Source organism: Lygodium microphyllum, chromosome 25, assembly GCF_053477565.2.
Source record: "Lygodium microphyllum isolate KBCC chromosome 25, Lygodium_microphyllum_v1.1.10, whole genome shotgun sequence".
NCBI classification, from domain to species: domain Eukaryota; kingdom Viridiplantae; phylum Streptophyta; class Polypodiopsida; order Schizaeales; family Lygodiaceae; genus Lygodium; species Lygodium microphyllum.
In genome coordinates, this window is record NC_141159.1 from 99,721,316 (window position 1) to 99,793,404 (window position 72,089).

At 41.8% G+C, this 72,089-nt stretch overlaps 1 protein-coding gene across 2 annotated transcripts; it reads left to right on the top strand.

Moving 5' to 3' along the window:
• Positions 1 to 11,546: 11,546 nt before the first annotated feature.
• LOC148014552 (uncharacterized) lies at positions 11,547 to 45,831 on the top strand. Of its 2 annotated transcripts, XM_087666361.1 has the most exons (14): positions 11,547 to 11,903; positions 34,837 to 34,926; positions 35,007 to 35,180; positions 35,255 to 35,464; positions 40,425 to 40,802; positions 41,033 to 41,127; positions 42,244 to 42,385; positions 42,457 to 42,623; positions 43,288 to 43,522; positions 43,608 to 43,751; positions 43,856 to 43,984; positions 44,068 to 44,154; positions 44,245 to 44,343; positions 44,438 to 45,831. In XM_087666361.1, the coding sequence occupies exons 1-14, from the start codon at positions 11,640 to 11,642 to the stop codon at positions 45,569 to 45,571; spliced, it is 3,348 nt and encodes a 1,115-aa protein (XP_087522487.1). In that variant the 5' UTR covers positions 11,547 to 11,639; the 3' UTR covers positions 45,572 to 45,831. The 2 variants fall into 2 exon arrangements, with proteins under 2 accessions (XP_087522487.1, XP_087522488.1); XM_087666362.1 differs by lacking the exon at positions 40,425 to 40,802.
• The last annotated feature ends 26,258 nt before the right edge of the window (positions 45,832 to 72,089 follow it).

Here is a 72,089-nt window from a genome sequence, read left to right on the forward strand (position 1 = left end):
TTTAGGACTAAAGCTTGTGAGGGGTTTGTCACCTTATATGATGTAAATATTTACACTCCTTCTTTAAAATATAGTTTCACCAAAAAGCAGGGTGGGGGCACAATGAGTCTAACTAGTTATATAGAAGAAAAAATATTGAGAAGTGTCAAGGAATTTGATGGACCTCAAGCAAATAGAAATTAAATCTCTTATTTACACAGTAAAATCCATCTCTCTACTCAAGGGTTTTAGTATATCTAAACCTCTACTTTCACATATGCTCAAGGCCTACTTTAAAAACCCCTCATTTCGAAATTTTTCATGAATAAAACATACATTTTTTCTATTCAACGTGTGAATACCCCTATTAAGTGATACCCTTCTCTGTGTGAGAATTGTCTAAGAAAGGGATTTTAAGAATTGCTTCTATTGAATTCACATGATAGACTTACATATTCATGAGCAACCCCCAAAGCTCTTTATTGGGTTTTCGAGGAAATTGTGCAATCCACACACACACCTCCACCCCTAAGCATGGATGGAATACCATAGGTTTCTAAAGTCCCATCCACAAAATACTTGAAAACAAGGGAGGCTTTTAGGACAAATAATGAACTCTTAACCACAAACTAACTTGAACGAGTGGATAGTTTGCAATAAGTATCCAAAATATAAATGCTCAAGAAAGTGAACTTTTTGGCTAGTAGCCCTAACTACACTTCATGGGATGATGTTTCACCTCATCACTCCCTTATGTGTATGTGGAGGAGTAGTGAGAGGATTTAGTGCTTTCTCCATCATGCTACACTTATAAAGTTGTGGTTGTTTTTATTTTAATGTAAGGTTGGTTTGTCATCGTGACCCAAATGCAAGGGATGTTGTTGTTAAAGAGCGCACAAGCACATTAAAAGTTGTCAAACGAGCAAGTTTCAAAAGAGAACTGCATTGGCAACGATAACAATGGCAGGTCAGATAGCCACTAACTTTAGGGAAAAGAACAGATCATACGTCCCATATTTAAGCGATGCGGGATGACACAAGTAATGAATGGGACAGTAATTGCCTGTGGGAAGGGAAGTGGTCTAGTGTAGTGAGATAACAATCCCAAGCAAGAAGTCATATAAGAAAAAGAGTGCCATAGAATTAGAACTTTCCTTGTGCTTGAAATAAGTGGATACATGTAACTATTTTCGGCAGTGTTATATACATACCTACTTGCACAAGGAATGCAAATATTTGATCCATACAGGGCATGGCATTACCGTGATGACCCAGCTTACCCTTTTCATCTTCCTTATAATCCTTTCACTTTCTCTTATGATATGCCGCCACCACCATCATCACAAACTTATGCTCCTCCTCCTCTTAGCACCAATTCAATGTATCCTCCTCCCCCAATGAGTAGTATAACTTATGCTTCTCCACCCACTTATGATAGGACCTTTGAACCTTCACCACCACCATCCCCATTGTCAAATCCTCCCATTACATCAACTCCTACTCCACCTCTAGCACCATCGACTCCAACTCCACCAAACCTTGCACCAAAATCTACTTATCCTCCTCCACCTTCATTAATGACTCCCTCTTTCGAATACACTACTCCACCCTCATCAACTCCTAAGAATCCTTCAACACCACCTTCAACCTCATCATCCCCCTTGCCATTAGCACCTACAGATTCTCAACCTCCACCCTCCTCTCCTCCTCCACCGCTATCTTCTCAGTTAACACCTAGATCTCCACCTTTTTATGATCATCCTCCTCCTAACCCCCCATCTCTTACACATATACACTACTCTCCCCCTAAATCCTCTTCTACACCTCCTCCTAAGCAAGCAATACCCCCTCCTCCTCCAACCAAATCTATTGAACCATTGCCTAACATCCATTATCAACCCCCTACAAATCAAGAACTTTCACCTCCTCCAAGTAAATTGATTGAGCCACCACCTTACTCTAATAACTTGCTAGTGTGACTCATGAATGTCAAGCAGAGAGAGAAAGAGGACATACGAGATTATGTAACCCATATGAGGAGCCTCTTCAAGAGAATCCCAATGGGTGAGATACCAACCGAAAGAGTGGTATCCATGGTATTTATCAGTGATATACAAAGTGAAGAGCTCTACAAAGCCTTGGCCGGCAACTCGACCCTGTAGTGAGATGCACTAGCAAGGGTCTTTAAGGAAGCTATTAGAGTGGACAACCAGCTCAAGGAAAGAAGCTCTAGAGGCTTGAATCGAGAATAGTCCAGTACCAGGGGTTCCGAGAGGACCTCAATGCCAAGTGAGAGAGCAGGCCCAAGCGCGCAAGTCAAAGGGAAGGGCACTAACTCAGGACAAGAGCTAGCAAAGATTAGGATGGACATAACCAAATTACAAGAGATGATGAGATGACCACCACGCCCACATGTCCAATGTGTTCATTATGGCAAAAACCACTTGCCAACTGAGTATTAGGACCCTAGGTCATGATCTTGTGCTAATTGTGCTAGGTTTGGCCGTAACACCATGCACTGTTGATTACCTTACGATCAACCCTACCTTGCGAATAGGTCACCAAACTTCTTTGGAAGGGAGTCCCATTGGCTCTCCCAGCACCTAATGATGCTAAGCCACCCATCCCTAGGATGGAAATAAATCCTATAGGTATCCTTACACCACCTGGACCTTATGTGACCCACCCACCGAGTGATACTCTAGTCCACTATGTGGATAAGCCTAACGGTGATGATCCTTATGTAAACCCATACGTGTCGTACGATGAGGAAGGGAATGCAATCCTTATGGACTACCGACTAGTGCATGTGATGGCATTAGGGAGGGGGAGAGACAGAGGCCTAGGAGCACAAACCCAAGAGCCAATCATGTGTTAGAGTTGCAGTCACCCAGGACACATTTCTTTGCGTTGCCCCAAGAGAGAGCAAGCAAATAGAGATAAGGCTGACATGAGATGCGCAGAGTGTGGAATCACTCATCTTTTTATCGATTGCCCTAGGCGGAGACCATCCTCTAGTTCAGGAAATGAACCATCGGTTCCGTTGGGGTTGTTTGGCAATGAGACACTCGATGGGGAGGTCACTCCTATCCCGTTGCATGTCATGACCACACGTAGACAAAGCAAGTTGGCATATCATAGCCAGGGCCTAGCAACCTTGACGCAACCTCAGTTGGAAAGAAGAGTCGGAGATGAAGGAATAAAACACTAGACTCTAAGGTCACCCTCAAAATCAGAAGTGCCACAACACTACTTATGGGGAGGAAATTCATTGACACAAAGGAAGAATCCTACTCAAACACCACCCTTGAGCTTGGCCACACAAAGCAGTGAGTTAGAGATACTTAGGCAACAAAAGAATTGGGCTACCAAATCCATGGAACCACCAAAACCTAGCTCAATAAAGCCTAAACCAATCTATCATCCACAATCGTAGTCTGCTACAAACCAAATGCCTAAATCTAATGACGATGATACCCCTCAAATCTTCGACTCATCTACTAGCACGACATCTGCAACTACAACCAAACCCATCAAGCTTGAAGCCCAGCTACAACCTAAGGAGTGAACCAAGCCACAGACAATAACTGCTAAACTCTCTAGTTTTGTCAAGCCTCAACCACCTACCGAGCTTAAACCCTCTTATGAGCGGCGATTGATTCTAACCCTGGCCGTTGACTTAGCCAAAAATATTGGGGATGACTTGGTTGCTTGCCTCCAATGCTTGGATGCTACTTTCGTGACATTGGCTAAAGGCTACTATCGACTGGACTTAGGCCTCTTGGATGAACCTTTGGCAATGGGAGTATAGACACTCACTTGTTCTTGGGAAGAATCGGAATTCGTGTTTGTCAAAGCTTCTGAAGTAGCTGCGGAGTTGATGGCCACCGAGATCTTGCCCTCGAACAAGCGCAGCGACAACACCTCATCACTATGTATGAGAAGCGTGTAGCTTGTGCCAATGATTAAGAAATAGAAGACTTGAAACAACTTACAGTAAACAACTCCCCTTTCTTGAAAAAACGGTACACTCTTCGCCTCCAATGGGAGCTTGAAGGTTGTCAGGTCATGTTAAATGCTGAGCAATGGCACGCAATTAAAACATCGAAGTATGACCCAACTTATGTTGCTCCAACCTCTTATAGGGTAATAATGACCATTCGTGACCGACCCATGGAAGAACATATTCAGGGACACCTCTACTTAGATCGCATCCTCACTAAGGAAGAACTCCACATCGCTAGCCACATGGGCTCTGGTGACCTCTTACTTGATGTCCTTACCTATATCACCCACCTCGGCATCCAACCTTTTGACATGGACCGGTATGCTCACATAGGCAAAGTATGGCCTTTCAGTGGAGACACGTGCCTTCAACTAGTTCAAGTTCCAACATATCTTCAACTTAGAAGACGTGGCCATTCAAGAACGGGCTGCGAGGTAGATCTGCGTGGAATTTTTTAGAACCTTCCATAGGAACCGCGAAACAGTAATTGTGCATGAGGGAGAGGAAATTCATCGAGTGCAGATTGAGCTGACCTCGGAACTGGTGGAAAAGGCCTTGGGCTTGGTGAACATAGAGAGGAAGCCAAAGAGAGATGTATATGCGTTGCTAGGAATGGACAAGGTAAGGGTCCACACCAACAACGGCATCAACTTAGCGGATATTCTTGACCCTAAAATCCGACTCCAAGCCAAGATGGTGCATGTATTGTTCTCTAGTCAAAGATACAATACTATCATGAGCTGCATCAACGTCCCCTGCTAGAGATCATCACATCAAGGGCGCTGGATGAGGTGAACCTCAATGGTTTTGTGAGGAAGACCATTAAGATCTCGGCAAAAGCTCTGGCAAACGAGAGGACAACCCACCATGGGGGAATCCCCTGCCCCAAAGCTAAAAGGAAAGCTTCACCATCAAAGGCTGCAACCATTGGATTCGATGGGGTTCTCACCATGATCATCAGGGAAGCCTTGGAGCAAGGGCAAGAGGAAACCGAAGAGGGAGTGGATGAAACACCAAACATGTCACCACCTCACCAGCAACAACAGGAGATACAATCTAGCGAAAGTATGCTAAATGAAGAAGAAGAAAGCAAGGAACAAGAAGGGCAAACTAGCCAAAGAAAGGCCAAGAAGGGGAAGAGGAAAATTCACAAGAATAACAAGAAAAGGAGAGCATGAAAAAATAGAAAGTGGACTTGCAAAAGGCTTGAAGGGAGTCCAAAAAGGCCGAGGAGGAAAGAAAGAGGAAGCAAGAAGAGAAGGAGGAGGAGTTCAGAAAAAAAGAGAAGGAGGACATGGCCCTTGCCATACGCAGGTCCATTGAGGAGTAGTTCAGGCAGGATGAGCTTGAACTTGTGAGCCCCATCAGAGACAAAGGGTCGGCGGGCTCAAGCATCCATGTGCCAAAGTTCATACCACTTGCAGTAAAAGAAAGCAAGGGAAAAACCCCAATCACCCCTCCCCCCCCCCCACTCAAGATGTTCGTCACCACCACTGCCATCTCCACTCCCAGTTCTATGACACCCAGGTGGATGCCAGCAACGTAATGGATTGGGTCCAGTACTTTGTGAATAAAGAAGTGGACCAAGGAGTAGAAGAAGGAACCTCTTGGTAGGATCCAAAAGACCAGCTACAATGGACATCGAGTCGAGGTAGGAACCAAAGAGGTGAAGGGTGGCAGGCTCCACAACCTCCACCCCCGCAATAGAGAGGCCACCCGTAGAGCACGACGAATATGTCAAGGAGCTTCTCTCTCAACTAAAGAAAGCCAAGGAGGAGAAAAGAATAGTGGTGGCTGAGTTGGAAGCCGAGAAAGAGGCGGTGGCGGCCTTCCAACTGGAAAAAACTCAACAGGTCACCACATACCAAAAAGAGATTAGCGAGCTAAGGGCCATGAGCTCTGAAGAGATGATGGAGAAAACGGAGAAGTGGGCAATCCACAGTGAAAAAAGAATTGAAGCCTTGGCATGCTATCTTGCTCAAATAGAAAATGAAAAAATACTTGTTGAAAGCAGAGTAGAGGCTGCCCAAGTGAGTTTCCAAATGCAGCAATGCGCCTTCTTGGATACTCTTGTGGATGTCACCGAGGCAGAGGAGGGAGAATATTCTCAAGTTAGGTGTGTTTGGTGGCTTCGATCGGCTGGCTCCGTCCCTAACCCCCTAGCCCCATTTTGACTCCCCACTTCACGCTTAGGGAACATCAAGGGCACGATAAACCTAGGGAGGTAACACTCACCTATGGTTAAACATGTCACCCTAAGCTACATGCACCGCACCTCCCTTATGTATAAACTAAATCCTCAAGTGAGGGACAACGCCCAGGCTTACCCCCAGTCCCACTAGCCTGAGCACAATGAACCACATGACAATGGAGTACACCCCCAAGTAGTGCACCTTCTTTTCTTTTCAGGTACAAACAAAGGCCCCAACCACCAGCTCTAGAGACCCCATCATCCATGCAATGCACTCCCCATATTATGCGACAATGCCCCCATGCAAGCGAAACAAAGCAGGGGCACTTCGAGGCAGCCCCAATCAAAAAGTGAATGAAGAAGCTCATTTGGAGCATCCCAAGAGCAGACAACCACAAGGGGCCAGGCGACTGATCCATCTAACACCATATTCAATTTTAAAGCTGGATCCACCTATCAACCTCTTTCCATGCACAGATTCATCCAACTTTATCTTCAATTCCAAAGGCCTAAATCCCTCCAAGATAAGGGCTCATTCTAGACTCAAGGACCTTTCTGGTCCATAAATCCCTCCAAGACCAAGGCTCATTCCAAACTCAACAGCCTTTCACTTCCATAAATCCCTCCAATAGGTCCATAAATCCCTCTAGCACTAGGGATCATATCCAATACAAAGGGCCTTTCAAGTCCACAAATCCCTCCAAGACCAGGGCTCATTCCAAACTCCAAGGCCTTTCCGTTCCATAAATCCCTTCAATAGGTCCATAAATCCCTCCATCACTAGGGATCATATTCACCGTAAGGGCCTTTTAATTCCATAAATCCCTTCAACACCAGGGTTCATTTCCAACTCAAGGGCCTTTCAGTTCCATAAATCCCTCCAACGCACCCCCCAACACAGCTTGTATACAAACTTAAAAAGCCACATGGCTACCCCAGTAACACCGTCTAACTCAACACCCAGCAAGTGCCATGGGACTAGCACTCAACTAGGAGGGGGGTAATGTTAACCCTTAGATAAACAAGGTGAAAATTTTGGAAAATCTAAAGCAGAAGACAAGGCCAAGACAAAAGTGGAATGGAGGACAAAGGCACGCCAATAAAAATCAGGAAACACAAGAAGTGTGGAAATTTCCTAAATCAAGGAGAGGCACACAAGAAAAAGTGCATGTCAATACTTTTGTAAAAGAGCTCAAGGTGCACCATGATTTATTTTAAGAGCAATAGGCTCTGACCCGTGCAAATTATAAAGGTAGATGGGCGGTAGGAAGGAAACTAGAAAGATAGGAGGATAATGGGAAAAATGGCCTAGGCTATGGCCGGCCATGTAAAAAGGGGATGATCGCCCAAGGGAAAGAGGGTTTTGTATATAAAGTTCAAAAAGTGAATGAGAGCTCATTCTTTGGTGTGTGGCAACAAGAGACTCGCCTTCTTCTCTTCTTCTCTTCTCTTTGCTTGCTTGTGTGTGTTTGAGGGAGGGAGTGTGAGAGTGTGAGGGAGTGAGTGTGTGAGTGTGTGAGGGTGAGGGATCATGGAGGTGAAGCTCTCCACCATCTCCTCTCTTCTTCTTCTCTCCTTTTATCTTATCTTCTCTTGTCGTGTGCGGCTATGGAGGATGGAGCTTGGAGGTGGAGGTTTGAGGATGCTTGAGCTTGCATCAAGAATTGTAGAGCTCCCGAAGTGCTTGAGAGAGGAAGCAACACAATTGGGCATCAAGGTAAGCTCACTACACTCATAGAGAGGGATGGTGCATTGGCTATGTGAGAGGTAGCCATTAGTGCTCGCTTGAAACGATTGAACAATAAGCGATTTGTGGGTCTTGGTGGTTGAGCTTGTGCTCGCCTCTACACATTACATCCTAGGATTAACACTTATAGAGAGCAATTCATATCACATCCACTAGCATTCTTATGCATGCTCTTTAACATATGCATTCATCCCATACTCTTGCATGCTAACTCTAGCATACCACCCACCATACACATATGGGTGAAGGGCACATAGGTTGAATCTCACCATTGTGCACACACATGACTAGTGCAAGTGGACCCAATGGATAATAACGAACACACTTTGAGGATTGAACATAAAGCGAAGGTTCGAATCACAATAACCGAGAGAGTGAAACGGAACCAAAAACAAAAAAAGATCGACTTTGACTTGTGTGTTGATTGTTTAATAAATATTGTAAAGTTGTTGCTATGTGGAATCACAAATTCTTGGGAAAGAACAAAGCCTAGATGCACACTGAGCATTGAAAGCACTTGAAATTGAGTTGTGGTTGTTATTGGTGGATATAAATAATAATGGAAACCCCTCTAGAACCTTGACCAAACTTCATGTAATAGAGAGTGTGTAATCAAATTAGAAGGATGGTACAAAATATGGATGCTATGACTTGCTACTCCAAAAATCAATCACAACAAGGCCCTACAAATCTAGAGCTTGTTGAATTCACCATCATCCAAGCCATTAGGGTCGGTGTTGCCGAAAACAACCATAACCCTAATGCAAACAATCTCTGATGCATCATTTTGTGATTTGCTTTACATTCAACCTTAGTTTTCTATGAAGATTATTTGATAGTTACACACCATGCTATTTAAAATCTTCTGTTTTAACATTTTAAGCTTTTCCAAATCTTTTGCAATTTATTTTACATCAAACCTCAAATATTTCCTAAATGCAAAGAAATTATTTGATATGACTATCAAACTATTTACAATACATCCTTATGATGCTATAGGTGCCCCCACTAAAGGAGGAGTAACCCAAAACTTGAAGCCCTCCCTTGTTTCAAGTGCTTTTAAGCAACCTTAAAAACATACTATTTCTTCCTAATCCTTCTTTAAAAAAATCAAACCTCTCTTACAATATTAGTAAGGGACAACATTAGAACTCTAGTACTTTTATCCATAGTAACTTTGTTTCTATTGAGCCAAAGGGCTCTAATGACGAAAGCCTGGATTACATTCTAGAGCTTTAAGGACTTCTCATCTACTTTACCTTTATCTCCAAACAAGGTTGTTTTAAACATGATACTGGCATTCAAAGCTATAGAGTAACCCACCGGTGGTCCAATCGAGATGTGTACCAACCCCTATTCAATTGATGATTGTGCCAAGTGAGGGGATGTTGATCTAGAGTCAAAGAGACGTAAGAAATATCTACCAATTGGTGTGATTGGCAAAGCAAATCCTAGGTCAACTTTTCAAGCCCACCATAGCAAGATAGAAGCTGTGTTCAATGAATCGGTATTATTGGAGAGAGGCTCTTGTTGCAGAGTAATTTGAGAACCACTTACTAATTTTGTCATTTGACGGGATATGATCCATGAAGTATAAGAAGACTTTGACTGTGTTGAAGTCTACAAAGTGTTGCTTGAGCAAGAAGGCAACTGGGGCTTGGAACATCTTTTGCTTGTCAAGGATCTGATTGTGCCATTTTTCTATGAATGCTTTAATGTAGTGTTACACCCTCGACCCTTTCTCTATGTCACATGTCTCAAATAGGTAAATGCATTAATATCATTTTTTTCCACATTGCAAGGGCATTATGCACATATGAAATTCTTGTACGAGTAACAAAATTTTCACACATAAGAATCATAGCTAGCTAAGGCTAGTTACACACCAAATGGTGGATGCCCACTTTGCAAGTATTAACCAATCAAAATACTTCTTTAGGGGTTGGGCATCCGTAGCCCTTTACAAACTGGAGAGGACATGACCTATTGTTTACCTGTTAAACGTATGAACTCTCGCTCACTTTTAGAGGAGTCTCCCCCAACCAGTTTGTAAAGTGATGGACAAGGGGGCACTTTTTGTATTTGCAACCAATCAAAAAATTTATAAATATAATAATTTTCACTTATTTGTAAAATGTGTTCTTTTGGTATGTAAAGGCTTTGTGCCCAAGCTAAGGCTAGTTACACACCAAATGGCAGACGTTTACTTTGCAAGTATTAACCAATCAAAATACTCCTTTATGGGTTGGGCATCCACAGTCCTTTACATATTGGGGAGGACATGCCCTGCTGTTTACCTGTTAAATAGGGGAATTCCTTGTCCACTTTTGGATGGGGAGTCTCCCCTGCCCAGTTTGTAAAGTGATGGACAAGGATGCACTTTTTGTATTTGCAACCAATCGAAAAAATTATAAATATCATAAATTTTACTTTTTTGTAAAATGCGTCCTTTTGGTGTGTAAAGGCTTTGTGCCCAAGCTAAGGCTGGTTACATACCAAATGGCAAATGCCCACTTTGCAAGTATTAGCCAATCAAAATACTTCTTTAGGGGTTGGGCATCCACAGTCCTTTACACACTAGAGAGGATATGACCTGTTATTTACTTGTTAAATAGGTGAACTCCCCGTCCATTTTTAGATGGGGAGTCTCTCTCACCCAATTCGTAAAGTGATGGACAAGGGTGCACTTTTTTTAATTTGCAATCAATCAAAAAATTTATAAATATAATAAATTTTACTTTTTTGTAAAATGTGTCATTTTGGTGTATAAAGGCTTTGAGCCTATGCTAAGGCCGGTTACATACCAAATGGCAAACACCCACTTTGCAAGTATTAACCAATCAAAATACTTCTTTAAGAGTTGGGCATCTACAATCCTTTATACACTTGAGAGGACATGACCTATTATTTTACTTGTTAAACATGTAAACTCCCCGTCCACTTTTGGATGGGGAGTCTCCCCTGCCCAGTTTGTAAAGTGATGGACAAGGGAGTGCTTTTTGTATTTGCAACCAATCAAAAAAATTATAAATATAATAATTTTTATTTATTTGTGAAATGTGTCATTTTGGTGTGTAAAGTCTTTGAGTCCAAGCTAAGGCCGATTACACACCAAATGGCGGACGACCACTTTGCAAGTATTAACCAATCAAAATACAGTCCTTTACACATTGGAGAGGTCGTGACCTGTTGTTTACTTGTTAAATAGGTAAACTCCCCACCCACTTTTGGACGGGAGTCTCCTCCTCCCGGTTTGTAAAGTGATAGACAAGGATACACTTTTTTTATTTGCAACCAATTAAAAATTTTATAAATATAATAAATTTTATTTTTTAAATAAAATATATATTTTTGGTGTGTAAAAACTTAGTGCTCATGTTTGCACCTTGTTTCAAAAATTGCATGTCCACATTTTGAGTAGAGGATAGGCATCTGCAATTTGGTATGTAACCGACCGGGTGAACGTTAACTCGTAAACAATTAATCATGTCCTCTCTAATGTATAAAAAGATTACGAATGTCGATAATATTTTGATTGGTTAATACCTGCAAACTAGGCGTCCGTCATTAAGCGTATAATCGGCCTAAGTGGTCTGCAAATAAATATAATTGGGTATGCACTTAGCTGGCATGGCAGTCTTTTGAGTGTCGAGAGAGAGAGAGAGAGAGAGACGGGGACGCGCGAGAGAGAGCGCAAGCAAGCGAGATAGAGGGCCATGGACAAGGGGCTGCTCGGAGCATTTCCATCGCCTTCCAACAACAACAGCAGCAACAACAGCAGCCTAGTACAGAACAAAAGGAAGCGCGGTGGTGCCCCGAGTCAGTACGTGGCATCCATGATGCAGGGGAACCCCAAGATGCTGCTGGCGGCCTCCCCCATCTTCCAAGGAATCGATCAGCATGACCTCCCCTTCCAGATCATCTCCACCGGCCCTCCCTACGATGCACAATATCAGGCTCGCATCAAGCTTCCTCTCCCGGTACATCCTTCGTATTATTATTATTATTATTATTATTATTATTATTATTATTAATTCTGATGCCTCGTACCCACGACTTCAGCTGCTGCATTCACGCGCGTGGAGTAGCCTCCTGGATGAACGGATATGCGTTTAGTGCAGAAGCAGCTTAAACGCCACCATACATAGTTCATAATGCTGTCTGAGTTTTGCATTCGATTTATTTTCAACGAAATATTTGAATGGCTGTGTGTTTTTGTGTGCGTGTGCGCACACGGGTTTGCTTTTTTGGCTGCACTCACCTACAAATTTCAACCAATTCAGACATTGATAACATAACGCATTATTTTTCTACCAAAACAATGCATGTGTGCGCATGTGTGTGTGGATGGGGGAGTCTCAAACATCACTTGAGAGTTCCCTTCACAATTGCCTAATGGGCAGACATTGCCAATAATCTGTTTATTGATGTTAAGTCCGAACCACAAACCACTTCTTCTTGACATTTTTGCAATATCCATTGATGAATTCACAAAAGCACAAGAAGAACAATTTGCTTGAACCATGGACCTTGCTAGATTCTCACAAAGAAAGTCTAAACTAGACAAGATCTTCACTACCATGCACCCAACACTCAATGTCTTTGTGTTGGAGATTACAATCTTGTCCATATCCTTCATGGCTAGTGCAAAAGAATCCTTCGACATTACAAATCTTCTCCAACTTCCCACAAAACATAGTAGAAAGAATGTAAACGCTCCGAACAACGTAGTATGCTTAACAATTATGATATTCGTTCATTTTCGAGATTTAATATAAAAGAGAATGAATATTTAAAGTTGAAAATGAAAATTACTCACAAAATTACAGCCATGAAAATGTAAAAGTAATGGAGATAAGATTGAGGGTTGAAGATGGGCAATCCCCCCCTCCCTGAAGGAATGTATTTCTGCTCAACCCAAGTCCCTTAGAGAAGAGCTCAGTTACAATTAACTTGAGAGTGAGGAGAAGTAATTCTCACTCTCACAAGATCATGCAAAGATGTACAAACACATATGCATTATCTATTATGCAATGATAAAAACTGATATCTTTACAGTATGAGAGAAGAAAGAGGGGAAATCAGCCTTTCTTCATCGTTGATCAGCAGTACATGGATAGGGCTTGCTTCTTGTTGCTAAAATGGAAGAAAGAGCTGGAGAAGGAGGTGCTGTAATGAATTTACAGGCCTACTGTCCTGTAAAACAGCAGTGATAGAAGAGGGAATATGGAGGAATTTAATAATGGAGAAGTGGGGACGATGATGGGGATGGATGGGGCCAGTTTCTGGCTATCTGTGGGTACTGTACATGAGTTTACAGCAAAGAAAAATGATGCTGAATGAAGAAAAATGAGCTCTTATTTATAAGAGAGGGAAGAGCTAGTACAAAAGGGGAAAGTGGAGTAACACAAGACAAGTGTCCAGTCACATGTCATGAGATGTGACAAGTGGTGGGACACTTAGAAACTTGTGTGACAAGTATCTTGACACTTGTCTCTTCTCTATGGCCTTCCTTTTTGGGCTGAATACTGTCAAGAATAGAAACAACCAAATTTAGTAAGCACAGTCAAAGTACAGAATTTACTATTTTTAGAATGACATTCATATTTTTTAGGACTAGCATTTTTAGGCTAATTCGAGGCTCCTAAAATTTAGGGACCCCCCAATATGGGTGTCATATGAAAGCTTTTTCCGTCTACATTGCAAAAACGGTATCAGAATCTTCATGTGACTTTCCTATGCGAAGAAATGTGCATTTCAAGCTTTCAATCCACACATGCACATTGTACAAGCATTTCATGATCATGCCATCTTGTTGATTGTAATTGTCTGTTCTGGCGGATCTAGCCCACACTTCAAGGCATCAATCCTTTCTGTGTGCGAGTCTAACCCTGATATGCGTGAGTTCTGGTCACAGGCGCCCAATCGGGCCATATAGGTGGAAGTGTGAACTATCTTTTCTTTAACCTACCGCGTGGGTCCACCATAACCTGTGACCACTCATCAGTGGCCAGCTCCAATGCACTTTTCTTTTTATCTAATTAGTGCAAAGGAAAGAAATTTAATAAATCATTATATAGACAAATTAATGAAAAATGATACAAATTCTGTTTCTATAGAGTTATGACAGCCCTCTGGCTTTTATTCAGCTGTCCTCAGCTGAAAAGCTTCTTGATATGGCTGAAGAATGTCTGGGTAATCCTTCATGAATTTTTCATTTATCCACTGTGCATTTGTTGTGGATAGATTCTTGAATTTTAGTAAGAATTTTCGTGTCACAAGGCTACTTCTCGTGGTCCGATCCTTGTGAAACAAAATTTGTTCAGGTTCCAAGAGTTGCTCTGCTTTTTCAACTTCTGGGGGATCTTCAGTAATGGGTTCCTTTGGTTCTGGTCCTATGTAAGGTTTTAGCAAACTTACATGAAAAGCATTGTGTATTTTCCAATGAACAGGAAGCTCAAGTCGATAAGAAACTTCATTTATTTTCTCAATCACTTTGAAGGGTCCAAAGTATCTACTGGAGAGCTTTGGAAAAGATGAATTTTGACCGGAACCTTGTTTGAGCCTGCTTTTATCAAACTTTAGCAAGACATATTAACCTTTTTCAAAAGCCAAAGGTCTTCTTCGTTTATCTTCTTGCTTCCTTTGTCGCTCTTGGGCAACTTTGATAGTGGCTCGAACTTGATCCATTGCTGTTTTTAAATCTGAAGCAAACTCATCAGCAACAAAAATCTTATCTTTAGTGTGAATAATTGGAGGAGGGAGTCTGTATCTAAAATGATCTCAGAAGGCATACCATGTAATCTGAAGATATGTTGAATGAAAAGTCTTGCAGCTTGTGCGGATTTCAATGTTTTATGACATGGAATAAAATGTGATTGCTTGCTAAATCGATCAATTATGATCCAAATCATATCATGATCTTGAGGTGTTCTTGGAATACCTGAGATGAAATCCATTGTGATAGATTCCTATGGATCTTTGGGCACTGGAAGAGGTTGCAACAATCTTGGAGTCTTCTGCCTATCATACTTGGATTTTTGGTATACTAGACAAGCCTCAATGAAGTTATGTGTATCTCTTCGTAATGTTGGCCAATAAAAGTAGCGCTCAATTGCACTTAGAGTGGCTGCCCTCTCTCTATGCCCTGCATAAGGGGGTTCATGACTTTCTTTAAGCACCTTTTGTCGAATAGGAAGAGTGACACAAAGGCGATTGTTCATGAGAAGGTAACCGTCTTTGATGGAATAATCTGGATGAGAACCTCCTTGCTGTAAATTTTACCAAATTGTTGCAAAATCAGTATCTTCATCATAAGTATTCTTCATCGTTTGAAAATCTTCATGATGAGCCACTGTAATAGTTGCAATGCGAGGCACTCTAGAAAGTGCATCAGCAACTACATTTTGTTTCCCTGGAGTATACATAATTTGAAAATGAAACATAGACAAGAAATTTTTCCATCTTGCATGTTTCTCCTGCAAATGCTTTTGAGTCTTGAAATACTTCAAGCTCTGATGATCAGTTTTAATAAGGAATTCATTGCCTAAAAGATAATGTTTCCATATCTTCAAAGCATGAACCACTGCTAAGAGCTTCTTTTCATAAATGTCATACCTTTTCTCCACATCATTTAGACGGCGGCTTTCAAAGGCTACGGCATGGCCTTCTTGATTTAGCATTGCACCAATACAATCACCACAAGCATCTGCTTCCACCACAAATGGTTTTACCAAATCTGGAATGATAAGAACAGGTCCAGAAGTAAAAGCTGTTTTCAGCCTTGTGAAGGTTGCCTTCTCTTTTTCCTTCCATTGGAAAGAGGTTTTCTTCTTTGTAAGGTCATGAAGTGGAGAAGCCATATGTGCAAAATGCTTGATGAAGCGGCGGTAATAAGAGCATAAGCCAAGAAACGATTGCACCTCATGTATATCATGAAGATGAGGCCATTCTTGGATTATCTTGATCTTTTCAGGATGCATCTGAATCCCTTTAGAAGAGATGACATGCCCAATGTAATTTATTTCATGCATGAAAAATTCACTCTTTTTACGATTTACCAAGAGTTGATTTTGTTGAAGTAATTGTAGAACAATCTCCAAGTGCTGATGATGCTCCTTTTCATTCTTGCTAAAGACAAGAATATCATCAAAGAAAGTATCGACATATTGTCGATGCTCTCTAAAGATGCGCTCTATCATTCGATTAAAGGTGGCTGGTGCATTGGTTAATCTGAAAGGAACCACCAAGAATTCATAAAGACCGTATGAAGTGCGGAAAGCAGTTTTGTGTACATCTTGTGGTATTACCCTAATTTGATGATAACCACTTTTTAGATCAATGCGGCTGAAAACCTTTAAGCCTCCTAGACGATCCAAAATGTCGTCAATTCTGGGAATAGGAAACCGATTCTTCATAGTGATTTTGTTGAGGGCTCGATAATCAATGCACATCCTGAATGTGCCATCTTTCTTTTGAACAAGAAAAACCGATGAACAAAATGGTGAGCTCGACTTGCTTTCTGATTTCTTTTTGTTGAGGACGGCTCACACGGTATGGTGCTATATTAGGAGGAGAACTGCCCGGAATAATATCAATATGATGGTCTTCTGGTCTTTTTGGGGAAAGCTGATAAGGAAGATCTTCCTTAAAACAATCTTTATACTTTTCCAAGAGCTGAAGTCGCTCTTGGTTTTCAGCATTCATATTATCTTTTACATCAGTGACATAAAGCAAACAACATTGAACACAATCCTTAATTGCTTTAGAGACTTGTATATGGCTTACCATAGGTATGGTGTCTCCAGAAACTCCAGCTTGGATCTCGTACTTCTTGCCTTTGTTGGTGAGTTCTACCTTCTTTTTCTGAGAGAAGATGGTTGAATCTACTCTATGATTCCAGGGCATGCCAAGAATCACATCGCAACCATCAAGGTCTCCGATACAGAAGGTATCTTCGTCACTGTAGCCTTGAATTTGAAACTTGAGCTTGTCAATGTAGGGTGTCACAGTTTTCACTGTGTCATCTTCATCGGCATTTAAAGCTTGGCGAACTTCTGCCGGAGTGTCCATCTCTTCATTGTTTAATCCAAGCTCTTTAGCTAATTGCAAGGAAATTACATTTTCATTCGCCCCAAGATCTATCAAGAATAGTGCTTGCTTACCTTGCAACTGTCCCCAAGCTTTTAATAATTTGCGCATCTCTGGAGTGTGAGTTGTGTTTGCAACTACATCACTGATAGCATTGATTTTTACTGGTGACTTAGGCTTGTTGTTAGAAACCTTGCTTTGTCCTTTGTTTGGACATTGCTTCGCTATGTGGCATGTTTGTCCACATTTAAAGCACTTCCTTTCTTTCATGAAGCGTTGCTTTTCTTCTTCGGAAAGTTGCTTTGCTTGTGGGTATAGATTGGAGCAAAATTGAGGAGCATTAGAAGGTGCATAGGGCTTCATCTTCTTTTGATTTGATGGCTGCTTTTGCCGCTGTTTTTGTCCTTCATTTGGGGCTGAATACTCCTCTTCATCAGCTACTCTCTTCTTATCATTCTTTTGGAATGATTTGTTGCCATTGTACTCCATTTCCCATGTCTCGGCATGGTCAATGTATATACAAATCCTAAAATCCCATGGGCACCCATCTATGATCGACCGTTGTGGCAAGGTTCTTTTTCCTATTTCCCTCTTCTTACCTTATGCCTTAAGCCTACACCCATCTATTCTTTTACAAATGGCACAAGAGGGAGCCTAGCACTCTTTTACAAGAGTTTTTAGAGTTTTTTGAGACGCCTTCCATTTAAAATTGCACTTTTTACCTTAGCTTAGCTTAGCTTTAGGGGCCGCCTCTGCGTCTTTGTTCTTTTTTTGTCATTTTTCCGCTCTTTGCTTCATAATTTCGCCATCTCGAATTGACGTTAACATCACTCCTCTCCGAGACGGGTGCCAGTTCCATGGCACTTCGAGCTCTTTGTTGTGGAAGGGTGGGCTCTGGGCAAGTGGCTGGTGGGGTGATGATAGGGCCATATGTGGACTCCGTTGATTGGAAAGCTTTGGTAATGATTTGGATGGAGAACCCAAGGTATGTTGATTGGATGATGGGGATCTCCGAAGTTGGTGGTTTGCAACATCTTGTTGTACGTGAAAGGAGAAAGTGCTCTACCTAAGGGGAGTGTCTATCTCATCGTGCAGTGCTATATGCTCGTGCTGGTGGAACGGGGAGCTGGGTCTAACCACATGCAATTTGGGTGATGTCCCACACTTGAGGACCCCGTTCGTGCGAAGGGAGATGCAGTGTGTTGAGAAATCCTTCACCCTTCACCCTTCACCCTTCACTCGTAGTTTGCGTTTTTGCGTTTTGCGTTTAGGGTTTGGAGCCCCAAAAAGGGGCGCTATCATAGATTGACTGTGCCTATTTATAGGCCACACTCTCATTCATTTCTCACGGCTGATTCATTCAGTCCGTCACCTTCTCTCTAGCCTCTCCACTACCCTCACTCCCCTTCAGGAGGACATTGTGGTTCGTGGTTCGTGGCTGTCTTCATCATCTTCCTTGTGCTACGGCACCCTTGTTCCTTTGTATCACATTCACTCCACGATTCGGAACTTCATCATTCCATTCATCAGAGTTTCTTCTCTCTTCTCTTCTCTTCTCCATGTTTGCCAAGTTCACTTCCGTGTTCCTCCTCGCAAACCCTACTGTCTCGCTGGTATGTCATCTTTTGACATGGTATCAAAGCTGGATCTGCTCAAACAGCGGCAAAGATCTTCCACTCTAGTGAAGGCAAAGACCGGTGGCGGGTTCGGCATCCACTTCTATTCTTTTTCCGCTGCATCAAAATCTCGTTTTTGCAAATTTCAGGTATTTCAGCTTGCTGCCCACATCCCAAACGCGGAGGACATCGCGGTCCAAGCTAGCCATTGCTGTCTACAACAGTGTGGCGCTTGTTTTCAGCCTATCACACACTGTTCGGAGCTGATTTCAGCATATTGACTGTTGTTGCTGTTTTTTCTTGCGTTTTTAGTTTTTCTCTCTCCTGCAGGCTGTCCTGCTTGCTTTTTTAGTCTTTCTCTCACTTGTTGCCTGCGTCTTTAGTATTCTTTCTCTTGCAGGCTGTCCTGCCTGCGTTTTTAGTCTTTTCTCTCTCTTCACCTGCGTTTTTCTATTGGTTGCAATCTCTTAATGTTGGTCACATCCTCCTCCCATTGGTAGCTCACTTCCAGCTCTTCCACTACCCTCCCACACCTTGAGGCAGACATTGCGGTTCGTGCTTCACACTGCTCTTACACCCCTTGAGGCTGACATTGCGGTTCGTGGTTCATGGTGGTTGACCTCTTTCTTCTTCAGCAAGGCACATTGGTATCCATGGCTTCTTTACCAACAGATGACCAAACTACTGGGTGCTCCTGTGGTATCATCGGACACACCACCGATACTTGCCGACTTCGACCTTTGCTCCCTACCCTCCCGGAGTATATGCTTCTTCCACCAGGCACTCCTTGTGTCATCTCTCCTTTTTGGGCCACAGAGATCGTTCTACATCGGCTATTAGAGTACTATGCTCAAGGCAATAAGACACATCCAATGCGTACTAAGTCCTTTCGAGCACATGGAGGATCGGTTGGTGCTACGATCTCCTGGAGATTATCGCAATGTCAGCGGCAGTCTTTTTTCACTTATTTTTAGGTACAGTGGCTTCCATGACCTATAAATCTACAGTCCGCTCCATCGAGAGACAGTGATTGTTTGATACCGTCTCCTCGTCAGTCTACTTCGAGAGATAGTGGCTGCTTGACTCCTTCCTCTTCTTTGGCTACCCAGTCTGCTCCACTAAGCGATAGCGACTGTTGCCCACCTCTTGCTCATTTTGAGCCCCACTCTTTCCCACCCTCGACTACTCTGGTTCGAGATGCTACTTCTGGGAGCTCTTTGACACCCCAGATACCTGCTTCAACACGACCGACGACACTTCCTTCGTCATCAGACATTTCAGAGTCCGTGATCCATGAGTTTTTGGATTCTCTATCTACTTCAGCGGGGGATTCAAAGGGAGATATTATTTCTTTGTCCTCAGAGGGAGCATCTACATCTTTGACTTCTGCGAGTTTTCCTCCACCTTCCACCTCAGAGGGGAAACCTACTCCATATGAAGTTCTTCACCCATCCTCTACTTTCTTGGGGTGGCTGTCTTCGACCAGTCATCTCTTCTACTGATACCCAGGATCTTCAGGTACCACCTAGATGAGGACCTCGAAGGTTCAGCCGCGACTTGGTGACGAGGCCTTTGTATTCCTTCCAGCATGGATGCACGGAGCTAGTGGCTTCTCTCCCGAGGTTGAGTTTCGGATTCTCCAGTTCACTCTGTCTACTGGTCTTCACTGCAGGTTCCCTCTCGGGTGGAAATCTTGGATCTTAGGGATCCTCTACATCTTCTTTCTTCTCTTCTCTTCTTGTCTTGGTCACTTGGCTAGCATGGAGCTACCTCCTGAGATCGAGTACGGGAATATCCTTATGGTTCTCGGCACCATACAAAGTCCGACATTTCTCCTATGCATTGCATGTTTTCATCATCTTTGTACTAGGGCGCTTGGGCAACGCGAACAATTTCCCCACGAGGGATACTTAGTGGTACCTGCTACATGAGCATTCTTTAGCATGCAGCATTGCATCTCCAGCTCACTCTTCTTTTGTTCCCCTTTTTGGGCCTGATAGGGGATGTTGAGAAACCCTTTACCTTTTACCCGCAGTTTGCGTTTTTGCATTTTTGCATTTTGCGTTTAGGGTTTGCAGCCCCAAAAAGGAGCGCCATCCTAGACAGACTGTGCCTATTTATAGGCCACTCTCTCACTCATTCCTCACGGCTGATTCATTCAGTCCGTCACCTCTTCTCTCCAGCCTCTCCACTACCCTCACACTCCTTTAAGAGGACATTGCAATTTGTGGTTCGTGGCTGTCTTCATCATCTTCCTTGTGCTACGGCACCCTTGTTCCCTTGTATCACATTCACTCCATGATTCGAAACTTCATCATTCCATTCATCAGAGTTTTTTCTCTCCTCTTCTGTTCTCCATGTTTGCCGAGTTCACTTCGTGTTCCTCCTCGCAAACCCTACTGTCTCGCTGGTACGTCATCTTTTGACACGGTGTGTGTAGCTTAGGGTGACAGGTCTAACCATAGGTGAGTGTTATCATCAGGTTCAACCCAACTGTAATGGATTGTGGTGGCATGTGTAGCCTTTCTTGCAGAGCTCTGTGTGCTATGCTTAGCTTTTTCTTTACTACCTCAAGGGACTCCCCTTCCTCCGTGTGAGTGGCATCCATCAGAGTATTTAGGAAAGCTCGTTGTTGAGTATTGAAGCCCACTTGGGTTGCCTCTGCTCTGCTTTATGCTAGGACTTTCTTCTTTTTCCATGAGAGCCAGGCGACACGCTAAGGTCTCCACTCCTTGTTCATTTTGGCTTGCCTACTCTACGGCTCTCTTTTTCATCTCCTCAATACTTTCTCCTTGTCTTTGTACACCAGGGCCATAACCTCTGCTCCTGATCTTTCAATTCTTTGCTCATTTTCTCTTGCTCTTTTCTTTCAAGGCTGAACTTTTCGGTCATGGCTTTCATCTCTTTGTGGTATTGCTCCTCTTTTTGCTTTCTTTCTTTTTCCCTTGCGGCAAATTCTTCCATGTCTTGCTCGATCCGATCTGTTTTTGCTGCCAAATCCTCATGTTGCACGATTAAAAGTTTATATTCTCTCTGCATTTTCACTAGCTCTTGATTTTCATATTCGAGCCGTTGCCGCCAGCTTTCCTCCTTGTCATCTTTGGTCTTTAGTTTCTGTTTTAGATCAAAGATCTCCTTTTGTTGCATAGCTATTTGCCTCGTCTTTTCAAGCTGGAAGGTTGCCACCGACTCCTTTTCCGCTTCCAATTTGGCCATTGCTATCTTTCTTTCCTCCTTTGCTTTCTCTAGCTGAGAGAGTAGTTCAACAATATATTCATGATAGTTTGCTGGTGGTGTCATAGTAGTAGGGATTGGAGTGGTCGAAGCTTCCACCTTTTGACGTTTCGAATCCTGCCTAGACTCCGCATCTGTGGCTGGTTTTTTCTACCCAGTGGCCGTAGTCTCCACACTCTTTCCTTGGGCCAATTCCTTATTAATGAAGTACTGCATCCAGGCCACAAAATTTTGACGTTTCGAATCCTGCCTAGACTCCGCATCTGTGGCTGGTTTTTTCTACCCAGTGGCCGTAGTCTCCACACTCTTTCCTTGGGCCAATTCCTTATTAATGAAGTACTGCATCCAGGCCACAAAATTGTTTACATCGGCGCTGGCTGGGATGCTTGGAGTGAGAGTGGTTGCTTCGCTGTTGGGCACCAAGAGGGGCGGGATGGAATGGATGGGAGCCTTGCCCTTGCCTTCGATGACCACAGGCGGTATGACTTCGAGTATGAGTGCTCGAGCTAGGTCCCTCTGGGCAGACTTAAAGCCCCTAGGTCATGGAGTCGACTTTGCTGTTCTATGGGCCGGCGAGTTGCTTCAACCATGTCTTCCTCCTTCTTTCTCCTCAACTCCGCCTTATTTTCTGCAGCTCTTCTCTCTCTCTCTCTTCCTTTGTTTTCCTTGATTCTTTTGCCAGATTTTTAGCTTTTTCCTTCTCTTTCTTATTTCTCTCTTCAACCTTTTTTTCTAACTGCTTCTTGGCTTTTTTGGTTTTCTCTTTCAACTCCTCTGCCTCTTGCTTTTTCTTCTTCTCCCTCTCTTTAGCCTCTCTTAGGGATTCTCTTTTGGCTCTCTCTAGATCTTCTCTTTCCTTCTTCCTGTCCTCATCTTGTTTCTTCTTTTGAGTTGTCTTTTTAGTGGGCTTCTTTGCTTTTTTCCTTCTGGATTGAGCCTCTTGATCTTCCTTCTCTGTCGCAGTTTCTGTCCTGTCGCTCAATGGCTCTTTCTCCTGGTGGATCGACGACCTATCTGGAGTCTCATTCTCTCCTTCTCCTTGCTGAGCTTCTTTTACAGTCTCCTGGATGATGGTTGTTAGTACACTTTCATATCCCATGAAAGAGGCTTACTCATAAGCAGTAGATTCTCGACTTTTGAATAATTTGATTCTTTTCCTTGCTACTAGAAGTTTTATGGATGTCCCATCCAGCTCATTTAATGCATAAGTAGCATTATCAAACACCTGTTTTACCACATAGGGTCCAAACCATCTCTTGGAAACTTTACGCATGGCACTATGCTGGTTATCTAAACTGCTATCATAAACCAATACCCAATCTCCATCTTGTATGGTTCTTGGTCTCAGTCTATGTATTTTTTCAAACCATTTCTTGTTTTGTATCCTTGCTATCCTTAACTTTGTAGTTACTGCCTCTATGTCTTCTGACTTTCTTTCCAACTGTTTAATGCGTAAGGCCAACAACTCCTCTCGATTCAACTCCTCCTCCCAATTCTTTTTCTCGGTACTTTTAGAGGCTGGAAACTCTTTGCTCGTCGGTCTGCTGCCTAGGGCTAGTGCTTTGGCTGCTTGGTCTATAGTCTTACGTACGTAGCCGTTCCAGTCTACCTCATCCAAGGTGTGGGTTGCCTCTAGCACATGCAACTGATTTGGTGCATGAGGGAGTTATAGCGCTGGCTGGAGAAGAGTGAGTGCACCAATTTTGCCTGCTTGCGAACCTCATCATCGGGGATATCTTGTATGTTGATGCCGTCATTTGTCAAAACATCCTTCCTCTTCATCTTTAGCATAGCATACACATCTCTCTTATGTTTCTTCTCCACCTTAGGTTAACACCAGTGCCTTCTACACCAAGGCCTGGTTCAATGGCACCTGCACTTGTTTAGCATTCTCTCCTCTTCCCACAGTCATTGTTTTGCATTCTTGATCGGGGTTGTACGTTCTCAGAAATTCCATGCACTTTGTGTGGTCAGGCCCTTGCGCAAACTTCCCTAGGTACTTCGAGAGGTTACACTGTTCCACCACTCTCCTTGCTACCTCCTCCTTGACTACCACTTCCTCGAGGTTGTGGATACTGCGGAATTTCAGTTGATTATAAGCATGGTTTTCTGAGTTGATGCCGTATTGCGTCCTCTCCTTCTCTGTGAAAGGGATTCGATGAGCACAATCTTGCTGCGACATCTTTCGTTCCTGTCATGAACCATGATTCCGAGTAGTGCTTTCAAAACAATTGTTTGCTGAAAAGTTTGACTTCATGTTTGTTGAATGAAAACATTTAAGCTCCAAAATAAACTTTCCTTTCAAACTTTTCACACTTTATTTCAAAATTTTTGTGACATTTTTTCTCAATCGCAAGTTAATATGTTTCTTTCTTTTTCTGCGTTTAAGTGTAGACTAATGTTTTTATGGTGGTGTGTTTTTTTTAATGTGTTTATGTGTTTGCTTGATTTTGATTGGTTTTGATTTGACTAACCTTGCCCCCTCCCCTTCCGGATTTGAGAAGAATCCTTCCTAGGATTAAAGGTTAGCCGACCAAGGGCATTCAATGTACGGGTCGGGTGTTTACCTTTGCATGAGGCAAGCATAGAAGTTTGGATTGTACTCCAACTGCGCTTCATGGTCCAGATCGAAGGGTCGGCTGTCTATGCGTGTGATGTAAGTAAGGACATCCGTTAGGAAGTTGCCAGAATCGATACGGCTAGCAATATGTAACTCTTCCTCGGTCAGGACGCGATCAAGGTAAGGGTGTCCTTTGATGTGCTCTTCCATGGGTTGGCCACAAATAGTTGTTAACACTCTATACAAGGTTGGAGTGACATAAGTTGGGTCATACTCCGATGTCTTGATTGCGTGTTGTTGCTCAATGTTGGTCATTACTTGGCATCCTTCGAGTTCCCATTGCAATCAAAGAGCGTATCAGTTCCGTAAGAATGGGGATTCGGTGCCGTGGGCGAGAAGTGGCCATCGCCGTGAGAGAGAGGAGGGACGCTGATGCTGCAGTCGAGGCGCTGCCGTGAAGCCACCAAACCGCCATCTGTCGCCTGCCGCCATCTCACAGTTAAGGCTCTCCCCCCCCCCCCCCCCACCAACGTGCTTCTTTAGAAGCTTCTAAGGGGGGGGTTCTATAAGCCCCCTTTCCCGCCGCCCCCCCCTAACTTTTGCCGTGAAGGGCCCTCACATGGACCCTTAAGTTTTTTCTTCCCCCTCCTCTCTCAAAAAAATTCCCTCCTAAAGGCTCCCTTAGGCTCCTTTATCCCCCCCCCAATGAAAAAAATTCCTTCTTAGGCCCTTTTATATCTTTGTTTTTCCCCCACACAAAATGAAAAGACCCCTCTTTAAGCCCCACATAAAATGTTTCAACTCCTCGATTTCTTGGTCAGTGATAGCAGAAGTAGCTCGCTTATCGTATGACGTAATGAGACGGTGTTTGATGGCTTGCTCTCTAGATATCTCAGTGCTGGGCAACTCTGAAGCTGATTGGGATGCTTTGACAAATGCGAATTTGAATGTGTCCCATGAACAAGGCATCATACAAACTTCGGTTGCTAAGGGCTCTTGTAACAGGTCTAAGTCCAAGCGGTCATAGCTCAGAGCAAGCGACATGAATATGGTATCTAAGCGTCTAAGGCAAGCAATCGCGTCATCCCCTGTGTCTTCGGCTAGATGTGTGGCCAATTTCAAGAATGATTTCCACTCATAGGAGGGTCTAAGACTTGTAGGTGGTTGGGGTTTGACAGAACTAGAGAGTTTGGTAGTAAATGGTTGCGATTTTGGTTGTTCTTGAGATTGCGGTTGGGTCCCTTGCGGGCTGGGATTGGACTGCTAATGGGGCACTGCTACTTGTGGATGCAGCTTCCCGAGTCTTGGTAGAGTTACGTGGTACTGGTTTGGGAGTAGTAGGATGAGATTTGGGCCGATAGACTTGGTTGGGTCTTCATGGGCATAATCAGTTGTGAGTCTATGGGCTTGGTGTCTCAAGGCTTATGCGGCTTTAGGTCTTGACACATTGTATGGCTGGGTATGGTTAAGCGTGAGGGCGGCGTTTGATCAGTGTCTTTGACTGTTTTAGCCTTAGGGATCCATATCCAGGCATTATCCTCATAATAGCCTTGTGCTTGCAATAGGGTCTTAGGAACCGATCTTGACCGTACGTTGCTGTTTGCAGCTTTGTCTTGGCCTCCTGGGTTTTGAGGTTGCGTTCTTAGCCTTGCAAAGGCGTGGCCGATTGCTCCTCGGTGGCAGGCTCTATTGTGTTCTTTCTTTTCCTTTCTCTTTTGTCTTGTGTTTCAGCAGTTTATTACAGCATATGCTTATGCTTTCATTGCTGCTCCACTTTTGACATTCTGATGTATGTAGTATGCTTGTGAAATCGTTGGGTGGTGTTGCATATTTTGTCTTTTTTATTTATGATTGTTCAAGGAAGATTTGGGTTTATCTGTTGAAAAAAAAAGTGAAGTGTTTGCTGTTTTTAAAACTTTTCATGCATTTGTGACCACTCAGACATGTAGAAAACTGAAATGCTTGAGAACTGATAATGGGTGTGAGTTTACATCTGCTGAGTTTAAGTATTTTTGTGACTTGCATGGAATCAAGAGGGAGCTTACAGCTCCTTACAGCCCTTCTTCAATGGTGTGGCTGAAAGATACAATAGGACTTTATGTGAGAGAGTGCGATGCATGCTGTCCACTGCTAATCTCCTTCATGAATTTTGGGGAGAGGCACTTAAAACCGCGTTCGCATTAGCAACCGCTCTTCAAATAGGTCCTTAAATAATGCCATTTATGGATATTCGATTGTGATGCTTTTGTGCATGTTAGAGATATGCTGAGGAGTAAACTTGACCTGAAATCCACCAAAGGCATTTTCATGGGCTATGGTGATGAGGGTGAATTTGGATATAGAGTGTGGTTACCACAATCCAAGAAAATTGTTCGCAGCCGTAATGTTGTGTTTAATGAGGCAAAGTTGCTGAAAAGTACTTTAGCCTTTGATGAAGACATGAAAAAGGTCAAATTTCAGAATTTGCAGCTATCTATTACTTCAAATGATGAGCCTCATGATGCTGTACTAGAGGCTGAAACTGATGATCACTGGTCATTTTTGAGATAGATGATGATGGGCAGCAAATAGAAGCACAAGGAGGTCATGGACAGCAAGATAAGACTTGCTGATTATGAAAATGCAGGTGTTGGAAATGAAAATGAAGGTGTTGTACAGCATGGACAACATCCTGAAAATGGCTTACAGCAGCCAATAAATGCTGAAAATAACATGTCTCTAGATGTAGACCCGATTTCTGAGAATGTAGATCATTGGGTACGCAGGTCTACACGCTTAAGAAGGTAGCCACATAGGTATGAACTCTCTTTGCACTATGTGATACTTACAGATGAGGGTGAGCTTCTTACATATAAAGAGGCCAAGTCATGCAAATTCAGCAGTAAGTGGGAGCTAGCTATGCAGGAAAAGATTAAATCTCTATATACTAATGATATTTGAGATCTTGTGTCATTGCCCAAAGGAAGAAAGCCTCTTCCAAATAAACGGGTTTACAAAATAAAGACAGTTGATGGAAACCCAAGTAGAAGGCAAGATTGGTTGCCAAAGGGTATGCATAGAAGGAAGGGATTGACTTTCAAGAGGTCTTCTCACCTATTGTGAAGATGACCACTCTACGTGTGCTTTTTGCTCTCACTGTTGTATTGGATTTAGAGCTGCACCAAATGGATGTGAAAACAACTTTTCTGCATGGTGACATTGATGAGGAGATCTACATGAAACAACTCGAGGCCTTTGTAGTTCCTGGAAAAAAGCAGTTGCTGTGTAAACTAAAACGCAGCTTGTATGGGCTGAAGCAAGCACCACGGTAGTGGTACAAAAAGTTTGACACTTTTATGCTCTCTCATGGGTTTACACGCAGCCATGCAGATCATTGTTTGTACATGAAAAATGATACAAATGGCAACCCCATCATACTTGTTTTGTATGTGGATGATATGTTGCTAGTTGGGAAAAGAAAGACTAGCTTAGATGCTCTCAAAGATCAGTTGAAATCAGCTTTCTCCATGAAAGATTTGGGGAATGTAGAGCATATAATGGGCATGAGGATTCGCAGGGATAGAATGCAGAAATTGCTGTTCTTATCTTAAGAGAAGTACATTGAAAAGGTACTGGACAGATTTAACATGGCTGAAGCTAAGCCTCTTGGGGTGCCCTCACCTCCATATCTTAAGCTTAGTAAAGCCAACAGCCCAAAAGATGACATGGAAGCCAATGCTATGAAGGGAGTCCCTTATGCATCAGCTTGTGGCTCTCTTATGTATGTTATGGTCACTACGCATCCAGACATTGCTCATGCAGTGGGAGTTGTCAGCAGGTTTATGTCAAATCTTGGCAAACCACATTGGGAGGCTGTTAAGTGCATTCTTAGATATCTAAAGGGTATACAAAGAAAGTGTATTTGCTATGGGTAGGGTGCACCTAGTCTGCAGGGTTATTGTGATGCAGGCACGACAGGTGACTTGGACACTCGCAGGCCCACTAGTGGATATGTCTTTACAGTTGCTGGCGGGGCTGTCTCTTGGTGCTGTAGGTTGCAGAACATCGTAGCACTGAGTACTATTGAAGCTGAATATATATCAGCTATTGAAGCTTCTAAGGAAGCTATATGGTTGAGCAGACTTGCAGAGGATCTTGGCATGTCTATGAGTACTCGAGTGTTGGGATGTGATAGCTAGAGTATTGCATTGCTGTGTATCTGGCTGATAATGCCATGTATCATTCATACACAAAGCATATAGATGTGCAATATCACTTTATCAGACAGATTCTAGAAGATGGTCTAATCACATTGACCAAGATCAAAACACAGGACAGCCCTGCAGATGTTCTCACTAAAAGTCTAAGCAAGGCTTAACATGAGCTTTGCATACGACTAGTGGGAGTTGGTTAAAGGTTCACTTCGGACCTTTAAGTGGGAGGTTGTTGGGATGTAAAGGTCCTTTATTCACCTCTGTGTATTGTACACGTGTATTATTATGTTGTACATGCGAATGCACCCTTATGAGCCCTAAGTATAAATACATTTTATTCTGTGTACCAACACATTGCGTGTACACCCAAATTAGCTCGTACTCTCTTTGTCACTCTCACTCTCACTCACCTGCACACTTCCCTTGTTGCAAATCTTCACGCTTTCGCTAGCCACGCACTCAACAAAGAGGCAATTCTTTCCCCTGATATCATAAAAAGCAATGGCCAACTGGCCTCACTCATACACTTAGATTTTCTATAAGTACAGCACCTTGGAGCTGCATTATCTGTAGGGCCTTTGGTGTTAGCAGTCAGCTCCCTACCACGTTAGCAGTGTCACATGGCAGCAGTTGGACTGTCGTCCAACTGCAGTCTGATTGCAGTCTGCTGCATTTAATGCAGCCGACTTGCCTATTTTGGCATTTTACGAGGCATTCTTTTCAACCTTTTAAAGGCTGAGTTTCCAGCAGTTTTGACCACTTGTATTTGACATATTTCAGCCTACTGGTGACAGAGACAGCACTTGGGGCTGATGGAAATCGAGGTTCCAAGGCGGAGACATACACAGATATTCTCTTTGCACCCGTGTACAAGTTTGCATCCTTATACAACATTCTTCATTGCAGATTTTCTGCGTTTCACTGTCTCTTTCTCTCTTCGTTCACTCTTTGTCATGGTCATTCGCTTCTGCATTGCTTCACTTTGACATGGCATCAGAGCATTGAAGGACCTAGGGTGGATCTAACTGAATAGGAGTTTTCAGCGCAACACACGGCTGCGTTTTCAACGTTCAAGTGTGAGCAGGTGGGTTGTGCTTTAGACAAGGCTAAGGCGAGCGTGGGCGTGCGAGAAAAGAGAAGATTTGCTGAAGCTACTGTTGTTTTTCTGCTGTTAGAGAAGGAAGAAGGCTGTGTTTTTGCCTTGAAGTGTAGATTTTATCTTTTCATCAGGCTGAAGAAGGTTTGGGACTCGGAGACGAGAGCCCTAGTAGGCTGTGTTTTCACAGTCAGAGGGGGTTTCTTTTGCGTTTGTGCAGGCATTGTAGGTGAAGATGTCTACTGAGACTGACATGGAGTTCCAGGCGATCATGGATCGGAAGGTCCTTGTCTTACCAGCTCTTCCATAAGATCAAAAGCTTGATGGTGACAATTATCACATATGGCGTGCGATGATGTTGGCTATATTGGAGTCTTATGATTTGGCGGAGCTTGCGATGGAGGAGATCAACCGGCCCTTGGTGAGAGATGAGTCCAAACTCTCTTCAAGTGCTCGTGCGGAGTTGACCAAGGCCCAATCTCATTGGGACAAACTGAATGTCAAGATTCGTTCTTTTTTTTTTTGTCTTGTACAATAGCTGTGATAGCCCATATAGAGCACTTGACGGTGGCTCGTGAGATACGGTTGGAACTTGATCAAATGTACAACCGGATGATCCTTATGAAGAGGGTTTCTTTGGAGGTGCAAATGCGGACCCTGTCCGCGAATAAGTCTTCTTCGCTTCGAGAACACATCAATAAGCTTTAGGAGCTTCAGATGCAGGTTCAAAATGCGGGGAAGCCCATTTCCTCCGAAGACATGGCGATCACTTTATTGTCCCAGTTGTCACCACGATTTGGTACTTTTTATTCCACTCTTATTAATTTAGGGTGGGAGTCAACTCTTCGATGGTAAGAGTTGGTTCCTATGGTCTTGGACCAAGAGGAACAAATGAAGGGACAGAATGCTTCCAAATTAGAGGCATTGGTTGGTCAAGCCTCTCAGAAGAAGGGAAAGGACCAAAAGAAAAAGGAGGATGACAAATCCAAGGACAAAGAGAAAGAATCGACATGTCATATTTGTTGTAAGACCAGCCATTGGAAGAAGGATTGCCTCGACAAGGACAAGAAGGACACCAAGAAGAAGGATACAAAGGATTTTGGAGCGGTGGTTGCACCCTCATCAACTGCTTTTCTACACTTAGTGGTCATTGAGGACTCTACACCGAAGACTTTTGATGCTGCGATAATAGCTCCTCAGGCTCAAGAATGGATCGTGGATAGTGGTGCCTCTCGGCACATGACTCCTTTGACAGTAGTTGTTGCCCATTTGCGACCATTGCGTGAGCAGATACTCATAGGAGACAGGTCTTCTTTGTCTATTGTTGCACGGGGTGAGATGTAGCTGATTCCAGATGGACATGGTGGTAGCCACACTTCTGAGGTGTTGTATGTGTCAGGTTTAGGGTATCATTTACTTTCGGTACATGAGTTTTGTTCTCTTGGTCTCTTGGTGGAGTTTGACAATGATGTTCGCGTTCTTGATCGTGGATCGAGGAAGGTTCTCTCTTCTGGGTATGAGGAGAATGGCATTTACAAATTGAAATCTTCTTCTGCTCTTACCTCTCTTTTTCTTACCTCTCAGACATAGTCTGAGCAATGGTATGCTCGGTTTGGCCACCTGAACTATGAGTACCTTTGGAAGGCGTCGCACAGATTGCTTGTTCGAGGTATGCCGGACATAGTGGTGAGCCAACAGCCATGTGTCTCCTGCATTCGTGGGGAGCAGTATAGGGATGCGATTCCCAATAAAGCTTCGAGGCGGTCTACTTCACCTATGGAGCTTGTATCTACGGATCTTTGTGGCCCGATGAGGAATGAGTCCTTGAAGAGGAGCTTGTACTTCATGTTGATCGTAGATGACTACAATAGGATGACATGGGCCTACTTCTTGACGTTGAAGTTGGAGGCTTTCTCCCACTTCAAGGATTGACTTCTCTTTGAGGAGAACCGATATAGCCGGAGATTGAAGACCTTGCGCTCAGACAAGGGTGGTGAATTTGTTTCTAATGAGTTTGCTCGTTTTTGTGCAGATAGGGGCATTCACCAGGAGTTTGCTAATACCAACACTCCTCAAGAGAATGCCATTTTGGAGCGGAAGAACCGCAGTGTGATTGAGATGGTGCGCACCATGATGGAGCATCGACAGACACTTCAGTTTTTGTGGGCCGAGGCAGTGGCTACGACAATTCATATCCTCTATTGATCTCCCACTTCGAGGATGACACCTTTTGAGGCTTACTTTTGGACTAAGCCTGATGTCTCTTATTTCAGGATCTTTGGGTGTGACGCCTATGTGCACATCCCGAAGATATAGCATGACAAGTTTGAGGTGGCTTCCCAACACCGACAGGTCTTTGTTGGCTAAAGCTCCCAGTCCCAAGGTTATCACTTGTTTGATACCGTCAAGTGGGATGTCTACACGAGTCGAGATGTGCAGTTCGTGGAAGTTCCGGCCACAGAAGGGGGTGAGGAGCACCCAATACTTAGAGATCTAGGTGAGAGTTGGGCTCCCATGATAGTTCCGTGGAGCTAGAGCCCCTTAATGGAGATTTTTCCTCAGATTCTGAGTCTTCTCTTCCACCGGCCACCCCCGTGGATGTACCGGAGTCTTCAATAGATGGAGAGTGTCGAGGAGAGATTCGGCCTCCTCCTCATTGGGCCCGTGATACCCTCTAAGATTTAGGGATCGAGGGGGTCCCTGAGGAGTGGGAACCACAGGATGGGCCGCGGAGGTCACGGAGACACCAGGCACATACTACGGAGCTTGTTTGCTCTAACTACTGTTTGATGTCCCGTGTTATGTAGGATAGAGAGCCTACATCAGTGAAGGAAAATTTAAAGTTTGATCATTGGCGGAAGGTGATGGAAGCTGAGTTGGAGGCTATTGAGCGGAATGGCACTTGGTTTCTTGTGCCTCATTCCTCTCATAAGAAGGTGATTTCTGTCAAATGGGTCTTCAAGACCAAGTACCATAGTGATGGCTCCTTGGACAAGCACAAGGCTTGCCTTGTTGCTAAAGGTTTTGCACAGTTCCCAGGTGTTGACTTCCATGATACTTTTGCCCCTATAGTTGGATGGCGACTATTCATGCTATTCTTGCCTTGGCTGGCCATAAGAGATGGCCTGTTTTTCAATTAGATGTGAAGTCGGCCTTCTTGAATGGTGATTTGAAGGAGGAGATCTATGTAGAGCAGCCTCATGGATTTGGTTCTTCAGATGGGCAGGTTTACAAGTTAAAGAAGGCCTTGTATGGCCTGAAGCAAGCTCTGCGTGCTTGGAACAAGAAGATTGACTCGTTTCTCTAGGCCAAGTTGGGATATTGGCGTTCTAGGGCCGATCATCAGCTTTATGTGCACAATTCCAAGGGAGGTCATGTCCTAATTTTTTTGGTATGTTGATGACTTGATTATTGCATGTGCTCATATCCAGATGGTTGCAGAGACCAAGGCAGCCCTACATCAGAAGTTCGAGGTGATAGATTTAGAACTTCTCCATTTCTTTTTGGGCCATGAGATTTTTCAGCCTCAGAGGGGGATTTTCATCTCTCAGCAGAGATACGTATAGGAGCTCTTGGTGACTTTTGACATGGAGGATTGTCAGTCCATTTCTACTCCTATGGATTTGAATTGGAAGGCCACTTCACACACAGATTCTCCTTTGGCGGATGCTGCTCGCTACTGTTAGCTGATTGGCTCATTGATTTGGCTCCTCAACACACGGGTTGATCTATGTTTTGCTGTAGGTCTCTTGGCTGGGTTCATGAGTGCGCCTCAGTAGGTGCATTGGCAGGTTGCTCAGAGGATACTACGGTATTTGAGGGGGACCTTCGACTTAGGGATTCATTATCCAGTAGGTACAGGTGCTTCTGATCTTGTTCTTGCAGGTTGGAGTGATTCAGATTGGGCTAGTGATGTGGATCACAGGCGGTCTACTACAGGTTATTGTTTTACCTTAGGGGCTTGTTCTATCTCTTGGAGTAGCAAGAAGCACCGCACAGTAGCCCTATCTTTGAATGAGGCAGAGTATTGGGCTGCGTCTTCTACCACATGTGAGGCTGTGTGGCTTTGGCGGTTGTTGGAGGAGCTTGGTTGCCCCCAGACTTGTCCTACTATCTTGCGGTGCGATAATGAGAGTTGCATTGCCTTGGCACGGAATCCCATATTCCATGCCTGGACGAAGCACATAGAGATCCTGTATCACTTCATCAAGGAGAAGCTTCTGGATGCGACCATTGATGTGGAATACTATAAGATTGAAGACAATCTTGCAGATTTGTTTATAGAGGCACTTCCCAAGGCTTTACTTCATCGACATTCTAGATCCATACATCTGCTGCCTTGTCCAGGATTTGAGAGGGGGTGTTAGCAGTCAGCTCCCTGCCACATCAGCAGTGCCACATGGCAGTTTTGCCACGTGGCAGCAGTCAGGACTGCAGCCGACTGCAGTCCTGACTTAAATGCAGCCGACCCAACCTGCCTATTTTGGCATTCTACGAGGCATTCTTTTCAGCCTTTTAAAGGCTGAGAGGTTCTCAAGGCGGAGACATACGCAGATATTCTCTCTGCACTCGTGCATAATTCTGCATCCTTGTACAGCATTCTTCACTGCAGATTTTCTGTGTTTCACTGTCTCTTTCTCTCTCTCTCTTCTCTTTCCATTCACTCTTTGTCATGGTCATTCGCTTCCGCATTGCTTCACTCTGACATTTGGGATGTTCAAGGATCTTGAAACCTTCAATTCTCAATAAGACAGACCATTCTAATGTCCTTAATGCAATTGTATGCAACTGTACTAAATGTCCCGCTTGTCATGCATGATTTGCTTCATCATTCCTACCATTGGCCCTCTGGGTCCCATGTTTGTATTAGCCCCAATCAAGCAGATGCTATTCAGAACAATGGTGGACCTAGATCCTTGCCAGAAACCTTCATAAGCTGTTTAGTTGGAGTTATCATTAGATTCTGCTACTAATTCTGCCCAGGCTTAGGGAACTATGTTGATATAAATTATGCTTTGTTCAAGTTTTAGTCTTTTAAGAAAATCACACCATCGTGTTGCAACTAATGAATTACTGTTTTGAGTGTAGGTGGATAATACTAATACAGGATCGTTTATGACATAGGATGGTAGAGAGGCATGGGGTATTGGAGTGGCTCGAACAAAAAAGGAAGCAGAGCGAATTGCTGCTGTGGATGCATGTAAATTATTGAATGTAAGTTAGCTTGCTGAGTTTTTCCTTTCTGATATTTAACTGTATAAACTTATCTTTACTAGGAAAATCTTACCTTTCAGGAACTAGATCTGATCGTGGGTCCAAACAAGAGCACTGCACCCACTCCCTCTGGATGGGGAGAAAACCCTAAAAATATTCTGGTGACCAGTGCAGCCTTTAGAAATGTATGCTGTGGAGCAAATGCCCGGCCACTGCCTATTAGTTTGCGTGCATCAGGGCCAGATCATGCAAAGGTTGTGCCAGTAAATGTTTTACTTGCTTGTGAGCATAAGGTTTGTGCAGTGCACTCAGTGTTAGGTTTCTGCAGGTGTTTGTGGCTGAGCTTGTAGTGCCTTTACAAGGTGGGAAGGACGTCTTTGTTGCCATTGGAGAGGGTCGCAATAAAGCGGAGGCTGAGCGTGCATGCTGCTATGCTGCCTGTGACAGACTTCACCAAGAAGGCCTTCTGAGAAAGCCTGGTGATGTTGATGGAGCACCGGTTCCTGGCTTTAGCAGCAAGGCTATGATTATGCAGCAGGTAATACATTATAAATGCCATAATTGTTTGGATGAGCTGATCTTATTGTGTGAAGCATTTCCTTAGGCAGGCTACTTGTGCGCTAGTTTTGAGCTGTGCTTTCAAATACGATGTGCTTTTTTGCCCAACAATTTCTTGAGCTTACCTCAAATTACTTTATTCATATATCATTTGACTTTTGGAATAATTAGCAGACAGAGCAGCTCGTGAAACGAGGTTCTAAAAATAGTAAAACATGTTCAGAATGCAGGCCTAAAACATTACTGATTACAGAGTTCAGATCAGAAGACTTCTTCAAAACTCAAGGTGCCAATATGCTGTTCATTCCAGACACAGTGCAGGAGTTGCTAATTTGGCTGAAAATGTTCTGAACATTTGGAAATTCTGGGAAAAGAATACTACCTGTGGAAAGTTAAAACAAGCATTTGAGGACTCAATATAAACGATTGCCTAGGCCAGTTAGCAGCTCCAAACTTTACCTTTCTCTAGTAGATCTCTAACTTGGTCATTCTTGACTAAGCATGCTCATTTCAAAAGAAGCTTCGTTGTCCTATATTTTAGCAGTCATGTGTCTTGCATAGTCATCTCCTGCTTGTGAGCCTTAGTTTGAGTTAGACAAGGACATTAGGAGCTCTGACACTTAGTCTATCATGTGTCATGATGGAGGAGGCAGCTTTGTTTAGTGCATGGATGTCTTTTTTAGTTGGTTTTAGGCGTGGCCACACTGGCAATGGAGAGTTTCCAGCCATTTTTAATGGCTGGAGAGTCAGTTCACACTGGACAGAGGCGATCAACTTTATTTTATTGTGATTAGCAGTTTGTTGATGGCATTTGCATTATTTTATTCCAAAGTAGTTGGCCAGTTTTTTGGGCATTTATGAGAGCAATAATTTGCCTCTTTCATATTCTTGGCTATTTAAATTGGTCTCATGTTGGCTGGTATCATTCAATCACTCTTTGTAGATCTTCAGCACACTCCAACATTCAAAATTCTCCTCTGTCTTTTAGTGTTGCCTTCTATCATCAGCTTGATTTGGTGCCCTCACGGGCGCCATGGGCTGCTTGGAGGGACTGATTGATCCACTCTTTGTATTCAGCTTTCATTTAGATTCAATGCAGACCTATCACTTCCTTCTCTTCTTTCTTTGTAGTTGTTCTCTTCCCTTTCTCTTGTTTGTGTTTCTCTTCCGTTGCACTCTCTCATGGTATCAGAGTCAAAGTGAGGGCTTAGAGGTTCTATGAAGAGAAGACCACCCTTAACTTGTTGTTTGGAGCAGATTTGTCGCGAAGAACGTAGATTTTTTGCATTGTTCAAGACACAGGACACCTATAGCTACTCTTTGTAGGGTGCAACTGATTTACCCTTTGTTTGGGCAGCTTGATACCAAAAGTAGCATTTTTTTGTGTGTTTGCAGGTCTATAAGGGTTATGGAGTTCCACTCGTTCAATGCTTTTGATGACTCAAATGAGGAGACGATTCAGTCTTCCTTCGATAGGTGGTCCCATCAATTAAAACATCACAAAGAGTGACATGAAGATTGATGTTTAAAGCTTCGTTTTCACTCAGGAGCCCCCTTCTTTTCCCCTTCTCTTCATGTTTCTCACAAGGCCCATATATTAAGATCTTATATAGCTGTTGTGGCACCTTCTTGTTCAAGTGCCTATTCTTCCTTCTCTCTCCAAAGAAGATTGACTTGATGTTGTAAACTACTCTCTTTGATCATGTAAAGTGGTGTGTTAGTTGATGCCTTTGACTTATGGGACTTTGTTATTAGCCCAATCCCTTGCCCAATGGAGGATCTCTGTTTTGGTTTCATGATGGATCGAGCTGCCCTTTGGGATTGGCTTAACTCTAGCTTCACAAGCTTGTAGGATTCTATCCTTATGCATGTGTATAGACTTTGGACCAAAGCAAAGGTGTGGACAAAGCTCTCTTCTCTTTACCATCAGAAGGCCTTTGCCTATTGCATCACCCTAGAGAAGAAACTTTGGATGCTTTCTATTAATAATTCTCCTTCTATGTAGGATCACATCAATAGGATGGAGGACATGAGAGATGAGCTTGTATCCCTTGGTAGGATGATTTCATCAATGGACATGGCGATAATTCTCATTGCTCATCTACCATTTCCCAAGTATGACGTCTTCTATACCGATTCGCTTATCGTTAGTACTCTGGAGACTATTCTATGGAAAGCTCTACTTATTTTGGAGTACAAAGAGCAACTCAAGGAGATTGTTACAATGGATCCAACCTTACTAAAGCTCTTTTGTTTTTTTTTGTGGGGTAATGTATTGCCATATAGCTTTATTGTGGGACATCACCCAAAGTCCTTGGAGGGCATCATTCCAAGGGATAGCAAGTGTCGCTAAGCCACATAGCAACTAGGAGGGATTGATCCTTGTACTAGTTGAAACCACCCACAACAACAACAATTCAATCCTGCCCGCCCCCCCCCCCCCCCCCCCCAACACACACACAAAAAGAAAAAAGAAAAAAAAAGAACTTAGATATCTAAAGCTTTCATTGTTGGTTTGGGAGGGGTCAATAAAAAGGATAATAAGTAGGGGAAGAATGGGAAGAAAAAGCAGGTTAAACCTTGGGATTCTTATTGCTTTAACATCAATTCAAAGAAGCCTAAATGTCCACACTGTGGGAAGGACACTCGTCTTGAATCTTCAAAGTGTTGGAAAAGATACCCTCACCTTCATCTGAGCACGAAGGATGGAGCTAAAGCATCTAAGCCTTCCTCTACATTTGCTTTGATTGTCACCCATGAGTTCGTGCTCCTTCACATCCTCTTCATTTTATCCAATTGTTATCTATTAGTCCATGTTCCTTCACATCCGTGAGATGAAGAAGCCTTCTTCATTGGTTGTACTGTCTTCAGAGAGACCTTGGCTTATTGATAATAGTGTCTCAAGTCATATGACTTCTTGAGGAGATTTGTTGTAGGATCTCTATTCATTAGAGGGTAAGTCACCATTGTGACATTTCTTTAGTGTCTATTAGTGGTGTTGGCACTTTGCCATAACCTCACTATCCATTGAGCTCCATTTCGGAAGTTCTACATATTTTAGATATGGGCTTTCCAGTTTTCTCAATTCATGGCCTTATTAGACTTGGTACTTGGGTTATCTTCATTGAATGGGTGGGCCTTCCTTTCTAGTTCAGTTTTTGGGCCTGAGAGAGGATGTTGAGCTAACATAAGCATTACATGTTGAATTAGCCACTTAAATAGCCCCAAAAATACTTAATTAAATCAAAACCTTAAAATGGTGCACGGTTTGAGAGAGTTTTAAAACAGTGCGATATGAGGTCTCGAAACTTTCTATAATTAGGTATGCTGCTCTCCATTCAGCCCAATCTCGTTTTTGTAGATTTAAGGCCCTTTAGCTTCGCGCCAGGCCCCATTTGTAGAGGACATCTTAGTCGAAATTGCCCGTTGCTCTCTACATCCATTAGGTGTTTGGTTCCAACCTTCATTGCACAGTCTACATCAATTTCTACTGCGTTTGCTGATTAGCCACATTGTCTACAGCCGATAACTTGCTAAATTGTTACTTTTGTAATTTGCAACTGCTGTTCGGACTGCCATGTCATTATACCTGCGTTTTTGCTGCTGTCAGCTTGCCATGTCATCATCAACTTGCTACGTTTTTCAAGACACGAGAGTTTGGGGTTCAATTTTCATTCCTCCACGGTTTGTTTGCTGCATGAGCATTGTATGCTCAACATCCGGTCATTGATTCAAATTTCCATTGCGTTCATTGTCTTTGAGTTACCTAACTCTAATTTTGTTCTTTTGAGTTTATGCTTTGTCGTATGGTTTCATTTATGTTTTTGTGTTAGGTTATTTCTTCACAACATGCTCAATTTAGTTTTGCCATCAGCGAATGCTCTCTTTTTGTCATACCGATATATGCATGCTTACCTTTCCATATGCGCATGTATAGGTTCCCCTCACAACCCAAAAATCAATTGTGTTCAATGTGAACGGGGTACTTCCACATAGGTGGCAAAAGTAGAAGAGATCATTACTGATCAACAAGCTCTTGGAAGTGGATAAGTATTGGGTGATTTTGCGATCAAGGCTCACTAAGTTTTTGAAGGAAATATCTACCTTGTTTGACATTGCCATTTGGAGCTCAATGAAGGAGGCCAACTTGAGCAAGCTACTCCAACTAGTTAGAAGTGATTGTATGAAGCTCACAAGGCAAGCACCAATATTTATATTTCAATAAGGACAAGGCAAGTGAAAAACAATTCTTGCAACCACTTCTTTTGCAAGGAGTCACACAAAGCCCCTTTTTTTGAAATGTTTTGATGACATCGGATTGGCCAACAACGACACTATTTGTGGATGACAGAAAATATCATATTCAAATCCACAATAAAGAGCTTGACATGCTGTAGTCTTGGTTGTGGTCATTGAGTCCTCTCTGGTCTGACATGTCACAGACTTTCCTGCCAGCTCTGTCCTCTTCATCGACTTTATCAACTCTGCTACAGCCTCAGAAGTCTTGTTGCAACAAATTGTGCCGCCCATTCTTTTGCTCATCATTAGCTTCATTCGTTTCTGCTTTTCAAGGTCTCCATAAAGTTTCTTATATGTGATCATTGCTAGGAATGTCGCCAATGTTGTTTAGATCCTTCTGGTTGAGGAGTCTTGTGTAATTGCTCCTCACAACAAAGTAGGTTAGGACATCCTCGGACATCTGTTAAGGAGAAATTGTGCTGGAGTTGTGGCTTTTGTGTGCTCATGTGTACTTCTTATGCAATTGGTTGTACAATGGTGACTGTTTTAAAATGTTGTTCAGGTTACAATTCTGATTGCTTACAATGCTTTGTTTTCAACACCTTGCTTTTTGAGCTTACTGTGCAGCCATGGTTTGTTGATTTTTGAGCCTGTCAGCTGGAAGAAGGATTCTAAGCTGCTGTTTTTGTTCTCAATGTCAGCAAAATGAACAGCCTTCCATTGTAGGCCTTCGAGATGATGAACTTGTCATGATGGAAGATGCTCTTAAACGTCTTCATTTGGAAATGGAATGTGATCTTGGGCAAAAGGTGCCGGAGCAGTCAGCCCTTGAGGGGTTGCAAGATCCCTACATGCAGAAACAAAGATTTGATTATGCCACAAGTGAGCAGGTAACTTCAGAAAATGCTGCACTATGCCTGGGAGCAAATGACAGGTTATCTTCTTCAGATCTCACAGAGCAATGGCAAGCACGTCAATCATTACCTTTGTGGGCAGAAAGGCAGAAGATTGTTGACACAATAGCCAACAATCAAGTGGTGGTTCTGACAGGGGAAACTGGATGTGGCAAGACAACACAGGTGTAATAATGCAGATGTCTAGATACTAATGAAATGTTGCAATAAACATGCATTTACTGATGTGATGGAATCAGTGAAGTTGCTATAACACTTTTCTCAATTCAAAAAGAGTTCAATTTCTGTGGCCTAATTGGCAGAGGTTTTTGTTAGGAAGGGTATTGGCAGCATTGTCATAGTCTATGGAATGCGGCTGTTTGTCTATAATTTTTATGGAAAATGTCTGAATGCAGGTGCCGCAATACATCTTAGAATCTTATGAGCACAATAATATGGGTGCTGAAGTTCATATTGTGGTGACCCAACCAAGGAGGATTGCTGCTATCAGGTTGTATATGAGTCACTATCAGATTTTTCTGTTTATGTTACACAGCTTGAAATTGAAGGTGTCGTGTTAAAAAATGCATGGTGGCGTCACTTTGGTTAAATGTATTAAATCAGATTATGTTAGATGTTTTTTGCCAAGACCATTCATGTCATGGTCTATTGGGGGATCATATAGTTTCTATGCTGGTGTCTATGCACAGGCAAGCCATTCACAATGTATAATCATTCTTTTTAAAATACACCCAAGTTTTATGCGAGGAACTTCAATCTACATCCTTTATCTTTTTTTTTTTGTTTTTCCTTTGATCCACACTCTCAGCCATCTGTTGTTGTGACTTCTGCTGACGGTCCACCTTGCAGGATATAGCTGCTAGGATTTTTTCCAACTCAGTCCTTGTAGCGTGAAACTGTCAGGAGGAGTCACAACTGCGGATTGCTATAAGGTTGGGCTTTCCTTTAACCTCTCGCACTAAAGGTTCAGGTGGTCAAACAGTTTCTTTCTCTGTTGATCTTTGGCAACAGAGAAGCAACAGAGAAAGGAGCTGTTCAGGCATGCCAAAGATATTAGCAAGTGAATCACACTTCTTATGTTGAAACTACTTCTAGACAGGATTATGAGAATCCAGCTGCATTGTTTGGTTTCTCTCTCAGAATCTGTTAGCAGAGGAAAATGATGAGCTGCAACGCATCTTTTATAGCTTGGATATTTTATTTTTCACTTCAGTATTTCAGTTTTCTGTTGCACTTTATGCAAGTACAGTTTCTCACATTATCATTGATTATGTAGCTGGCTCCCTGTCCGTGTGTTGGTTTCTGGTCATATTTTTTTGTGATGCTACAACATTGGTAGGAAGATGGTGTTTGAGTTACTGTACTGTGCTATTTTGGTAGTGACCTCATTTTAGTCAATGGTTGTTTGCAGTGTTTTAGTTGTTAGATCCTGAATCTGCATGACATTTGTGCATACTCTATTGTTAGCTATTCATTAATCTCTTTAAAAGGAGTAACCAGCTATTATATGCAAGTCAGATTGCAGTACAGGTTTACCTGAATCATCTTAAAGTTATCATTTGTCTTGGGCAATATCTATAACACCAGCTGTTCTTGGTGCATACAGTGTTGCTGAACGTGTTGCTTGGGAGAGAGGCGAGCCAGTTGGGAAGAGTGTTGGTTACACCATAAGGCTAGAGAGTGTTCTACCAAGGCCGCGAGGAAGTATACTGTATTGCACAACAGGTGTCCTGCTGAGGAGATTGCAGGTAAAGACTGAGTTTTTTCTGCGAGTGATGGTTGAAGGAAGAAACTCATCAGTTCTAATGTCACTTGACAGCGAAGCGATGGTGTTTCTGGAATCACCCACATAATTATTGATGAAGTTCATGAACGTAATCTGGAGACGGACTTCTTACTTGTGGTTGTTCGTGAGCTCCTTCAGCATCACACATCTTTGCGAGTGATTATTATGAGTGCTACACTTGATTCACATATTTACACAAGGTCACCACTACATTCATGTCTGATTTTGCCATGAATTTAAGATAAGAAAGGGATTTGAATTTCTTTGAAAGAAAAGCAATGGATTTGAATTCTGTCCCTGGCTAGTCATAGTTCTGACATTATCCATTATAGATGGGTTTAGTTCTGATCTCTAACCTTGAGGATTGACTAAACAGCACAATCTTCAAGTTGCTTCCATGCTTGGATTGAACAATTTTCCATCTTTCAATCATTTTCTAGACTTGATTGTGATTATAGCTTTCTGCTCAAATTTTGCCAATCAAACCTTTGGAAAATCAAGCCAAACTTCTGAGTTCTAGAGAATTTGGTATTAGGAATGGAACTGTTTGGAGTCTCAGCTTTATTAAGGTGCAAAGAGGTTTCAGGAAATCTAAATGGGTCTCTCATCATTCTCCAATTTCTCTATGGCAAGCCTTTTTGACCTGCAAGATCTGGACTCTTGATGGAGAAAGAGGCCCTAGATACCTGACCTGTCTGCACATTTACTAATGCTAGTAGAGCTGATTTTTTAGAAGATCTCACGGGTAGGGGAAGTTGCAATATTCTTGCTCAATCATAAAAGAGAATTAATTCAACAAAACAGGATCTTACTGATGGTGTTTTTTCTTTGATGTTTCCCTGTCAATATGCCCTATTTCTGCAGGTACTTCAATCATTGTCCGAGCATCAGCATACCAGGAAAGATCTATCCTGTGCAAGTTTATTTTTTGGAGGATCTCGGAAGGTTGATGGGCCAATACAGCTTCATCGTGTCAAGATTCCCCAAATCAGGAATTCCTGAGGATGAAGAGATTGATGTGGATCTTGTCAGTAACGTCTTGTCATGGGTGGTTGATGCTTTTGCCAAGGATGATGGTGCAACTTTATGCTTTCTTCCTGTAAGAATATTGTTCATGTTTTTAACATTCATTAGATCTTGCATTTTGGGTTTTGTTGTTTCTCTGACAATTGCATAAAACACAGGGCTTGGATCATATTGTCATGGTAAGAGATCGGCTACAGAAAATGCCTTCTGGCAGAAAGATGATGGTTCTTCTACTGCACTCACAACTTCCAGCTGGTGAACAAAGAGCTGCATTTACCCGTGCACCAGCAGGCTTATGCAAGGTTTCCACCTAACCTCCATAATCATGTCTGTCATGAGGATGCCTTTAAGTTGACGACGGCTAAGTGCAGCATATTTTTGATCCGCTTCTTGGCATGTTTATCAGGTGATTTTGGCGACAAACATAGCAGAGACAAGTGTCACAATTGATGATGTTGTTTATGTCGTAGATTGTGGAAAAGTGAAAGAGAAACATTTTGATCCCTCTAGGAATATGAATACATTGCGAGTGCAGGTGCTTAGTGGTGTAAAATTGTGCTGTTTGAGTTATTCTGTACTCTAGGCACTGAGTGCTGTAGTACATTTTTGATCTTACAGTGGATTTCTCAAGCAAGTGCACGGCAGCGTCAGGGTAGGGCTGGGCGTGTAAGGTCTGGCTTTTGCTTTAGGCTATACTCAAAACAGGTGAAGCACTGATAGTCTCTTTTTTCTTTGTGGCTGTACTGCACTGAACTTTTAACCTGAAATGTAATTATTCTTGTGGATGTATCACAGGTCTTTACTACTATGTTGGAGCATCAAGTTCCAGAGATGCATCGTGTGCCCCTTGAGGAGCTATGCCTTCAAATAAAAGCCATTGCAACTCCAAGTGTGGTAATGTTTTTCCCATGATTAATTCTCTTTTGCAGTCTAAAATTGGGTCATTTCCTTGAGTCTAAGCTAGAGATTTATGGTCGGCATTCTGCAGGTTCAAGAGACCCTGACCAGCAGCCAGTTGCAGCCTTTTGAGAATTTGAAGCTGGGGCAATCAGCTATGAATAATATTGCTATGTTCCTTTCAAAAGCTTTGCAACCTCCGAAGGGTTTTGCAGTAGCTGCTGCTGTCAAGGCACTTCAAGAGCTTGGTGCTATAGATCGACATGAAAATTTAACAGTTTTAGGAATGACACTAGCAAAGCTAGCCATTCCTCCACGATTTGGCAAGATGCTAGTGTATGGAGCTTTTATGGGTTGTTTGGACCCTCTCTTGACTATGGCATCAGCTGCATCTTGTAGGGACCCATTTGTTGCTCCTGTCAATAAGAGGGCTGAGGCTGATCGAGTGCGGGAGAGTTTTGCAGTTGGATCATCCTATGGAAGTGATCAGTTGGCCCTAGTTAATGCATTTGAACAGTGGCTTGCAGCCTGTTCACGTAGCCAAGGCCATTTGTTTTGTGATGAAAGTTTTCTGGCTCCTGCCACCATGAGGCTAATTGCAGGGATGAGACAGCAGTTGAAGAGAACACTGACAGAAGCAGGCATCCAGGAACAACATATTGGGTCAAGTGGGCATTCTTCTATCCACTTGGCCAGGTGTCTTCTGGTTGCAGGGCTCTATCCAAACATTGCTGGTTCTGAATTCTGCCTTGAGTCTAGAGGAGTAAAAAATACAAAACGATTAAGAATAGGGTTTAAAGTTCAAAATGGACGTGTTCTCATTCATCCAACTTCTGTTGTATCAGAAAAGTCTTTGAATCCAGGTACACATTACTATTTGGTGTTCCAAGAGAAAGTGCAGACAAGCCAAGTGTTTGTACGTGGTTGTACATTACTTCCTCCTCTTGCAATTGTTCTTTTGGGATGGAATGTCCAAGTAAGTGCAGATCCTCCTCCGCCTGGGTTAAGTGGTGACTGGATGCTGCTGGAAGTGGAGTCATGGTTGAAATTTTTGATTGATAGAAAATCAGGAGCTCTACTTCTACAACTTCGTGAGGCTTTCGATAAAGTTTTAAGCAAATGGATGAGTGGGGGTGCGCACAGGGATGCTGAATGCCATCTCATGAATGTAGTGGCAGCTCTTCTTGAAGCAACTTGCAATGACATATTTGTCAGTACAGGATGACAACTCTCTTTGGCATTGTGAATTGAAGTCAAGACACCAATTGATGCTTTACTCGGTCAGTTAGACAATATGCTTACTCCAATGAGTTCAGAGTTTTGCATGCAGTTATGCATGTGCAAATTGTATCTTGCAGGAAACAATACGTACTCTGTACCAGGGGATCAGAAAATTACGGTGCACAGCTGCATGCATTGCATGTGTCACACATGATCCCTCTGCAGGGGCAGCCATTTAACAGCAAAATCTGAGTGCTTGTTTAACTGGTGGCTCATGTGTTTCATCTGCCACTCTTGATCTCTCTGCAGGATCAGCTTTCTGCTCATGAACTCTAAGAAGTCAAAGGTGGCTTTATATTTATAATGATTGTCAGATACAGAAGTCAAGTTCTTGATTGGACTTGTGATGCTTTAGTCATAGGTTTTATGTCAAACGGCCTACTAAATTTTATATCAAGGTTCTGCAAACTGTCATGTTGCTATCCTATCATAAGTGATAAGCCCTCATTTTTCCTCTATTGTTAGAGATTCTTGTTAGCCATTATGTTTTACAGTTGTGTGCTACCTAGGTTATGCAATCACTGTTGCCCTAAGACCAATTCTGTTGTTGTCATTTGCATACTTTGGAAGTTTATTTTTCTAGTATGCCCTTGCGCTTCTAATGAAACATTGTGTGCTTCCGCATCCCATATATCCTTCGTGCTCCCATTCATGAGAGAGACAATATGAGTATTGGGTACCTAGGACAAATGCAATTTCTTAACTAACGTATAGTTAAGACTGTTGTGAGTTGATCCATCATCCACAAGAATATATACTTCTGTTAATCATGCCATGCATATAGAACAGCTAATGGGGGTGAAATGTAAATTGCCATGGAGAGAGTTAATTAACACTCATGCTCATCAGTATGGTGGCAATCTTGTACATGGTTCATGCAGATTAATGGAGTAGCTTCAAGAGTAACACTATCAAGACAAGACATATCTGAGATGCTTGTTGGCATACAAGCTACTGTAAAGGATTTGAGATTTTTAAGACATTTTAGTGAAGAGCAGTAAAATTTTTCTAATCAATGAAGAGCAGTAAAATTACCTTGTCCTTGATTCGTTAAGCCTTGTCGTTGATTTGAGATTTTAAAGACATTTTAATGAAGAGCAGTAAAATTTTAAGGTCACTAATCAACGACAAGGCTTAATGTTGTGGTTAATTACCTTGTAGTTAAGTACGTTGGGTGAATCATACTAGGATTAGTGACCTCTTGGGAAGTTTCCTAAGAAAATGGTCAAGATTTGTGTTTAGCCAATAGAGCACTAACAAAGCTTTCGTAGTCGTGCTATTAGGTATACTAAGGATTATGAAGAGATGTACAAGTGTCGATTGGTCATAGGGGCCATTGCATGCTTCTTGATCTTTTGTTATAGTCTCACTTTAATATCAATGTCTAGTCCCTCAGGATAATGGAAGTTCAGAAAAGCTTAGTTAACCTCTTATCTACTTAGGAGAATGACCTTTTTTAGCACCACATTGATATCTTTAGGTATATCTATTGTCTATGTTCAGATTGACCTTAGCGAATCCATTTGTATGAATTGTCCATTCTTCGACTCTTTAATCTATATGCCTTTATACTCATTTCTTAGCATTCTATATCCTAATGTAGGTTGCTTCTTAACCCCTTGTCAATATCTTAGTATGCCAGCCCATTGCTGGCTCTTGCGGCATTATAATCTAGCTTTGCTACATATACTGTTTGCTCAAGACTCTTGTTTTGATACTCGCACACCTCACTCAATCTCAAAATCTCTCTTTGCTCTTCAAGTGATGGAGAAAAAGGGGGAAGAAGAGATTGAAAGAAAGAAGAGATCGCTCTTTGATGGCCTCACTTATAGTCTCTCCCACTCTCTTTCTCTTTCTCTCTCAATAAGGTGCACAAATGATGAGATGGAAGCAAGGGGAAGGGTTGCTCTTAAAGTTGCACGGAAAAATGAGCTCATATCATTCAATTTTTGATTTTTATATATTAGGGATACTTGACTAGTCCTTTTTAACGTGTTTACATTTTAGGTTAGTTGGATCTAATCTAAATCAAAGTGTAGAAGTTTCATGTCGCAAATTTCACATTGATTATAGGTCTACGAATTTAACCATGAGACATTGCAATTTGCATGGGAACGAGTCTAACTCGTGTAATATTACAATGATAATAATGTTCTTGCATTTGCAAGCAATAACCAAAATACATTGTAGTTGCACACTATAGATGGAAGTGCCCAAAGTAGTATGATAAGACTCGAAACATTGGTTCTTTCTAAATATAATTTGAATATTTTTAACTGATGTGCTTCTGCTTTGACATGATGTGACTTTTGCATGCCTTTTTGACTTTTAAGGTTAACATTACTCCCCTTTTATATAACTGCTAGTTCTTTGCTTTTCATCATCATAGGGATTTTGAGCTTAGAAAAATAGGAAAAATTAGGAAGTTGTCAATAAATGTGTAGTGAACATTTGGGCATGGGATCTAGCCTCAAAATACACTTGCTTTTGTGTTAAAGTGGCAGAATAAGGGTAATTTCTATGAAAAATGACAATATAAAAATTGATACATCCAAGACACAGGTGAAATGAATGCTAAAATTCTACATCTTTGCAATGAAAAATCAATTGTTTGTGCATTCTAGTGAGGTATTTAGGGCTTTGATAAATATTTAAAGGAGTGGAAGCTATGGTGTGGTATCATGGCTTGGAAGCAGGAACCATAACTACAATAGATATATTTTATGTGGCCTTTCGAAGAGAGTTTTTCCTCGAGAGAGGTGGTCGGTATTGGCTGCATGTTTTGAATGTAACACGTTAGGAGCCCCATAAGAATGCTCAAGCTTAGGCTAAGAAACTGAAATAGGCGTTCCATAAATTTCAAGCCTTTATTTCCATTCCACTTGTTGTCCAACTGTAGTACTTCCTAGATAGATTATATTTTAACATCCAAGTGCAGTTGAGTAGCGTTACTCTCACTTACATAGATACTACCATTACACGAGTGGATGAGATAGAGTCATGATTACGAGTGGCCTATGCATCTAGGGTTAACCTCTCTTCAAGTCTAGGTCTTAGCAATAATTTTGTATTTACTATAGTTAGTGGAGGTCAAGATGCAATAAGTATACCCATGACCAAACTTAATATAAGAAGAGGTGTGATGCAAAATGTACCCATGTTGCCAACCCTCTCCTAATGTTGTTATGCTAATGACTAGCTAAATGAGTCCATTAAATAGTGAAAGCCAAAGGATGAATCCCAAGAAAGCGATACCTAACTAGGTGGTTAGGCCATTGGAACGCCAAGTGGATGATCACGATTATGAGTTTAGTGCGCCAAATATTCTTGGTGAACTTAAGGACATGATGAAGCATTATACTGACATGATAACTAAATAGTATATATAAATAGCCATAGACATAAACTTCATGAAGAAGCAACAATACTTAATAGAAAGTCAATACCTTGAAGAGGTGGTCCATCGAGGTTTAGCTATAAATGGCGTGGTGATCTTCAACACTTTCCTTGAAACTGTCCTAATGTTAAATGTGAAATATGTGGGAAGTCCATCCACTTGGCCATAGCACTTAGTGGAGCAAGATTAGTTCCCTTCATCAAGGAGATATATAGCCAGGTCCTATTAATCATTAAGGACCTCTACTTTAGGGTAGTAGCCCTTGGCTAGGGCATCTTAGGGGGCCCAATGATCCCCCTTGATGAGGATCTGGTTGCAACACCCTTGGCTCAATAAAATATTTCTAAATGACTAGTAAACATTCATCATATGATAGATCAAATAGGTTGATTTAACCACCTTTGCGGACTATAAATGGGAGACTCCTTCATAGCCATCATCATCTGTCTCTTGCTTAGTCAAAGTTCTTCCAACTAGTCTTAAGCTCTTCATCTATTATTTGCCTAAATTACCATCTAAGCTTCACAAGGAAGGTGCATGGATGGATAGACCCACCTTTGTATTACTCAAGGAATTGAAGAGTATATAAGCGGCAAGGGTTTAACAACGATGAGAAGTGATGTAGATATCTGAAAGTGGTTCTTGAGTGTTAACCTCAGTTCAAGATGATGAAAAAATGAAGCAAAAAGCAGAAAAAGAACAGAAAAAGAGCAAGGGCGCAAAGGCGGCTCTTAAACGACTAAGCTGAGGCGAAAGCGCAATTTTAAAGAGAAGACGCCTCAAAAAACTCTAAAAAATCTTGTAAAAGAGCGCCAAGCTCCCTCTTGTGCCATTTGTAAAGGAATAGACGGGTGTAGGTTTAAGGCATGAGGCAAGAAAATGGAAATAGGGGAAATGACCTTGCCACAAAGGCCAGTAATGCAAAAAGGATGGGCGTCCATGGAATTTTAGGGCTTGTATATACAAAGTTCAAAAAGCAAATGGAAGCTCATTCTTTGGTGTGTGGCGGCTAACAAGAGACCTCTCTTTTTCCTTTCTTCCCTTCTCATTGCTTGTGTGTGCGCTCTTGAGGGAGGGAGTGTGAGAGTGTGAGGGATCAAGAGGGTGAAGATCTTCACCATCTCCACTTCTCTTCTTCTCATCTCTTCTCTTTGCTCGCGCGTGCACGGCTATGGTGGATGGAGCTTGATGGAGGAGGCTTGAGGGTGCTTGAGCTAGCATTAAGGATCATGGAGCTACCTATCTGCGCGAAGGAGGAGGCAACTCATTTTGGCATTGAGGTAAGCTCACTACATTCGTAGGTTTGAAGGCTCGTCGGCTATGTGAGAGGTAGCCATTACAGCTCACTTGAAGCAATAAGTGGTCCGTGGGTCTTGGCAGTTGAGCGAGAGCTCCCACATTTTGGTTTCATTGCCAGGACCAACGGATTCAAGCTTTGAGCGCTTGCACGCTTCGAATCGAGTATTAAAGTAGGGTTTTTCCCAAACCGGTGCTTGAGTAGATAAATAGGAAGCGAGGGAGTTTGAAGAAGTATTCGATCTCCTTAGCAAGTAGGTTTTTGGTTTTTGGATATTGGAAAAGCATGTTGGAGTAGTATAGGTATTTCCCTTATGATTTTTTCTTACATTTAGGAAGGATAGGAGCAAAACATTGGAGCACGCAGTAGGGTTTTCTATTGCTGTATAACAGGCAAAAACATGGAAAAGAAGGGGAAAAAATAAAATTTTGGGTTAAATATTGGTGAGGGGAGCAAGATTAAGGTGAGTTCAGGCTTGGGCAGGGTGATAAGGGGCCAGGAGTGGCAAGAAAGACTACATTTTGCATTGCAGGGTTTCACAAGAGCCAGAGAGAGGGGGAGAAAGCTTCATTGCGTGGACCTGCTCCGATCTTGCCATCGAGGAGTTCTTTGCCCACCACGGGTAATTCCACACATTCCCCTCCATGAGTAGTTTGGATCTGGAGGTGCTCGACCAGTAGGAAGGCCATGATCACTTGGTGTGACGAATTCTGTGGAGTTTGGCCCGTCCGAGTGATGGAGATTCTGGGCCGAGTCCCAGAATCGGCCCTTGGCCCTGTCCTGTATTTGGCCCTCGACCCGGGGTCGAATCAACCATTCGGCACATCTTACTCGGACACGTGAAAAATTCGGTCCTCGGCCCTGCCGACTCGGCCTAACCCCACTTGGACAAGTTGACATTCGGCCCTCGGCCCACCTGACTTGGCCCTTGGCTAGTCGGCCACTTGGTCCTCGGCCCACTTTTGCCACTCGACCGTCTTTTGCCACTCAGCCCTCAGCCCACTAGGCCCTCTCTTGTCATTCGGCCCTCGGACCACTCGACCCTTGGACATATCTGTTCGGTCGTCCGAGCTGCAAGTTTGGCTGGTGCCCTTATTTAACCATTCGGCCCGTGCAACTCGAACGAGTTGGGCCGAGTCAGACTGTTGCACATTTTGTGGAAGTTTACACTAGACCCAGCTAGATCTTAACGGCGCTAATCTTTGTGAGCCACCCCGACGGGCGGGACTCGATTCTGGTCCAAGAAATAGGCAATTCACAAGATGCGGCTGCTTAGCAACTAGAGTAGGTTGTCGAGAGAGTCAGCGCCTTAACGACAGCTAGTGGAGATACAGACAGACAATTGGAGCCCAGTGTAGGATTAAGCGAATAGCAACAAGATACTTGGATCTACCCGACCTCCTTGTCCTTATCGACAGCTTAGTGGAGCAAGAGAACCCAACCATGTCAGAGGAAAGCTCAGACCGCAGCAAGGAGAGCGAGGATTTTGACTTAGGATCTTTTCCAGAAGCGATCCAGCAGTTGGTGAGTAGTTATGACTCTCACGCTGGATGTGAGCACCGTGGTGGAGCGGCATAAGCCATTATAACTGACCTAGAGGAGGAAAGAAAACTAGCCCACAAAGCACTGCGAAGCATAATGGAATACAACCGGGACCAACAAACTAGGAGCCTGAGGCAAAACACATAGATGTGAGAGATACAACGAGTACTGAATCTAGCAGGAAAAAATTGAACTGACCATGAGAGAGAGCTATAGAAGGAGACTTGATGCTAAGTGAGGTGCTCACGAAGCGATTGCTAGACAGCACAACAACAGAGCAAAGCGATGTAGCATTGGCCACGTCACTACTAGTGGGGTTGGGGGTGAACCAAGGCTCCAAGAGCCAGCCTAAGATACTAGTTGTCACAAAGCAACTCGATAAGTACCAGCCCCAGAACGATCCGTACGACTTTATAGAGCAGTTCGAGCATGTCTACGAGGCCAATGGTCTCACCGACTTGACTCAGCGCTCTCAAGCATTTGGGCTTTGCTTAGGCGACAAGGGTCGTGACTTGGTACACAAGTCTAGATGCTACAGAGCGAGCGAACTTCAATGGAGAAAAAACGTAAGAGAGACGTGTATGCTCTATTGAAGATGAAGAGGGAAGAGGTTTTGATAAAGGACGGTATCAGCATACGAGATATCCCCGATGCTGAGATCTGCATGTAGGCAAAGTTGGTGCACTCACTTTTCTCCAGCCAACACTATAATTCCGTCATGCACTGGATCAATGTACATGTGCTGGAGAATGTGGCAGCCCGCACCCAAGATGAGGTGGACTGGAATGGCTACGTGCACAAGACAATAGACCAAGCAGCCGAAGCACTAGCCCTGGGCAATAGACAGGCAGGCAGAGAATCCCCACCCTCTAAGAATATGGAGAGGAAGAAACCTTCCTCGAAAGCCTCTTTCATCGGGTATGGAAGTGTGCTGACAGCTATCATCCAAGAGGCTGTAAAAGAAGCCCAACAAGGAAACGAAGGAGCGGATGAGACCCCAGATAGGTCATTGACCCATCAAGAGGACGAGCAATCGAACGACAGGACAGAAACCAAGATAGAGAAGGAGCGGGAGGCTCAACCCGGGAGAAGAAAAACAAAGGAGTCTACTGGGAAGGCGACTCAGAAGAAGAAATAGAAAGGGGGCAGAAGAAAGGAAAAAGAAGATCTAGAGAGAGCCAAAAAGGAATCCCTAAGAGAGGCGATAGAGAGGAAAAAGAAGGAGAAGGAAGAAGCTGAAAAGTTGGTAGAGGAATCAAGGAAAACAGAAGAAGAGAGAGAAAGAAGAGCTATGGAAGAGGATGCGGAGTTGAGGAGACAGGAGGAGGAAGACATGGCCGAAGCAACTCATCGGTCCATAGAATAATAGAGCGGACTCGATGGCCTAGGGGCTTTAAGTCCGCCTAGGGAAGATAGACTTGGCTCAAGCGCTCAAGTACCCGAAGCCATGCTGCCCATGGTCATCGAAGGCAAGGGTAAGGTTCCAATCCATTCCATCCCGCCCCTCTTGGTACCCACCATCGAAGCAACCACTGTCACCCCAAGCATCCCGGCCAGCACTGATGTGAGCAGTTTTGCGGCATGGATGCAATACTTTATCAATAAGGAACTAGCACAAGGAAAGAGCGGGGAGACCACAGCCACCGGGTAGAAAAGGCCAACTATAGATGTCGAGTCTAGGCAAGATCCGAAACGCCAAAAGATGGAAGCTTCGACCACCCCAATCCCTACCACTATGACACCACCCGCAAACCATGACGAGTATGTTGATGAATTGCTCTCTCAGTTAGAGAGGGCAAGGGAGGAAAGGAGGATAGCGGTGGCCGAGTTGGAAGCGGAAAAGGAGGTGATAGCAGCCTTCTAGCTCGAAAAGACAAGGCAAATGGCTACGCAACAAAAGGAAATCCTTGACCTGAAATGGGAACTAAAAACCAAAGAAGAAAATGAGCAAAGTTGGCGGCGACAGCTCATAGATGAAAATCAAGAGCTCAAGAAAATGTAGGGAGAGTATAAGCTTCTAATCATGCAACGTGAGAATCTAGTAGCAAAAATAGGTCGGATCGAACGGGGCATGAAAGAGTTTACTGCAGGGGAAGAAGGAAGGAAGCGAGAAGAGGAGCAACACTACTGAGAAATGGAAACCATGACTGAAAGGCTGAGCCTCAAAAGAGAGGAGTAGGAGAGAATGAGTAGGGAATTGGAAGACTAGGAGCAGAGGCTCATGGCCTTGGTGCAAATATAGGAAGAAGGTATGGAGGAAATGAAAAATAGAGCCGAAGAGTGGGGAGACCAAAATGAACAAAGAGTGAAGACCTTGCCGCGTCGCCTGGCTCTTGTGGAAAAAGAGAAAGTTCTAGGAGAAGGCAAAGTAGAGGCAGCCCAAGTGGCCTTCAATACTCAACAACAAATCTTCTTGAATACCTTGATGGATGCCACTCATGCGGAGGAAGGGGAGTCCTTGGAGGCGATAAAGAAGAAGCTGAGCATAGCGCGCAAAGCTCTGCGAGCAGGGCTATATATGCCCTCCCAACCCATTGCAGTTGGGCTAAGCTCGGAGGAACAACATAGGTACCTGCTATCTGCCAGCCTAACCCCCCAGGAGATTGATGCTCTGGGGTTCGTAGAAGAGGTATAATAGCAAGAGCACCCAAGTAGTGTGACTGAAATGCAAATCAACCTAGGCGGATTCGAAGAAGAAGTGGTCCCACAACCCCCTGCACCCCATTTTGAAGGGCAAGGGCAACCAACAGACGCATCCGCGGAAAGGAAAACCACATTGAGGGAGAAGAGGAGGAAATTGGTGGAAGAAGCCATACAAAGATTGAGGGCTAACCCTATGGCATGGCCATCTGTACCCCTCCCACCATGCCCAAATGACCTGCTTGCCAGTTTTCATGCGGAGTTCGTAATCTGGGAGAGACAAGAAAAAGAGAAGCAACCTTCAACTTTAGCTTCCTCATCCCCAATGCCCTGCACAGAGTCCCTCCCCCTAAAATAGTGGACAAGGTGATCAACATCGGAAGCCGACTAAGCCAACAGTGGTGGCTGAAGGAAAGAGAGAAGAATCCCACCCTCTGGGGCACCGAGGATGCGGAATACTGGAAAAATAAAGTTTTTGAAGTGCCTTAGTTCGTGCCCAGATACGAGTGCCAACCACCATTGTGGCGGAGGCGCATCTGTGACGACAACGTGTTCGCATGGATGACCTTCTGTAACACTCTCCCTTCGGAGAGAAACAACCCTACCTATATGGCGTACCCTTGTAGAATAGGAGTAGACTTCGATGCAAACACCCATGGTCGTTACGACTTCCCTGTCATATATAACCCCTGTACTACCACCTTAGCCCAGGCCCTCACCTTCACCTCTGATAGCTTAGATGCCATCATGACACGCTTTATTGCTGATTTCTCCTCCTGCTCGAATTCGGCCTTCATTACCACTTGCAACTATCTTAGGCTCTTAAAAATCCTACTTAGGCAAGACCCCACCCTGGCAGAACGCGGCCTCCCCCCACTCTTTTTTTATCCCAACACCATTGATAGCTGTGCGATTACCCGCGTAATGATGCGAGCCAGCCTCCTCCCTTCCTTCTGCCTCACTGTTCTTGAAGATATGAGTGATAGCTAGTTCACCGGCTGTAGCCATCCATTCCTCTCCACCACCTCCCTCAAGGTCCGCTTAAACCTTAAGAATTTCATACAGAGATGGAAATTTTTGAGCCACTCCATTAAATCTCCTTCACCACCACCTTCTGAGGATGAGGACTAACAATTCCCTACTACTGAACCCAAAAAAAAAAACATATCCGCATGAAAGTTGCGGCACATGGCTCGCTCCTCACAATAACTACATCTAGGGGTCTTTAAGTTAGGCACGTCCGGTGACCTTGGTCGACCGGCCCCTTTCCTAACCCCCTAGCCCATTTTGCCTCCCCACTTCATGCTTAGGGCACCCCAAGGGCAGGACACACCTAAGGAGATGACACTCGCTTATGGTTAGACCTGTCGCCCTAAGCTATACACATCGCACCTCCCCTTACACGAACAGGGTTCTCAAGTGTGGGACATCACCCAGGATTACCTAGGGTTAGACCCAACTCCCTGTTCCACCAACATGAGCACCAAGCACTGCACAACGAGGTTGACACTCCCATTAGGTCCAGCACATTCTCTTTTCAGGTACAACAGGATGCTGCAAACCACCACCTTCGGAGGCCCCCCATCATCCACTCTACACACCTTAATTTTCCACCCAAATCATTCTCGAAGCTTCCCAATCGCACGAGTCCCCCAGCCCTGGCCCAGAATCCACCCTTCCACAAGAGAGACCTCGAAGTGCCATGGGACTGGCACTCATCTCGGAAGGGGGTAATGTTAACCTCAGTTCAAGAAGATGGAAAAATGAAGCAAAAAGTAGAAAAAGAACAGAAAAAGAGCAAGGGCACAAATGCGGCCCTTAAAAGACTAAGTTGAGGCGAAAGCGCAATTTTAAAGAGAAGGCGCCTCAAAAAACTTTTAAAAACTCTTGTAAAAGAGCGTCAGGCTCCCTCCTGTGCCATTTGTAAAGGAATAGACGGGTGTAGGTTTAAGGCATGAGGCAAGAAAAGGGAAATAGGGGAAATGACCTTGCCACAAAGGCCAGTCATGTAAAAAGGATGGGCGTCCATGGAATTTTAGGGCTTGTATATATAAAGTTCAAAAAGTGAATGGAAGCTCATTCTTTGGTGTGTGGCTAACAAGAGACCTCTCTTCTTCCTTTCTTCCCTTCTCCTTGCTTGTGTGTGTGCTCTTGAGGGAGAGAATATGAGAGTGTGAGGGATCAAGAGGGTGAAGCTCTTCACCATCTCCACTTCTCTTCTTCTCCTCTCTTCTCTTTGCTCGCGCGTGCACAACTATGGTGGATGGAGCTTGATGGAGGAGGCTTGAGGGTGCTTGAGCTAGCATCAAGGATCGTGGAGCTACCGGTGTGCGTGAAGGAGGAGGCAACTCATTTTGGCATTGAGGTAAGCTCATTACATTTGTAGGTTTGAAGGCGCATCGGCTATGTGAGAGGTAGCCATTAGAGCTCGCTTGGAACACTTGAAGCAATAAGCGGTCCGTGGGTCTTGGCGGTTGAGCAAGAGCTCCCACATTGAGCATAGTAGGTAGTAGTGATGTTGTTGTATTCAAACCCTAAGGATTCGTTTACCAACAATCGAAGACAAGCTAGATGGTACAAACTACACTTTGAGTGAAAGTTTAAAATCACAGCTATCCTTGATTCTTATGATCTCCTAAAGATTGTGTAGAGAATTGATCTAGAACCACAACGTATTCCCAACCCATTAAATTTGAGTATAATGATTCCTTTGATCTTTTATGGGATTGGAAATGAAGGAATGTAGATGCAATGTGTGCCTTAGTTACAAGTTGTTCTAATAGTAAGTTGACCTTGATTTACTATACGACCAGGCATTAGAGGCTTGGAAAATATTGAAAAGTCAATAAAAAAGTGTGAAACTGTACAATGACTCAAAATTTGTAGAATTAGCTAATATTAGAGATGTTTGCTAAAGATAACAAAAGCATTCCATACTTGAAACAAGAATCTACAACAAGTACAATTAGTTGGTTGAAATTGGGATACAAGAGACTAACAAGGATCTAGCTTGGTGATGTCTTTGGATTTATCCATCAAAGTTTGATGGACTAGTAAATGCCCTTATACTCAGGTGAGACCTCAAGCTTTGATATTTGAAAAATTTACTGCACTACTACTGGAGGAGGAGTTGCGGCTTCAAGAAGAAAATAGTAGTGAGATGTTGCATTCTCTACTAACATAAAAGGCAAAGGCAGTTTCTCCACCAAAAAAGATGGTGATAAAAAGAAGGGAGGTGATAAGAAAAAGTTTCAAGGAGGGTGTTTCTTTTGTAAGAAGAAAGGGCATGTAATTGCATGTTGTCTTGTTGAGAAAGTGGATAAAAAGAATGGTACCCTAAAAAGTGAAGGGAATGAGACAATTAATACGATTAAAGCATAATTAGAGTTATTCATGGTTGGTGACCATTGAGGAAGTGTGTTTCTCAATGTAAGAAGAATCTACCATTGACTCATGGGTATCAGATAGTGGTACCTCTCCTAACGCATGGCTAATAAGAAATGTTTATATAGTTCTATATAGCCTCTACAAGAACCCATTGTTATGATGGTTGGGAATGTTTTTAAAATGCCTTGTTGAGAGCACATGTATAATTTCTTTGGTGTTGCAAATGGTGGAGTAAAAAAGCTTTCAAATATGTTGTATGTTCTAGAGATTAAGAGAAACGTGTCATTAGTTGGTTCTATAACTAATCTTGGCCATGAAGTGAGAATTCACTAAGACAAGTATAGAAATTATTGAGAATGTTGGCAAGGTTGTTAGCAAAGGAGAAAGAAAGAACAACTTATATGAACTAAGTGCTTTTACAACCATGCTAGAGTGGGCACAAGTAAACCTAAGTATTAAAGGTTTGGTCACACTGGATTCACAATGTTCAAGGAGATGTATAAGCAAGGTATGATTAGTCACCTACATGCAATAACTAAAATAAAGGAACCATGTAAAGCTTGTATGATGGGCAAGCAAAAGAGAAATGAATTTTCATAGAAAACCAAGATTAGAGCAAAGGCTCCTCTAGAGTTGACACATGCTAACTTGTGAGGTAAGATGTCTACACAAACCTTAGGGGGATCTTCTTATTCATGTTGATAATCAATGACTACAATAGGAAGATATGGGTGTATTTACTTCACGATAAGACTAGAGCTATTAATAAGTTTAAGAAATTTCTAACACTTAAATAATGAAATAGAAAAAAATATCAATAAATTTAGAACAGATAGCAAATGAGTTCAACTTATAGGAGTTAAGTCTTTTTTGCAAGAGCAAATATATCAAGCATCAATTGACAATGCCTTATACACCTCAAAAAAATGATATCGTTGAATATCAAAGTTGCACGATGGTGGAAATGGCAAGGTGCATGCTTAAGAGCAAGGAATTGTCTAACCAATTTTGGGTTGAAGCCATTAATATTATAATCAACATTCCCAAGTGGAGTTATAGAAAGGCTCTCAAGGGAAAAACACTAGATGAGGTCTACCCTAGTAAGAAACCATCTGTCTCACACTTGAGATTTTTTGGATGTAAATGATATAATGTTCAAAATGATAAGTGAAACAAACTAAAAGCACAAAATATATCTTCTTAGGTTATACAAATAAGAAAAAAGGCTTATAAATTGTATAACCAACATGAAAAATAGATCATAGCAAGCCTTGATGTGGTATTCAAGGAATAGCCATATACAATGGAGAAGGAAAAGGCAAGTCCTTTCACTTTATTATCAAGACAAGTAGTCCACTATGAGCCTTTCCCAAGAGCTATTCGGCTATCCTTAAGTAGGAGGAAGCATCGTCTTTGGATGATGAGTAGAAAGTTCACAAACCTGCCATTATGTCATTGGAAGAGCCATCACCACTGGAGGTGAAGTAACTTTAGGATCAAAATAATTTTATTTCTACATTTCTCAAAGAGAAAATAAATAAACCAAGAATGTCTAAGATAATAGAGGAATAAAAAAAGACTTTTTCTCACATAGTGAATATGGACTTGATGGTTGAAATTATGAGAGAAGTAAAAGAGGCGAGCAGACTTAGAAGAAGCACTTGTAGATCTAGCATGGAGAGTAGCTATTTGAGTTGAGTATGATAGCATAATGAAGAATGACCTTGGGAACTAGTGGATTGGCTAGATAAGAGGAAGGTTATTAGTACCAAGTGGGTCTAGAAGATAAAGTACACAGTTGACAAAAGCTAGAAAAGTAAAAAACCATATTGATTGCATAAGGATTTTTATATGTTGAAGGATTTGATTTTCAAAAATTATTTGTTCCAACTTTCAAAATGACCACTATTTGCACCAATTTGTAGTGGCCGCTCACAAGAAGCGGCCAATTCACCAAATGGATGTTAAATCAATAAAGTGTATATGACTCAACCACTAGATTTAAGACCCCCCATTTTGAGAACAAAGTTTATAAGATAAAAAAATGCACTATACATGTCAAAATAAGGCCTACAATATGATCTCAGCAGATAGACATGCTTTTTAAAAGCTTAAACTTCAAAAGATATGCATTGAATGCTAATTTGTATGTTTATAGGGATAGTGAAAAGTCTATTAGGTGCTATAAAGATATAATCCTTCAGAGTGGAAAGGCTTTGAAATTTGAGTTTTGAATTTGACATGATAGACTTGGTCGTGTTGTAGTATTGTTTGGGGATTGTTGACTATCAAGATCCATGAAAACTCTTCCTCTCTTTAAAGAATTATGCATGGGAGATCTTAAACTCATTTGGCATGATTGAGTACAAGGAGATAGCTACATCTATGGAGGTTAAGGTGAAGTTATCCATTGGGGATATATTAGCACTTACAAACATTGGGAGGTATAGAAGACTGGTTGATAGTCTCATTTATTTTGTGCAACCCCAAGTCAAATATTAGTTTTGTTGTTGATATTTTGAGTTAGAATTGAGAGGGGGAAAGTGCAAGTGACTCAGGGATATATATCTAACCATAATAAAGTCAAGACTCCCTAGGTATGTCCTACTCTCATTGAGGCCCCAGAGTGAATTTGGGGGAAGTTAGAGGAAGGACTAGGGGGTTAGTGACATGAGTTGGCCAACCAAGTCCATTGGACATATCTAACTTGTGGACCCCCAGGTATTGCAGAATGTCGATTAGGTGATGCCCTAGACTTGAGCTATGGTATTGGACTTGTGAGACAATTTATGTAGGTATGTAGGAAGCCTCACTTGGATGTAATTAGACACACATTGAGGTCTGCAAAGTCCACCTTACATTATGGATCTTTTTACAAGGCATGTAAGGATGTATATGGATTTGGATATCTAGATGTAGATTGGGCTGGAAGCAAGTCTGATAAAAGATCCACAAGTGGATTCATGTTTCCTTTGGTAGTGTAGAAGTCACTTGGAGTAGCAAAAAGCAACCAAAGTTTGCTTTATCGAGTACAAAAATTGAGTATAGAGGTGCTACCATGGTAGTATGTGAGGTAGTATAGCTACAAAAATTATTGGGTGATTTGGATGTGCATGGAGATGATCTAGCTATCATTTACTGTGACAACATAAGCAGTATACAGTTGGCTAGGAACTCATTGTTTTATATTAGGACAAAACACATTGAGATGCACTACCATTTTTTGAGAGAGAAGGTACTTGCATGAGAGATCCACTTAGTATATATCAGCACACATGATCAGATAGCTAACATTTTCATAAATGTATTGGATGTAGAGAAGCTTCATAAATTTTAAACATTTGTTGGAATTGCAGAGATGCAACTTGAGGGGGAGTGTTGAGATGGTAAGCTCAACATGTGCAGACATTGATGATGGACCACTTAGTTAGATAGGTTTGCACATCTACACTAAGCACATTGATGGCCATTATAATCATCAAATTGCCATTGACTTATCAATTATTATATTTGGTTAGTTACACTTACCTACAATTGGTATAGCTATAGTGTCAATCGATTAGTATAGTCAGTTATGTATTATTTAACTTAGTAGGCCACTTCCCTTTATGTTGTATCTTATCTATACTTTTTGTAAATTGCAATGTGTGTGAAAGAAGGTATAAAATCCAGTAAGAAAATTTGTTGGCATCCATCTCTCTTCTTATGTTCTTGAGTGAGCTTTCCCTTGTGTATATTGTGTGTGTTCGGTGTAGTAGCTCAAGCAAATCTCCCTACCATATGATTTGTGATGTAGAGAAGCTTCAAAGATTTCAAAGCTTAATTGGAGTTCCAAAGATGCAGTTCTAATTGAGGGGGAGTATTCAGAGATGGTAAGCTCAGTACATGTAGACTTTGATGATGGATTGCCTAGTTAGATGGATTCACATGTCTACACTTAGCATGTTAGTGGTCATTGATGAGAGAGCGCCTAGTTGGATGGGTCTGCACATCTACACTTAGCATGTTAGTGATCATTATGACCTCACATGGCCATTTACTCATCACTTATTATATTTGGTTTATTACATATATACCTACAATTGACATAATTATAGTGCTAGTTGATTATATGGTTAGCTATTTCATTATTTGACTTAGTAGGCCACTTTCTTTTATGCTATATCTACACTTACTATACATTGTATAGTGTGTGGAAGAACAAATAAAAACTAGTAAAAACACTTTGGCCTCCATATCTATTCTTGTATCCTTGAGTGAGCTTCTCCTCACATGTGTGTGTTCTCTAACAATTTGAGCAAGTTCCCCACTATGTGATTCACAATACACTTGAATCTAGCTCCAAAGAATTAGCCAAATTTGATTATAAGTTGAAGCTCTCACACTTTAAAAATTGTAACATTTCCAAGCATTGTAGGGATAATACTCTTAGGTTGTGCATGGGCTTTTTCTTGCTTAGAAAATTATTTATGCACAAGCAATTGTAATGGATTATTCCAAGTCCAACTAATATTTTTCCATAGTTCTCTAATTTGTATATAAATAAATGCTTAGCAAAGGGATATTGAATGGACTCCTATTCTCTCGAGAGTTTCAATCACATAGCAACGAAACCATCTCTCACATAGTTGACTTACATTCTCACCTTGATGGTTGTAGTTCAAATGCCATAGAAGGTTTTTTTAATATAGCCTCATGATTCATATAGTGCTCCTTAAACGCTACTAGTACTCTATCACATCCAATCTTATTTGCGAGAACTCCAACAAAAGGAGGAAATGTAGAGAAGAAGGAGAAGAAGCAAGATGTGGAGAAGAGCTTCTCCAATAGGTCCCTCACTCACTCACACACACTCTCTCACTTAGTCTCAATGCCACACTCTACCTCTCATCCCTCAAGCTATGGAAGAAGAAGGGAAATAAGAGATGGAGAGCAACAAGAAAGAAGAGCTTCACTCATCAAGTCCCTCATTCACAATCTCACTCCTTCTCTCTCTTCCTCACTCTTAACAAAGTGCACAAGAGGATGAGACAGAAGTAAGGAGAAGGGATGCTCTCAAAGTTTCATACACAAGAATGAGCTCTCCCATATACTTTTTGGTTTTCTATATATTAGAGTTAGGGTTATGATCTTTACCAAATATTGAGTGCTCTACCCACCATTAAGAATTTTGACTGATCATTTTTATTTTATAGATACATATAAGGTTAATTGGGCCTAATCTAAATCAAATTGAATAAAAGTTTCATGCCACAATCTTCACATATGTTGCAAGTCTATTGATCTAACTCTTGGAGATGTTATATTTTACAAGAATAATCACATTTATAAATTTGGAAGAAATAATCAAAACTCGTAATTTCATATTATAGAAGAAAGTGCCTAAACTAACATAATGAGACTCAAAGATATAATACATTCTAAAAATAATTCAGACACTTTAACTTGCATGCTTCCACTTTGGCTTGACTTGACTTTTGTATCCTTGTTCACTCTTAAAGGTTAACAACATCAATCTTAGATGTGACAATATGAGCATGTAATCTTAGAGGTGTGGAAATTCAAGAGTTCAACCCCTCTTCGATGCATGTAGCTAATATAAAAAGAAAGAGCTTTCAAGCAATCTTGGTGGAGAACATGGGTTGAGAAATCTTGGAGATGCAAGCGGAGAAAATGGTTAGAGAAGAAGATTGTGATGATGATGAGGAGACAGTGAAGTAGATAAAGTAATCATGTTCTTAATTCATGTATCCTAGCAATATGACATCCATATCCAAATGATTTCAAGAGACATTATGATGGCTTACCTCAAGAAATCTATGTGGCGTTCAGTGTGGTAGATCTATCGTATAGAAGCCAATATCAATCCCTACTCCTCTCCTCTCATACAAAAAACTATGTGGAATTGATAAATCATGGATAGCTTTACCCTCAACTAGATGTGGACAACAAGAATGCACTAGTCTTATAGGTGGCAGCTATAATAAAATATTAGCGATGAGGACAAGGTGCAATCTTGGAGATCAAGAGTCATACCAAATGCAATTTTGCGCCTTTGAAAATCTTGGAGATGTCAAAGCTCACCATCTTGAGATGCCAACATATGTAGTCTTGGAAAGAATTAATCTTGGATAGCTCTAAACACATAATCATGAAGATATAGGTGTATGCCCAAAAAACAAGTTTATAACTAGCAAAAAGATAGTCCCAAGTTGTAGCCATGGAGATCATGATATGATAAATAATTAACATCATGATAGCAATAATGGAGACCGTGGGAAGTTGGAGTCATGGAAAATAAAGATAGTTCACTCATGGAGGTGATGAGCTGCGAATGTCCCAGAGATAGTGCACTTATCCTTGGAGACAATGCATGCAATCTTGGATATCACTCAAACATGCAATCATAGAGACGATGATTATGATACACACACACACATGAACTCATTAAGAATCCACTTACAATTGGGAAATGCATAGCATTGGAGATCAAACCATTTAAGAACACCATGTGAGGTTCTCAAATTGTGGAAGAAAACCACTGATAAGAATGCCAAACCAATATTCACACAAGTTTGGAGATGATACTTTTTAATGATTTCTTACTTTTTCATTCAAAGTGAGTTTATTTATCTTATTCTACTCTCTACTCTATGCTATATGTTTCCCAAAGAGGTTTCCCAAAGTGACTTTATTTATCTTATTCTACTCTCTACTCTATGCTATATGTTTCCCAAAGAGGTTTCCTACCAATTTGGTGTTCTATTTTCTATATCTGTTTTGAAATATGAAAATTATGCAAGTGAGAGAGTGTTTCTTCATCGTTCCATTCTCAAGCACCTTAATGCCTTCTATTCCACCACACATGATGAAAATATGAGCAAATTGAAAAGATTTGACCCCTCAGTCTATATATTGGCAGTGGAACCAAAATATTTTGACCTCTATACTCAACAAAATGGGACATTGATAAGACTCTTCTTCTTTGACTAGTTCACCCCACTCATAGTTCAAGCTACATCTCACAATATAGCTACCTTGTACTCTAGCTCCAAGCTACCATAGTTCAGCCAATCCATACTTGTCAAATGGAAAAAAAATATCCAATCTTGAATTGTAGTAGACTTACCAAACTTACCTCTTCTTTGAGGAAAAACACAAAGTTGGTAGCTCCACGATCCCTGTGGTGGTCCTCATGAAAAGATAGGGGAGAAAGAAGAAGCTTGAGATCTTGCAAGGCACAAAACATATGGATAATGCACACAAGATAGGGAGATGAAAATCCTGCTCTTTGCTCTTCTTCTTCTTTATCATTATAACAATCTACTAAAATAAGAGCGAGTACAACATATATAATATACAAAGCGGTCCATAGAGTGGACATGCTAAGTAAAAAGATGATTAGATAGATATCCTATAACTTGAGTAGGTGGACTCCAACTATAAAGGATCACTGGAATGATATGTCGATGAATATACCAACCACATCCATGATATGAATGTGGAAATGGTCATCTAGGTACATGAGTGTCAGCTCATGTTGAGCTTGACATCTCAACACTCCCTCTAAAGCTCAACTCCATGACTTATACTCCAAGTAAGTTTTGGAAATGCCGAAGCTTTTATGCTCCTAGGACCTTGGTGAAAATATATGCAACCTGCTCCTCTGTGCTCATATATATGAGATCACTGTCACATGCTAAGATCCGCTCTTTGATAAAATGGTAATCTCAATATGTTTTACATGTGTATGAAACACTAGGTTCCTAGCCAATTGTACACTGCTCACGTTATCACAATAAATGATAACTCTCTTACATATCTCTATCTCAAATTATCAAATAGCTTTCATATCCAAGCTACTCACATGTTGCCATTGCAACTTTCCTATACTCTATCTCTATACTCAATAATGCAACAATAAGCAATTTCTTACTGCTTCAAGTCATAGTTCCACTTCCAAAGGAAAATAGATAGCCACTGGTGGACTTCTTGTCACATACACTACTTGCCCAATCTACATTAGTATAACCAAATAATTTGCACCACCACTGAGTCAACCTTATAAAAGATACCATAATCCAACATGGCCTTAAGGTATCACAAGGTACATCTCACATCATCCAAATGAGGCTTACGAGGCACCTGCATAAATTGACTTTCCAGGCCAACTGTGTAGTTACAATCGGGTTGCTTGGTGATGGTGGTGAAGATCAAACTTCCCACCATCTTCCTGCACATTGTGGGATCCTCCAATATATCAACCACATTAACACTTAATTTCATATTCTGATCCAATGGCACCAAGATGGGCTTACAATCAGCTATATCATATTTTGTCAACATATATAAGATGTATTGCCTTTGTGGGAGCCATATCCCCTTAGATGTTCTTATCACCTCAATGCCAATAAAGCACTTTATCTCTCCCAAACCTTTCACGTCAAATTTCTACATGAGAAGACTCTTCACATGCTCCACCTCTTGCACATTATCACCCCCAACAATTAAAACATCCACATACAATGTAATCACAATAATGCCCCTATCACTTTGACACTGAGAAAGTGAGTGATTTGTAATTCTAACATGAAAACCAATAGAGACAAGATACTATGTTAATTTGTCATACCATGCTCTCGATGCCTATTTTAGTTCATACAAGGATTTATGTAGCCTACACACATAATCAGGGTGAACCATGGTCTTATAACATTGTGGATTCTCCATGTATACTTCTTCTTGCAAGAATTCATTCTTTACATCCATTTGATGGAAAACCCAACTTTTTGCTATAGTCATTGCAATGAAAGCTCTTATAGTTGTCATCTTTGCCATTGGAGTAAGTGTCTCCTCATAATCAATCCCATAAGTATATGCATAACCTTTGGCAACCAATCTTGCTTTATACCTACTCACACTTCCATTTGCATTATGTTTTACATTGTAAACCCACTTGTAGCCTATAGCTTTCTTTCTCTCAAGTAGTGGTATCAAATCCCAAGTTTGATTTACATCCAACGTAGCCATTTATTCATCCATGGATTTCTTCCTATGCACATGACCAATAGATTCCTCAAAATAACTAGCTAAATTGATTTTATAACCTTTACCATATATGCATAATGGTGAACAACATAATTATCACATGTCACTGAGTGCTTGTATATCATTTTTAGAAGCTATGAAGTAGAGGAGCCAGATTACGTATCACTATAGGGATCATGGAGTCACCATCAATCTTTCATCTCATAGCATTGTGTAGATGGTAAGGTGGTGAGTTTATTATACCCTTAATGATTCATTTGTTCTTGCTTTCATGTGGTTTTGAGAGAAGGATGGATAGATTGGTGAGCGTGAGAGATGTATAAGCTATGTGAGAGGCAACCATTGTTGAATTGTGAAATTCTTGAAATAATAAATGCTTCATCATGCCCATAAGTAGAGATTGCAAAAGCTCCAATAGAGGTCTTTATGTAAAGGAAATCTTTCCCTCATAATAATGAAAGTGACAAAGTGCTTATACTCTTCCTTTACACATTTGAGAAGAACATGTGAGATCTTTTCCTCATTAACATCCTCATCCCATGCAATTAGTTCATCCTCAATATCTTTAACCTTCAACAAGTAATCATCCATATTTTCATTTGCATTTTTAGTTATTTAAATTAACATATACTGAAAATGCATCACTCTAATGGTGCTCTTACTATCTAGCATCTTTGCTAAGATGTCCCATGCCTCTTTTGCACTTCTTGCATTCTGAATATAACCAATCATACTATCAATTACATTGATGTTAAAAAGCATTGAGTTTGGATTGCTCTTTTGGCTCAGCGTGTTCTTTGTTCACCTCCATGAGCTGGTATTCCTTCTTCACCCATAACAATCTTCCAAATGTTTTCAATCATTAATAAAGTTTACGTCATGAACTTCCATGCACTATAGTTGTTTTCATTAAGCTTTCTTGCATCATCAAGCAAGGAGATGTCACTTGGAACCATTTTACATGATATTATATCTGACAATATTGTACTTTCTAAAGGGATGTGGAGAAAATATACTAGGAATAACCTCTAGCCAAGAGCTAGGAATAATGCATCTAGCCGGTAGAGAGAGTATTGATTCTAAGGTGGTGAAGACTTAAGATAACTAAGCTTTGATACCACCATAAAATTTTAAGAATGATATTCCCAACACTTGAACTGACTCAATTGATAGTAGATAATAAGGAGATGACATAAATAGTTGATTGGAATGAACTCACAATCCAGTAGAGTGTAGTAGAAGCAAATGATATAATAGCAATAGAAGTGATTGGACACACTCAAAGAGATATTGTATCGATTCAAGATAAGTATTACAATGAATAGAGATATAAAACATCTTTGTTCACACTCTTTCACTCTCATGTAATGCTCACACAATCTTACATACAACCCCTAATGCATAGTCATTGAGACTTACTTATTATATAATAATGAATGTCACAATGTTTGAAATAATTTGCAAATATGTAAATGTTGATTTTGTTTTAGGTGAAGTAAACTCTAAAAATTTTGAGTGGTGAGAATGTGGATTATGAGTAGGGAAACAACTTCTTAGATGATGTCAAGTTGGTCCAATGGTTGGATTATTCCAAATCTAGTTTGAAAGTTAGGTATACCATGTTGTCCTTAGAGTGCTAGAAAAGGGGTAAGGAACAAGGTATACATGCACTGTGTGTGTGTGTGTGTGTGTGTGTGTGTGTGTGTGGGCGTGGGGGGGGCATTGTCCAGGCCTTACAAAATCAAGCAATCATGAAATTGTTATCGCAATATAAGGAGAAACCTAATCCCAAAAGTAAAAAATAAATGTCAAATATCAAGCTAAACGTGCATTCATTTAAGGAATCTAAAGAACACAAAACTAACTTGTACACCAACTGTCTAAAGGCATTTTGCATGTCTAAATGCTTGGATGTAGGAGGAGCTACCTTAGTGGCTTGCAAAGCAGTTTGGTTGATGAAACTGCTAAAAGACTTGGGAATACAACTGGAAAGCAGAGTGAGATTGCATTATGATAACCTTAGCAGTGTTATGTTGGCTAGCAATCCTGTCTACCATGCTAGGTCCAAACATATTGAGGTTCACTACCATTTCATCAAAGAAATGGTTCTTACAGGGCACATTGAGTTAATTCATGTGAAGACTGAAGAGGAGGTAGCATACATATTTACCAAGTCTCTTGGTAAAGAAAGTTCATATACTTCAAACAGCTACTTAGAGTTTATCAGATGGTTTGAGCTTGAGGGAGAGTGTTAGAATATCAAGCTATCGTTACTCTTCAGTTAGTATATCTTTATGTTTGAGACTAACATTAGCTGGATACAACTGTACACATGTGTGACATTCAATAAGTTGGTGTAGTCAGTGACTTAACCACAGTTAGTCTTGGTTAGTCATACCTATGTGTGTAAGTCTCTTTCAGTTAGTATGATGGAAGAATAATGGAAGAACAACAACAATGAACTTAGGCTCACATCTTCTGCTCCACTCTATCTCTCTCCCTCTCTTCCAACATGGCAATGGCAGTATTCTCAAGTCAAAAGAGAGCTTTGGGGTATAATGACAGCTCTTAAATGTGATAGGGAGTATTTTATGGGAGCTCATGTAGTGGTAGAGACTGATTGTCTACCTCTATTAGGCATGATAGTAAATTGCAAAATTTCCAATATTGCCATATTACTGTGGATTTCATATATAAAGTCACTTAACCCTAATTTTCAGCATACTGCAGGTAGAGAAAACCCTGTGGTGTGACTGACATCCTTTCACGACTAAGGTTTGAAGATGAAGAGGAGTTGATGGACGATGAAGAAGATGCCATGATAGGTGCTGAAAATGACTTTATGGTAGGAGGGAACAAGTATGTAGCTAATGTTACTACAGGTACAAATAAAAAAATAGCAAGTACAACTATCATAAATGCAAGTATAGCTATCATTAATTCATGTACATCTATCATAATAGCAAATACAATAGGTACAACTATTGTAACATGGCTTTAAGTAGTAAGAAAATAGCTTAAAACCATGGAGAAGAGATGGGAAGAAGAGAGAAAGCATCATCCGTGTTATGCTTCAATGAGAACACAATTTTTGGAAGAGCTATACGAGGATGATTGGCTAAAAATAGGCCAATATCTCAGCCTCATGACAAAGAAGGTTGAGTGGTCTAAAGCTCAATTCAAAAGAATTAAAAGAAAATCTTATGATTTTTTTTTGAAAGATGGATATTTATGGAAGCATGCAAAGAAAAAGAGAGGAGCTCCAGTATGTGTATTGGGAGATAGGGCTTGTCAACAACAATAGGTGATGTAGGAGTTTCATGAAAGCTTATGGGCTAGACATAGAGGAGTTTGGGGCACATTTTCCAAGATCAAAGAGAAGTATTGGTGGTAGAACATGTATAAATATGTGGAGCATTATGTGGAATCATGCAGTGTCTATCAGATGTATTCCATGGTAGAGCATAGAGATGGGTTGCAACCAATCTATCCATTGTTTATGCATTACAAATGGGTAGTTGATTTGGTTACCATGCCTATAGGTTTATGGAATATGAGATATCTTGTGCTTGCATGAGAGGACTTGACAAATCAAGTGGAAGGTTGAGCTCTTAGTGTACAAAGACTACTCAAGCAGTCTGGAGGTTCATTTTGGAAGAAGTCTTTTGTAGGTATGGTTGTGTTGGTAAAGTGATTGCAGATAGAGGAGAATTGGATGCAGATGAGGATCGTGATTTCTTTTTACGATTAGGTATCAAGTTAGCTTTAACTTCACCCTATAATCTTGAAGAAAATGGAAAAAGTGAAAGAGGTCATCAACCTATCATTAAGGTATTAGCAAAGTCATGCAAGGACAGGATAAAAGAGTGGCCAAGAATGTTATACCCTTGGCTTTATGGGCTGATAGGACCACTCTTTCAAGATTGTGGGAGAGAAGGAAGGAGTCTCACTTGTAGCTTTCTCACTTACACAATGGGGGAATACACACAAAGGTGGAGGCTGAAAACAGTTTTCCTCTTATCTCAACACTCCCCCTCGAGCTCAATCCAAATTCCTGTATACTAAGCACGTCTCTAAACTTGCGCAGCTTCTCTGCGCCCAATGCCTTCGTGAATATGTCAGCTACCTGATCCTCTATGCTGACATAAACTAGATCAATAAGACCTAGTAAAACCCTCTCCTGCACATAGTGATAATGCACCTCAATGTGCTTTGTTCTAGCATGATAGATTGGGTCATTTGCCAAGTGTATACTGCTCATGTTGTCACAATAAATGACAACTGGCCCATCTGTAGGCTGATGTATATCATAAAGTAGCTTATGCAACCAAGCTACCTCACATGCAGCCATTGCTGCACCCCTGTACTCAGCCTCTATGCTCGACAAGGCAACTGCAGGCTGTTTCTTGTTGCTTCAAGTGACTGTAGCACTCCCAAAAGAGAACACATATCCACTGGTAGATCGTCTATTAAAAATACTACCAGCCCAATCAACATCAGTGTATCCATGCAACTGTATCTGAACCCCAGTCTCATATACTACAATGTGGACTTCACATACCTGAGTATGCGTCTAGCTGCATCCAAATGCGGTTTCTTTGGAGCCTGCATAAACTGACTTATCAATCCAACAACATAGCTCAAATCTGGCGTGGTAATAGTCATATAAATCAAACTTCCTACTATGCGTCTGTACATAGTAGGGTCTTCTAGAAGCTCACCTGCATCTGCACTCAGCTTCACATTCTGCTCCAAAGGAACTGAAATAGGCTTATAGCCTGTCATCACATATTTGGACATCATGTCCAATCCATACTGTCTCTGCAAGAGCCGTATCCCACTTGGTGATCTAATCACCTCAATGCCCAAGAAATAGCACAGCTCTCCCAAATCCTTCATCTCAAACTTCTACTTTAATAGCATTTTCACATGAAGGATATCATCACTATCACCTGTCATAATCAAATCATCAACATAAATGACAAGTAGCATAATACATTTCTCTGTTTTTCTCACATAAAGTGAGAAATCTGCCTTGGAAATCTGAAAGCCAATAGTGACAAGATACTGTCCTATCTTGTCAGACCATGCTCTAGTGCTTGCTTCAAGCCATACAAGGCTTTCTTCAACCTGCAAACAAACTCAGGATGA

Bases quoted from the DNA above. Each gene is read 5' to 3' on its own strand.
- LOC148014552 (XM_087666361.1), top strand. From the start codon at position 11,640: ATGGACAAGGGGCTGCTCGGAGCATTTCCATCGCCTTCCAACAACAAC. The intron at 41,128-42,243 runs GTTGTATATGAG...TGGTGCATACAG, and splicing joins AGGAGGATTGCTGCTATCAG to TGTTGCTGAACGTGTTGCTT. The intron at 44,155-44,244 runs GTGAAGCACTGA...GATGTATCACAG, and splicing joins TTAGGCTATACTCAAAACAG to GTCTTTACTACTATGTTGGA.